Raw genomic sequence first — 72089 nt, 5'->3', positions numbered from 1 at the left:
GGTTGTAGCAAAATTACATCCAAGGTTAGGTTGGACAGGGCTCTGAGTAACCTGATATTGTTGAAAATGTCCCTGGTCATTGCAGGGGCGTTGGACTAGGTGACCTTTACAGGTCACCTCAAACCCAAACTGTTCTAGGAATAATAATAATAGTAATGAAAAAAAAAAATAAAACAAAAAACAAACCCAAAGCAAAATATCCCACACCCCCAAAAAACCCAAAAACTGAGGGGACAAAACCCCACAAGTGATGCACAATACAACTGCTCACCACCCATTGACCAATGCCCAGCTCATCCCCAGCAGCAATTTGACCCTGTCAGCCAACTCCTCCCGGATTATGGGAATGACGTTTAACAATATGGAATATCCCTTTGGCCAGTTTGGGTCAGATGTCCTGGCCATGCTAGCCCCCCCACTTCCTCATTAGCACAGCATGGGAAACTGAAAAGTCCTTGTCTTAGGATAAGCACTACTCAGCAACAACCAAAACATCAGCTTGTCATGAGCTTTATTCTCATACTGAATCCAAAATACAGCACCGCTTCAGCTACCAAGAAGAAATTAATTTTATCCCAGCCAAAACCAAGACATCAATATATTAGCTAATTAAAAAAAAAAAAAAAAAAAAAAGTTAAAAGGATTTGGTTTAAGGAATTTTTTAGAAACTACAAGGTATTATGCATGTGAACCAGTTTTTACAATCAAGTGATCCAGTCAGGAAATTATTTAATTAGGAAACAGAACCAACTAGTGTGAAAGTGCAAGTATAAGCAGAAGCATTCAACACCTAACAGGAGATATTTGGCATCACATAGTATTAAATCTAAAGTCAGTAAAGTTCTTTGAAGATCAAGTGCACTAGGATATAACTAAGACCTTTTGAAGTTTGAAACCACAAACAAAAACAAGCCAAGATGAAATGAGAAATACTAACCTACCTGATTAATATTCAATATCCCGATGAAGAAATAACTTAGGAGTGTGTTTGTGTATGACACCAAAAATGCTGGGTCCTCATCTAAGCTAGGCAGACCAAGGACTCTAAACACAGTCCTAATGACCATATTATCAGTTGTTTCAGAGTGAGTTTCCCAATTCCGTTCTAAAGCAAAGGTCCCTTTTCTTCATACAAATTTCATATCAAAGGTTGTAAGCTTAATTTTTGACAAAACCTGGAAAATTTACGACCAGTTTCTCTAGCTGTAAACATTGTGGATCACAACAGCACAAAAATAATTCACACAGGAATAAAACCTTGGTTATAAGCACTGTGTTGTCCTAAAAAGGCATACCATGACAGCAACAGAAAGTAGTCAGATCTGGGTTGCAGCAATGCAAAAGCATTGCAGGGTTGCCAGTTCTGGTACAAACTGGTCTTCTTCAAAATGGGTACAATACAAATGTGAAGGCGAAAGGCTAAGTTAAAAAGAAAGATTTGTGGAACACTGACAAATAGGCACTGCTACACTTAAAGGATGCTATTATGTATGATCACTGACATTTCAGGACAACAAAACTTATGCAGCCAAGTACAGGCAGCCATGGCCCATTTTCACTGAAAAAGATGGCATGAATATATGAAAAAAATCTCTACTTTGTCACAACTACTGCCTTTTGTTTGTTATTTTTTCACACTAGTAAAAGGTAAAAATATGCAATTAAAAAAAAAGTCAATCTTGTTTGTGCCATCAGGCATATTCACAGGTCCACTGAACTAGAGCAGTATTCAACTCAGAAGTTACAGAACAGGAAACAAAATAGAAAAACAGCAGAGAGGCTGTAAAAGCAGACAGGTGGGATTAAGATCTCAATAAATATTAAACCCCACATTTCTAATCCCAAAATATCATTATTTCTTGTAATAAAATGGCAAAGTTCTTCCCTTACACCATTAATTTCCTTTTCCATCTGAACCTGCTAACTTTATTTTGTACTGGCGCTATCATATAAAAGTGCTTTGAGTGCTTTTCTCTGATTGCACTTGCAGAGTTATATGAACCATTACCTATCATTACTTTTATTTCAAACCTGTCAGTTCTTCCTCTTTGTAGCCAACAAGCTGTATGAAGGGAAAAAAATGCAGTCTCTGTCAGGGAATAAAGCCACACATACAAAAATGAGCTGAAAGGAGCACCTGAACAAAGGAGAAGGGAGGATGAAGAAAGAAAGAGATAAGAGATTGATAAATCTGCTCACCCTCTCTGCAAAGGACATTCTAATCTCCTCCCATTTAAAATTAATAAATAAATAAACCCATAACACTAACACACAATGCATGCTAGACCTGGCTTTTGCCCATGACTCTTCTTTATTCTGCCACACCATGTACTTAAAATACCTCAAACATTCCATAAATGTTATACAAATAAAAATAACATCGATACCACCTCCTCAGGCATGGAAAAATGCACATAAATTGAACTTGAATACATGAGAGAAGGTGCGCTTCCCTCAAAGCCACATGTATCTTATGAGGTGCTTCTCATCAAATCCTTTATGAGCCACACAACAAGCAAAGAGCAATCAGTGTTAATTAAACAGCCCCCCTAACTATAGTGCTGCCAGGGACAAGTTAATGACCTCAAAATGCACTTGGATTTGAAACTCTTTTCCCTCCGGGTGCATGCCAGGCTGCCTTACCTCTGTAGAGCTGCGGCATGCTCCAGCTGCTACCACACACGTCTGGAATGTCATTCCCATTTGCAGTAACATGCACCCTTGGCCAGACACTGAAGTAGCCATTAGAGAAGGGCACTGCAGACACAGCTCCGAGACTAAAACATGCCAGTAAGTTTTGATTTGTCTGCTTGAAACACCCAGGGAAGCCACATGCAATGGCAAAGTGACAGCGTACTGACAGGCAGGCCACCACGAAGGCAGCTGACTTAATGCAGCAGAAACACATTCCAGAAGCTTATTTATCACACTCAATGCCCCAGGTTAATACCATGCCTGCCTCTTAACATCTCAAAAATAAATAAGGAAATTTAAAAAAAAAATTAAATCTTAAGTAAAAAGAGTCAAATCTACCACCACCACCCCTTCCCTCACGCAGCTCATGTTACTCTCTTCATGTACCACCATGGAACCAACACCAGAAACTGAGGTGTCCTACTGTCTCTCAGAAAGTAGGAGACAAAGGAATACACAAGATCAGTTATCCCAGTGAAAGTATAGAGGAAGTCATTGAAAATGACCAGAGGAAATAATTTAATGAAGTCAGAAACAGACCACTAAACTCATAGCTGTTCCTAATTTGGGTATTATCTACAGACTAGACTGCAAGCATTATAGGTACTCAATCAAACTGAATTAACTGTCAATAAAAGTTGAAGCTTAGTAGGGTGTTTGACAATTTTTATCTCCAAAGCAGAAGATGAAAACATGTGGAGTATGTGTTAAAGAATGAAGCCAGGAGCATCTGCCATGGCAAGCATGCTATTGGGCAGCTGCAAGAATCCAAAGGGCTGGCTCAAGGAATCTATCAAAGAAATGAACACGTGGAAAATTTATGGGACTTAACAAGAAAGGATGTGCAGTGGCAAAACACACAGGGACTGCTGAGCCCAGCTGGTACCCCAGAGGTCATACGATGGCACAGAAAGGGTTCACATTTCCTATCTCGTTCTGAAAAATATACCCATGCTCCATAGCCAGTATATATGCTCCTCCTGGGCTGTGATTTACTTCAAGAAAACAAAACCTAATCTGTTTGCAGACAGTAATATTTTTCCTCATGGTTGTTTTTTGCTTGCAGGATCTCTTCTTTCCCACCATGTGTCGCGAATGGCATAGTTCAGTTAAAACACAATACTTGAATTAGTTTAGTCTTAGTGATTTTGGTGGGGTTAGGGACAGTATAAGACATTTCCACCGCTTTTCCAAGATCTAGCTAATGGTAGAGTCAAGAATATTAAGATGTGGGGAGCTTTTTGACACTGTGATAGAGAGAAGGACAAAGAAAAGCTGTTCCAGAAGCACATATGGTGCAAGAAAAAATCTGAAGAATAAAGTAGTAGCTTAAAGCACAGAAAAGTTATGATAATGGCAGTATAAATTTCTTGCAGCTAATATGCAGCTTGTCACAGCTCCTAAAAATCACAAGTTCATAAGAATGAAAACTAGAATGTAATAATGACTGTGCATTCCAGCCAAAACAGAATTCTGTTTTGAATTCTATTTTCATTTCAATACACGAATAATGTCCACTGAAGGATACAGACGGCGTACAAAAGACCCAGGTAAGTTCAGGTACTTTCATTTAAAAAGGAAAAGAAAGAAAGTGTTTTCATGCTTGCATCCCAAAGTAATCAGTAAGAGAGAAAGGAAAGAACACCTTCATTCAGAGGCACAAAGGAAAAGACCATGTAGAAAAAAATAAAGAGAATTGCAAATTGCACTTCATTGAAAACACAGTAATTTGTTCACATTAGGCTTTGATACATGTGAAATTCCAAACACAGCTAAAGCAAAATGCAGCCCACTACAGAAAAAATGAAATCTTTAATTTGCACAAAGATCCAAATGTAACAAACATATCAAGCTATTGTCCGCTGCATTACATACAGTCAGAATACATCAAGTCTTCTTATTATTTCCATTATTTCATTTGAATTACAATTGCACCCATTGTCTAGGGGATAATTTCCAGAGATTCTATCAGTGCTTCAGAGGATTCAGAATCTAAAATAGCAAGCAGCATACACAAGAGGAATGGGAAAATATTAAAGCATATCAAGCAAGTGTCGGCTTCTTCCACCAGCAATCTATCCAGACAAAAAAATAACACCTATCTGGTACAAAACTCACATTATCGCAGGCTTGGTGAAAATCTATCATGTATTCACAAGTGCCCCCCTTTAAAGAACTGCGTATGGAGGAAATGAGATCTGCCTCAAATTTTCTATGCTTCCATTAAGGCTCTACTGAGTAGGTCTGAGCTCCCATCATGCATAGCCATGAAACCAAGGCATCTGACATATCTAACATTCTGAGCTTTCAGAAGAGCACGAGAAGACAACAACTGAGGAATATGCTTTCTGGAAGTGCCCATCTCGTAGCGTTTCACTGAGTGGCACACGTGCCACACTTGCACTTTCTCTTATGGACTGCAAAATGGGATAATGCTGACTGACACACAGCAATCAAATCATTAGCTGTTTCTCATTTGGGCTCATACAGAAACAGAGATGTTGACGTGCTGCCTTGCAAATAAAAGACAAAGCCCAAAATGCAATAGGTACAAGTGAATTGTATTCCTCTCAGTGAGAATCATTTGAAAAGCAATCTCTAAGTTTTTTCAGCAATCTGACCTGTTTGAAGACAGTGTTATAGCAAAGTTCCTAACGGGACCAGGGAGCCCCATTTGTACATAGGATGCTTCTCTGCTACAGCCATGCATTTACTGCTGGAATACTAAGAGAGAAAAAACAGTCAAGTGAACTTCTCTTCCATAGACTGTGTCCTCTAGGAGGTTTGCAAACACAGTATACAAAGTGGCAGTTTATGGATGGAAAAGAAAGCCATAGTCATAAATACTGTCCCTTATAGCTACAATTACCATGGTGTGTGTGCAACCAAGGCCATTCTCTTAAGCACTGTATGAACAAAGATGAAGAAAGAAATATAGGTCCATTACCACAACTTGAATAAGAGACAGCAGATGGAAAAAGGGTAAACCACAAGAAAACAGTGGTCTTGGCATAATCCAGCTGCTTATGTGGTAGGTAACTTTTGCAGGCACCACAAATAAAGAAACTTTTTAGAAAGGCTTTGGATGAGAGTTTGCAGGCAGTTTTGCATCTGTTTATGAAATCACAGAATGACAGCATTAAAAAAAAATGCTAAAAACTTAAATGGTTTATGGAGATTAGCAACTGAAGGCAGAAATAAATGTTTTAATTATGCAGGAGATGAGATATGTAGGAGAGAATAAAGAGCCCTGAAAACAAGAGACAAACATCCTACATTCAGTGTGACAGGTTAGGTGGAGCTAGATGATGAAGTCAAGGAAAGAAGTGACAGAGGTCAAACTGAGAGCTAAGGAAATTATCTTTAGAGCAGCAATTACCACTGACAGAAGTGGATCAAACCTGCATTGCCAAGGCTAGGAGAAGTGCTGTTGGCATAATCAAGGCATACAAAAGAAAGCTGTGAGGATGGCTGGAAAGGCTAAGGGCTCTGTTTCAGCTATATTGAGCTTCAAAGGTGCATGTACAGGCCCAAGCAAAGATCAGACAGAACAAGGTTTTAGTTTCATCATGGAAGGTGTAGAACTTGGATGCTGACAAGACACAGAAGTAAAGTGTGTCCATTTCTATTCTGAAAACAGAGCTTCAAAAGGTGAGATTCTAAAAGACAGAGGGCTAATAGGAGTGAAGCTTTTGGAGATTATGGATTTGAATTATGATAGTTTTGAGAGGAGGACAAAATGAAGATTCAGGAAGTACAAGAAAATAATTCAGTGCATTCTGCATAAGAGCCATGACAATACAGTTAAAGGAAATATCAGTTAAAAATTTAAAGGAAATATCAGTTGTTGATCCTTATTAATTCTCGGTCTCTGTGAGCCGCACTATTACTCTGCATGCTTGTGTGTACATGCATTAAAAACCAGACTGAAAGTAGAATCTCAGCTAACAGACTGCTAACTCGTGACTGACAAAAGGAACCTACTAAACAACATAGGGAAAGCAAAAGAACTTTAACAAACCAGACCACGGCTAATGTAACCTGCTTATCAATATTGAAAATGTCTTCTAAATAGAGTAGTAAAAAAAAATTTAAAAATTAAAAAAAAAAAAAGAAAAATTCTCAAGTGTCACTTGCCAGTTTCCTACATCCTGTATCCCTTACATGGGCTTTATAGAATCACAGTATGGCTTTGCATGAAAGGGCATGGGCCCTTTCATCACCTCTGGGCAACCTATTTCCATGTTTTACCGCCATTGTTGCAAAAAACTGCTTCATTGCATCTAATCTAAATTGACCATATTTTAGAATCACAGGCAATTTTTGGGGTTTTGCATGACAAATCCTTTAGAATGTAGCAATGGACAATGCAAGAGCTGCTGAAGACATAATATCTCCATAACAGACTGACTATTTAGAGAAGCAGGATTTTTTCAAGTCCATACAGTCAGACAGAACTTGGAGCCCTGAAGCACCTGAGCCAGCCAATCTGATCACAACACTGTTAATATAATTTGTGAAAATTGACTGTGATCAGGCCACTGATAAAACATTTTTTTTTTTAAAAGTGTGCTATGCTGATCCTTAAAAAAAGTAAAGAGTAGAATCCAAGGAACAATCTCACCTGAAGTCCTGGAAATCATGGAGCATCTCTTCGAGCACAATTCTAAACACACACTCCCCCAAGAAGGCAAACAGGAAAATCAGCAGTGAATTATTGAGCTTAAGCAACACTTAGCCAACCTACAGACTAACTACCAGGAGAGAGTAGTGAAAATAATCTCTCTAGAGTTTAGTAAAGTTTTTGGAAGCTGAACAAGTATGGGCTGGAAGAACAGATTCCTAGGTAGGCTGAAAACAGGCTGGACTGCTGGGCTCAAAGAATACTGCTGGGCACCAACTGCTCAATGGTTGGCAGTCAAAAGTGAGAAATGTTTGTCAGTGATTGATACTGAGGTCTGTATTGTTTAATAACATCTGAGCAGTAACAATGAGCATCCAGAATAGTGCAAAGTTTTGCACCTGGGGCAGAGTAAACCCATGCTGGGAAGCAGATGGATAAGTTTCAGCCCAGTAGAAAAGAATCTGTGAGATAAAGCAGACACCAACCTGAACCCGAGCTACAAATACTCACTCATAATGACCAAGGCAAACTGAATACTTCACTGTATCAGAAGCGTGGCCAGCAAAACAATGGGAGTTATTACCCTCCTCTACATGGTGTTGGCAAAGCATCAGGAATCTCTGCCGAATTCCAGGTAGATATGGAGAATGCAAGAACATTCAGAAGAGGATCACCAAGGTGGTCATGGCCTAGAGAACATGATTCATGAGAATCAGTTGAGAGAGCTTCTGTAGTTCAATGAAGAGGCTAAGAATTGCTAGAAGAAATACAGTGCCAGTGAAGTCAAATTCTCCTTGACCTTAGCTACAAAGTAACAAACTGTCTTGACCACAATTTGCAGCTTTGGAGACTCCAACTGGCCATGAGGAAAGGCACATTACAAATCTGTGTCCTAGAGCTGCTAAATTTATGCTAGAGGATCAACACATGTCCTGGTCAATCACCTTGTACCCAAAGTGCAGACAATAGTGCCACCAACCTTTTTGTCAACACTGAGCTTCTACCTGTTAGATTCAATAGGCCAAACATCTCCAACTGAAATACCTTTCTAAAAAAGGCATTATAGCAAAAGTTCATTCTGCATAAGGCCTTCAAAACCTGTACTGACTTACTCCGAAAATTTTTTGTGCAGGGGATGACAGGAAAAAGGAGTAGACATTGAAATAGGGAGCATGTCACCCTTTCTACATACATAATATCCTTGTGAAGTTACCACAAAAAGGGATTTGCAGGCTTGAGCTGTCACGGCATAATATTTCAAAGCCACAGTCTTCTTTCTGTGATTCCCTTCCAGCCCAGATCTGTAAGTTTCCCACTTAGAGAAGGAAAACCCAAGGCCCTCTATTTGTAGCTACACACTATGCCTGCAGTCAAACTGTCAACATCTAAACACTCGTGTAAACAGGCACATATTTTAATTCTTTCTCCCACAGGCATAATAAGTATTATTAAGACTAGAGCAGACAGCAGATTTTTAAAAGGCTTTAGTTATATCAATAGTACGTTTGAATGGTTTTTTAGTCTGCTGTAGTAAGGCAGTAAAATATAATAGCCACTTAACTGACACATTGTTATCAGTCTTATTATGGCTTTCTTCATGCCTGTCAGTGGATTATGGTAATTTTTTTAGTCACGGATCTAATCAAAGTAGAAGACTCTGAGCTACTGACAGTTCAGGAGAGAGATAACTGCTTACATAATACTGTCATGAAATTCTAACCCAGGCAGGAACTTCAGCATCTCTCCAGTCCAACTCTCCTCCTAGTTAAACAAAGCAACTTTTACAACAACAGGTTCCTTTTATGCCAAAGGAACAAAGAAAATTCAATGGGTTCCCTCAAATTACTACAGTATTCATAAAAAGAAACATTGCTTTTCTAGGCAGCTGGTGTGATGCAGTCTAGAGATGGCTTTGTGATCAGTATTGTAAACTCATCGTGATATCTACCTGTCCAAAACACCTCTTCTTCTTACTTCTGAAGAGCTGGTCAAGTTAAACCATAAACCCACGTGGGGAAAATTCCTTCATAAGACTGAAACACCACTTTCTCATTTGAGTAAGCAATGTAAAATTAATTTTTTCTTCAAAGAACCAAGGAAGAGCTTGGTGCAAGCATTACACAGCGGCTTAGAAGGGGAACAACCAGGACTGTAGCTACATGCAGGGTGTGCAGCATGTCTGAGCAGGCTCACACTGCATGCAATGGATATAATCACAGTGCAGGTGCTGGATTTATCTTGTGGGGATTTCTGTGTTCCTCAAGCTTTGTGGGTTTCTACTGAAACAGATACAAGTACACAGAAGATCCCAACATTTTTTATAAGGTTTTTTTTAAGGTTTTTACCTTATGGAGCATAACCTTTTGCATTCTAAAAACCAGTATTTCCAGTGTAATTTGTACTAAACTTGAGGGCCATAGATTGAAAGCTGAATTGGTGCATAGATTTAGAGTGTATACAAAACACTGCATGAAGGCAGGTCACATCAGCTCTCCAACAGAAGTAAGAAAGTAGAGGAGCTTTCACTTTCCATTCTGTTCAGGTGTACCTCACGTGCCAGCTGCAGTGATGGTCAGTGACCCACTGTATCCATCACTGCAATCATTAACGTATTTCAAATTGGCTCCTGAAGAACAAGATTATGCTAGTGCTTGAATCACAGCTGATAGGAGCTTGAAGCTTGAATATGTTGGATGTCAGAACACTCTCAGGCACAGGAGCCATGCACTGTGGAGGTGTCTATGAAAGAACCTATTCACAGGATACAGCCATTCCTGAACATGACAGAATCGATCTGAAAAGATGCCTCTTACATTTGAGTATTTCCAAGTCTTCCCTTTCTCCTTCAACCACTTTTTATTTCGCTTGACTTATGGACAGCTAAAAAAACCCAAAATCAAAAACAAGCATGGGCAAGTGAGCTAAGGATTTGATCTTCACATAAAATAATACAGGCAGCTACTGAAGTGCTGCCCAAGACCACATTTCTATTATCCACAATGGTACAAATCACGCCCAAAGAACATCTTTATAAAGAAATGCAAAACACTCAGAAAACAGTATAGATGTATTTTTATTGTGTGCAAGCTGAGAAGGGTTTTATTTTTTAAAATCTGTTTAAATTCCTGGCTACTTCAATGGTCACAATATTATCAGTCAAGTATAATAAGAACTCCACAGAGCTTCATGAGTCATAGTATCCGATACAAAGCCGACTGATGTCAAGGTGAAATATTATCTTCTCATTGACTTTAAAGGGTTTTGACTCATGCCTATAGCAAAAGACATGAAGTGAAGCAATGCAAAAACACTTGAAATAAGATACCAAGTCTTAAGATTAAAGACAAATTTTTATATGATAAAGAATCTCCAGCACTTACTGCTTATCCTTGTAGGATTTAATGCTATTTTCTCTAGTTTCTATTCTGCAGTGAACTAAAGTTATCAGCAATAAAGATTTCTGTAAGACATTTCACCCTGCTTTTGCAAATCCTTAACCTTTTCCATCAGATTTTGTTATAGACTTCAATCTCATCCATTCTTTTTAACAGCATACTAATTTCAGAAACTACTGAAACAAGCTTTAGCATAAACAAGTCAAAGTGTAACTTGAGGGCAGAAAGCAGTGAAATCTGAAATATTTTCAAAATAAAACTGATACAGGGTTAGCTTTTGTGGCTGAAGGAAAGGTGGTGCAAGTAGAACAATGCAGTTCAAATTATATAGGTGAACAAATACCTTCTACTAAAATACTTCTTTTTATAGGTCTCAGAATTTACTGTCAGAATTTACTGGGGGAAGGGGAGAGAGTCTAGTTCTTCAGTGACCAAGTTCTAACTGACCAGCACCACACAACATGGATTCTAACTAGGTTAATGAAGCATCTTGAAAGTAGTTTTCAAGTGGTGGGTGAATCACTGGACAAATACATGAGCTTTTTTGTTTTTTAAAAAAGCATTCCTTGTGAATAAAAAAACCTATCCAAACTGGAAGAAGCTTTTTCAAACCTCATATCAATACTCATCTTCTGTAAATTGCTATAAAATTCCACCTCATTACCATGTGACAGAAATACTGTTATAACTAATACTACAGAGTAGCTAGTGCCCAACAGTAATAAATGAGATACCAATAGAAGCAAGCATTGCTTTTCTAAGTGAAAGCCACAGAAAATGCCAAAACTGAAAAATACTGAGCTCTGGGATTATCAGGGATAATACAGTCATGTGCTGCACTGTAACACACACTAATTGCAAGTTCTGCTCTGACCACACTGTGCCCCCATCTTCTAATCACACTTTCCAGTCTGGAACTTCAGTGCATGTAAAATAATGCATTGAAGTACAACAGGATGCCAGCTTGACTGACATGTCCTGCCACCCCACAGCAATGCAGTAAAATTAACATTTTTGGTTTGCTTTCCCCATGGGGTAATCTCTGTCTTCCCAGTGACAGATTTCCTGTGGGGGCACGTGATAATTTAAGGTGCTGGAAGGTTTAGCTGATGGCAAAGCATACACTTCTCACTACCACAGCAAGGACAACTACTGACTGCAAAACTCATGCTAAACCATGCCCTTTAAAGATAACCAGCCAAATGCTAACAACTCTTCTGAATTCCCTGGAATAGAACTTATTTCCCCCTCTACTCTGCTACCACCCTATAAGGTTCTGTTTGTAAAAATGGCACAGAGTAGGCAACATAATTTATGCTGATTTGGGCCCAATAAAGGAGCAAAAGCTAGCAGAAGGAGCTGAGAGGAGAAAGCTATACAAATTACATATGGATTACCTGACATCAACTTTCACTAATGTATTCAGGGATTCAAGACTTACTCCTAAGGGGTTGAAGCTTCAAGGTTGTTTGTTTTGGGGGGTTTAGTGGAGAGGGGTGTTCTTTGTGTCTGATTATTCTGTTGTTGTTTTTTTTTGAGTTAAGATTCAGTAACACAGATCAGTCAGCTTTGAAGGTCACTAGACAAGGACATGACACTGGAGTGTTTTTCTTCCCGCTGTTTTCCCTGTACAGTGCACCTAAAATAACATCATCATATGCTACTTAGTGGAATTGAATCAATTATATCAGATGCTGTGTTGTGCTCAAATACATGAAGCCAAATAATGAGCATTTGGCTTATTGTTCGTCCTTTTCAGGAAACTTGGTCTTGTGGGAAATTGACAACCAAAACAAAACACCGACTTATAGCCTGTGGGGAGTGCTTCTGCTCCAAAAAATATTATAAATACCATTGTCTGTCATTGTGGAGGTATCCCCCACAAACACAGGCTACTGCTGATAGCAGGCAAGCACAGAATGAGCCACCTGTATGCCACACAACACATTTCTGAACAACACCACTTTTAGAGAGCCAGAAGTATCAGCCCACAGATGGTGCTTTAAAAATCATTACTAGGGCAATTTGTTGCATCTCACCTCAATCTTTATTGTTGCAATTATGCAATAATATATGCTAATCAGTCACGGAATGTTACAACAGCTATAGTTCTTTTTCACAAGATCCACAGGATCACAATCATAATAGTAAAAGATTAATAACCCACATCATTGTCTCTTGCTCCTGCATCACCTCCTCTGATCTGAGGATCAGCTGGACAGTGCAAGTCAAGATGTCAGACATCTTGGTCTCTACGGAGGACTCAAAATAACATCTTTTTAGTGATGAAGTATGCTGATGGAAACACTCAAGTTACTGAGAGAGGAGAAAGTGCTTTAAGTTTTTGACAGTTCCTAGACTCCTGTGACAACTGGGACCACTTCAGTCTTTTTTCATTAATTTTTCTGGTTTGTTTTAAAATTCCCTGCTTAGAGGACTTTAAAACTTGCTGCTGCTCTTTTTAAAATCAAGCCTCTGAACAAAATCTAAGTATGCTATAATCCGAGAGGAGGTCATATTCTTTCCATCAAATCAACCGAGGTTGCACTGTAATGGTTTCTCAAACACTTTGGACACAGGAGGCCTTAAAATCTATTTATCATATGGAGTTCAAGTGCCACAGCCAGGTGGGCTACAAAAACTTGGGTTCATTACAATCCTCTTTGCTAATCATTTTCATCCCTCTCTTGTTTTCCATAAAAGAATTTATTCTCTCTAAAACCAGCTCTTCAAATACATGCATTTTCTAACACTCAAATCTACACTTATATTTCAATCCTATAAGGGAACATTCTGAAAATGAAATGGCAGAAAAAATGAGTTGAAAAGGTCATCACATCCCTAAAATTCTATTTGCTTCTGAAATTCTAACAGAGAGTTTTAGACCTGACAGGACAAGCCATGTTGTGGTTGCTCCAGGAAATTTTGCAGTCACTACCACTGCCTACGAGTCCATTGTAAGCTTCCACAGATTTTCAGAACAAGTCTCCTCTCTCAACTATTTCAGAATATAGGGGGGAAAAAAAGAAAAAAAGCACCACTCAAAAAATAAATCCTAATGTCTTACTGAAAAGTCCATTTGACTTAAATACCAGGAAAATTCCTTAGAGACAGCTGACTCGCCATCTAATTTTTTTTTAATTGCCATCATTAAAATTATACCTGTGTTGCAAATATTGCTCTTACATGGAAATTAACAGAACTTGTCTTCTCTCAAGCAGAACAGTTAGTCCACTCAGAAAAGGTGCATAACTTCTAACAGCAGTTGGAAAGTGTTTATACCACAGGTTTATACACTTAGGCAGGAATGACTAATTGCTCAAAGCACACAGTGGAGGACATTTTGCTAGATGTCACTTCTGTTGGAAGAATCTGGTTGTTACATTGGATCGCAAATATTAATTTAATATTTTTTTGTTTTAGTACCATACAATAAAAAAAAAGTAGATGTGCCACTTATAGGAGTAAATTTAAGCTGAAAGATAAGTGAAGTATCTCTATTCAGCACCAGTTAAGCCAGAATTCCCATCAAGGTATATTTCAAGGAAAACCTAGGCCACATGTGTTGGGGAAGATGGAACAGGAAAACCTTGGAAATATGATTGCCTGACAAAAGATTTTGGGAATATGAAAACTACAGGCAACATCGAAATGAAAGCCACTTTTGAAATACCAGGTCTTAGTTACTGAACAACTAGAAAACAATGGTATGGCCACTGAAGTAATCCCCTCTTGATGAAACAATACCCTCTGCTTGCAAACAGGTCCAAGGGTCAGAGCAGACCCTACTAGCTCAGCAGAAGGGGTCCAAAGAGTAGTTTTTAGAAGTTAAGATGTAACACTCTATGGTAATATAAGGACTCTTATAGGCTGTATGTAAATGCTATAGGATTTGTATCTTGTATTAGATTGGTTAGTGACAATTAGAATATTCAGTACAGAAGATGATTTATTGTATTGTAACCAGGACTTCAGACATTCTCACTTCTGATTCTGATTCTCACTTCTCTATTCCTCTCTTCCACTTCTACTCTTACTTCCACTCTTGCTCTTACACCCTCTCTCTCTCTCTCACCTGCTTACTCTCTTGGGCCTGCTCAGAGCTGAGTCTAGCAGCTCTGAGCAGTGCCCCAATACCCACGCCCTTTACAATAAACCGACTGTGTCCCAAGACCTGCCTATAGAGATCTCCATCCGTCTCCGTCCCGACCGAACTCACCCGTTAACCTACACACATGGAAAGAATTCAGAGAAGAACAGAGATCAGGAACCTAAAAAATACCAGGTTTGAAGAAAGACAGACACAGGACTATTTAGCTTTAAGAGATCAATGGAAATGTACTAGTGAGGGTCTTACTGGATTAAAAAGGACTGCTGCAAAGAGAAAGAGATTCATTTGTTCTGCCTATCCACTATGGACAGGACAACAAGAAGTTGTCTTAATCACAGGGGGAAAAAAAAAAAACCAAAAAAGAGAGAGGCTTGTGGTAAACAAAATATTGCATTTAGTGAAGATAGTGAAGGACTAAAAAAGTAGGAAATACCTTTGCCCGTGGCCCTTGAGAACAGGTTAGACAAACACCTGTCAGGAACACCACTGGAGTACAGGCCCAGACACAGGTGACTTCACATGATTCAACAGTAACTCCCGATTTTCTGCATACTCTTTTTCCTATTCAAAGTGTTTTGCAGAATGTTAATATCTGTTACACATTTTAGCCCATCTCCACTTTTTGGCCTAGGGTAGTACAAGTGTTCATTCACTCACTGAAAGCTGTAGCAAGGTGAACCGCAAGGTTTGAGGACTAAAAAACAATGTCTAGTTTTAGCTGAAATAAAATCTATTGGATTAAGGAAAAAACTATAGAAAGTACCTGAATTTGTGAGGGGAAAAAATATAAATATAAAGAATGAAGTAATAACTTAGGAAGTACATTTCACTATGAGATTTCTTGAGGGCTAGTAAAGGCTGAGAATATTCTTGCTAAACCAAACCTATGCATTACTGTGGCTGAGAAGCAATACATCAGACTTGTCAACTTATGTAGTATACTTCGCTTTATTTCTCTTGCAAAAAATTGAAAAGCTATGTAAATTCTAGAAAGACATACACAGCATCTGGCACCTGACACTTACATGCACTTACTAATTGTACTTAGGGACTGAAATAAAGGAAGTTAAGAAAGAGAAATTTCAAAATGACAGAGCAAGAACACAGCAACATTTGTATGCCCTATCCTTCTCTGGGTTAATTTGTCAAATGAATCACTACGTCAAACAGATAATCTGACTCCCTTCTCAAAGCGTTTAAGAATTTGTTCATCCCTTACACATGATGTAGCAGCTCTAGCATTTATTTGTGGAAGAAGGAGGTGGCAGAGAAGCAGGAGTTAAGGAACAGGTTTATCAGTGGTAGCAAGGTAGCACTGATAAGTATGGGGGCAGATGGTGCAAATACTTTGGTAATAAATAATAATTATTTGGAGCGTTGCACACAGGCAAGAAGTCTCTGGGGGTCTCTATAAAAATAGCTGTTGCACCACTGCACTGATTAACCTCTTACTTCCAGTATGTTATCTGCTTTTCAGTAAGAACTAAAAAATAGGATTCCTACAGGCTCCAGGAGTATGAACACTGCAAAGTTTCAGGCAACTACACACAACAAACCTGGCAAGTGAATCAATGTTATAGCTGGACTGCTACTTACACTTATTTTACGATAAAATCCTGCTACATTTTAAGCATATTTTTGTTTAATGTTTCAAGATACATGTGTCCACTTGATTAAATAGTCTCTAGGTGTGTGAAATCTTATGGGCCTCTTTGTGCAGTCAAGAAATTATCCAGGGCAGAAAAGACTGAAGGTTTGATCCCAAAATATTTTTTCCTCCATTCTAGAGATAAATTGCAGAATGAGGTAACAATTCGAGTCCAATACTGTTATCGGCATATGAAACTTCATCTACTTTTGTGAAGGATACGGTCGAATAACATATTCAGAAAGAGTAGCAATTTACACCTCAGTCTCACCAATTTAAAGGATGAGTGTGAGGGACAGAATAAGTGAATAGCTTAATTCTACTGCTGGAGCAAGTGTAGAAGCAGCACAAGTGGAATCCTAGACAGGATGGCAAAACCACTACTGTATCTCAGCCAGCCCTCCAGCACAAACCTACCCACTGTCATGGCTTGTGCCAATACAGCAAAGCACAGACCCGTGCCTCGTTCCCTGCTGCAGGAAAGGTGGTGCTTACACCTGGCGCACAGGAGCTGGTAGCAGAGGTGACAATGTTTCTGTTGGCTAGCAGAGACTCATTTGGTGACTGTATTTAGAGTGGGTCTGATTATTTTTCTCTTGCACTCACTTCCCTTCTCATAAGGAATATCCCTAAAGGCCCATGTACATACATATATATATGGATACACATTTCAATAAACCACATTTCCTCTGCTGACTGTATTTTCTCTCTATTTCCATTCCAACCTAGTTGAATGGGTTGTCAGTCACTGTTTGGCTAACCCTGACTTGTCCCAATATGTAAATTAGACTTCCCCCCCTTACTTTAATTCCCTAGAGTGATGTTTTTCATGTGCTTAAATATTTTTTCTACTTATTACATGGACAATGAATCCAGACCTGGGCATTTGCCTATGCTAATAAATATATAACAATGAAATGAAAATAATTAAATACTAGTGCTAGTGCAGTGACATGAGATAGGAAGTACAGGGAGAGTTCTAAGGTTTATTAACAATATATGTAGGAAACATGTGGACAAACTGTGACACTGAAGGTTAAAACACCTTTGAATCTTGACCAAAATCTAAATACACAAAAATCAAATCAAAACCAAATATGCAAGATGTAGTACACAATTAGCGTACTACACCAGTAGTAATTGCTGAGGCAAGTCTGTAGTCCAAGCAGGATCAGCCCAAGCCATAGGACATCAGGCACTGCATTCAACAGTTTACTTCCAGGCAGCAGAGCAGATGCAGTCCATTCATAAAATCCTCTTCCCAATGAACAAACTTTCCGGTCTGAATTCCAACCTTGACTACATTCACCTGGCTTCAGCTGCACCACAGTCCTGTTTACTGCCACTGATTATGGGAAGAAAACATTTAGCCACTTCACTAGCACAAAGAACTGTTGAGAAGCAGCATCAGTTTCGTTTTAAATCACATCTTTACGTATTATTGCGTTACCAGTTTCTCTGAAGTCCAGGATTATCAACACTCAAATGAACAACAATAATGCTTTATTTCTTCAGTCAAAACCATACCACCTCTTCAGCTTTCTCACACTAACTTTGTGACAACTGCTTACAACTGCAATATCTGAACAGGCTTTCCTAACTGGAAAATCCTCACAGATTTAGTGTTTTTCTGAAGGCCCCTCTCTAGGCCCCCAATATATTCCTTTTGCATTGTTAAGGCTACTGCCTCTGAAATTAAGGCCACTGGAGTTTTGTTTGTTTGATGCTTTGCTCTCCTTGGAAAGGAGCTTAGGGAAGCTTTCTTGCCTCAGCTAAGAAAAATTACTCTAAAACTGGTACGTGTTTGCATTACTGGTCAGCAGTTATTTTATTACATTATCTGCACCAAAACAGAGGCCAAGAGTAAAGGCCAAGTACCCTACAACACTGTGCCTTTTGCAGTTATTTTTTCACATACAGGCAATGATGCAAGAGGAAACAATGTGAGCCTGAACCCGGACCTAGTGTAACTGTGCCGAAAATAAAAAAAAAAAGTAGAAACAATTCCATAACATCTGGGTGGAAGATTTACATTACTATTATCCTCTAGATAATTCCACTGTGGGAAACGAAAGTCAATATATAAAGAGATTTTCAGCTATCTCTTACAGAGTTAATCTCAGAGAAATAGCCCAATGGACAAATACTGAAGGTCAGTTTTTTTTGTTGTTAAATAAGCAGGTAGATAAATAGCATTAGACAATCCTTGTTTAGGAAACGTAGGCCAACAGTACTTAAGTAGAAGTGTGTTGAATAGATAGACTCAGAAGTCTTAGAGGAGACAGCATTTCTTGACATCCTGAACCACTTGGGAAGTTACAGTGGACGGTCTCCTCCAAAGTGCAGAGCTTCTGAAAAAGTGAAGCTACACAGATTTTGGGGAAAAAAATTGCTGCTGCTTGCAGACTGCATTGTTGGGTGGCAGTAATGAAGCTTGGTGATTGCAGTCTGCTGGGCTCACCCATCAATCCGAAAATTTCAAGTAATATTAAGAGCCTTCCATTATCTATCCCAGCATGTGCTTTTCTGGCCTAGCTTGGCCTGCCCTCCACCTCATGTTAGCGGCTTCCAGCCCTTGCAAGGGAAAGTTAGACCTTTTCATGTTCAAACAGGCATCAATGTGAGAGGTGTAGAATAGATACGTAATTAATCCAAATATGTGTGGGATGATACAGCCTGATATCAAGACCCCTGTGAGAAACCCACTGTCAAGATCCATTTACAGCTTAAGTGTCAAAACAGACAAAGGAATTGAAAGAACACAGAAGCACTACAGTATGGACTGGAAAGAGTCATGCAGGTACTCAGTGTCCATGAATTTAAGCCAAGGGAATTTGTGGGGATGTGTGTGCATGTATTGCTCGATCAATGCTCTCAACTTGGAGCAGTTGACTTGCAAGAATGGATGGAAGAGGCAGGAAGTCCAGTGCAATTATGCCAGGTTTTCATCATTACTACGATGATCATGCTTCTCCCTCTCACCCCTCAGATGGATTTAGAACAGCAACCTACAAACTTCTGTGTAGCAGCAAAGAACTATAAAGGTTCAGCTATGTTCTGACCTAATCCCATTACTACTAGAGACATACATTTCTGTGCAAGTGAAAAACAGGATGGCTGGCAGAGAAGAAACACTGTCTACCACCACTATCATACATCTTGTTGAATGTGCCTCACTAATACCAGGGCAGATTGTGTAAATTACCTGCCCAGGGCCTAGTAAATTTGATCCCTTGAGTTTACAGTTTGGTATAAACACTAGCTTGATTAATCATGTAGCAGTTTCCTAATCCTGCTCTGTTCACTCAGAGGATAAGCACTAGATACTAAATTTTTAAGGTTCTTTATTTAAAAGCTTCTAGAGGCCCAAGTCCATCTTTAATGCACTTCATTAGTTCATTCCTAAAATCCAAACACCTGACCCATTGAAGGAGGTTACAGATGCCCTTGAACCCTTTGAATAATCACATTATGTTCCTGACTTGGTTTATTTCCACTTCTATCAAGAGCAGTAAATCAACAGTTCCCATTATCAACTGAAAATACCTCCTGTCATCCTGGGATCTCAAAGATTCAATTCTCTATACTCTCATTATCCTTACTTTACAACATTCATAAGAGTTAGTTCAGTATCTTGTAATTCTCAGCTACCTTTTGATATTTGGTATTTCATTTTTAAGTCCAGGCTTTAGGAGTCTGGTAGCTTCATGAGAAATCACACCCCTAAATGTGACTTTATATTGTGAATTAAAGTGAGTTTAAAGAAACACTGAGAATATAAATCTTAACACTTTTGAAAAAATAGAAGCCAAGTAATAAACATTTGCTACTATTTAAAAAAGAAAAGAAAAAATACAGTCTCACATCCCTCTTGATTTAAAGTTAGTCTTGTGATGTGAATGGGGGGTGGTTCAAACTCTCAACGCTAAGAACTGCCCTTTCAATGAATCCACATCCCATGAATTTGGATCCATATTTAAATGTACAATAGAAATTCAAGCCTGAACAGCTAAGTGAATACAGCCACACTGTGAAGAGATAAGCTGTGAATGAATAGCTTAATTGGGCACTTGCAAAATTAACTTGTCAAAAGTAATTACTCTATACATGATCCAACTGGAAATGTTTTATATCAACCACAATTTGAAAGAGTATTTATGCTATTCCTTGGCCTTTAAAAGATACATTTACAATATGCTGATTATTTACTAAGCTACTATCATGCATTTGCAAACCTTTCAAGCATTCTGGTAAAAAGAGACAACAAATTCATTTTTGTCCCGTTCCAAATAGGTCAGCAGATACACAGACTATATTTTTTATGAAAACTCTAATTCTTTCTTCTCCTCGTTAGAGTAAAATCATCCTGGCTAAAGGTATATGTTTGTTTTCTGTGTGTAACAATAAAAATGGATTTTAAATTAAACAGCTGGATATTGGGAAAGACCAAGAAAATACAATGACAAGTTAAGACACACAAGCAAGTGTCCATATTTCAAAAGACTATAAGAGAAAAAAAACCCACAAAACCACACATGCTTCGAGGAAGAAGATTCCAAGAGGAAGTAAAAATCTCTCCCTCTCAGGACCTAAAAGAAACAGCAAGCTTTGCATAACCCATATAGAAGTAATAAAACGCTTCCTGAACTACACAGTTCCCATCTAGTACCATGAGATAGAAGATCATAATTGGAAAAATAGAATGTGTTGATACACAGATATATTTCTTCCAGCCATGCATAAGGCAGCTGCATACCTATTCAAAATAACCATTTTGCCATTGAATTTCCCTCTCAGTAACGCAGGAAGCAGTAATCCAAAGTGTGTCTTTGAGGCCAGGTACGTCACGTAACCTTCAGATACACAGTCGCCACTCCAGGCCTGGCCTAGCAGAAAGGTTCTTCTGTACATGCTGTAAAAACACAAGAATTGTCTAGTGACTTAGCAGAGTAGCCCTTCTCCTCGTACACATACTACCCTGATGAAAAAGGCTTCCTATGTCAGCACTCATGGATTCCCTTAATCTACGCAGTAGCAGAAAAAGAAGAGAGATCAAAAGCATTGTTGGAACAAAAGCCAACAATGTATTTTTATGCCATTACCCCTACTTTTGGCCACAACAATGAGCATCAGCAGAAAGAAAAAATTTCTAGAGAGAAAGCTGTGCTACCATACAATAAATGCTAACATCTAGAGAGGAAAGAGAAGGACATATGGCAAAGCTGGAAAGGTTGGTCTCCAAAGTCGCTTTGGCAAAGTTGTTATTGCAATTATCTAACACATGCTACCTCCTTTGGGTTTGCTTTAGCAATGGTTTGGGGAGCCAAACCCAAACCCTTACTCAAATCCCCCAGAGTTTTGTTTGAACAAGGCCTGTAGAAGCAGCCGACAACAGTCTAAGTATCGTGTGCTGCTGTGAATTCCCTGCACATGCTGCTATGCTGGACAAGGCAAGGAGGAAATATAAACTTCAAAGATTATCCAATGTATTAAAACTTAATGAGCCATTGCCCCAATATGTGCACAGCACACAACACCTCTTACATTCTGGCTTCAGACTGCAATTTACTAATCAGCTACTGAAGTTGAAGCACCTCGGTCCCAAAGCAGTTACTGACTGATTGGTTAATAAAAATTTCTACAGAGAGAATTTCACTTCCATAATGGAAGAATTTCATCTAATCTGAGACGATGAAATCACTTGCTGAAGCACTTCAGTCCTAAAGTGATTGACCAGTTAATAAAAGTTTCTATAGAGAAAATGTCACTTCTGCAATGGAAGAATCTAATCTCATCTAATCTGAGGTGATAGACAAAAAAAAAAAAAAACACACACACACAAAAAACGCCTCAACTTCCTCCCCATCCCCCAAACAAAAAACAATCCAACATACAGGACAAACTTCAGACAAAATCAAAAGACCCTAAGCCCCAACTTCTCCCTCCAAAAAATACCTCTTGACCAACTAAACCAAACCAAATATCAGCACTTAATTATTTTCCTTACCTTTAAAATATTGTTAAAATAGGTATTCTACTATCAATGTATTTTATATACTGGCATATGACTTTAAAATGTCTATTGTCCTCAAGACTGCATAATTATTCATACTTTTTTCAAAAAACAGGTTGGAAAACAAACTCTGTGATATAATATGTACGAAACACCACTCCAAGAGCCTTCAATGGGCCACATTATTCCATGAGCAAGGGGTAACTCAGGTCAAGTTCAACAGAAGGGATAACTCCCAGGTGAAGTTCATAACGGAATAAAAAGGCTGTAGCTAGTTATCAGCCTATTTCACATCAGCTGTGACTACTAGTGGGTAGCAGTTCACACCAGTCACCATGAACTGATGGCACCACAGAAAGCCCAAGGAGAGAATAAAGGACTCAAGAGGAAACCCTTGATTGAAATCTGTTGGCAGTACTTTCCATTAGGACACTAGATACACAAGTAACAAAACAGGAAATGTGTTTGTACTGCTTCTGTGTGTTCTGGCCTGTTTTGTACCCAAAGGCTCTCATTTCTCCAGGTTGTCACAATCTGTCTCCACTTACAAGCTCTCAGTTATGCCTGTGACTAACACATCATCTTTACCAGGTCCATGGAGAAATCATAATCTAGATGCAAAAGCAGTGAGTCTGCAGGAAAGGAAAAAAAAAAACCAAAACCCCAAAACTACATCACATCGTGAGATGGATGTTTGATTTCAAGGGCACTAGCATTCACTTTTCATTCTCAGGAGAAGCAATGTTTACATTTTTTATTTCACTATAAGAAAAGGTACCAAGCACATAGGTATGGCATAAATACAGTGCAGAGGGGAAAAAAAAGCCAAACACACATCATAAACATTCTTGTCACTCATTACTAAAAAGCAGAACATAAACCAGATTTTGCTTCGAATGCCACAGGCGCTGTGGGAAGATGAAGACAGCAGTACAGCTATGTAATTAAAAAAAGAAAAAAATTGTATTCCAGAGTAAAAACATCACATCCAGCAGGACAAAGGCTTCAATATGTGTTCTTCAAGCCCATCTGGGTCATACATAACACAATGTATAAATGTATACACTTGAAGGCAAGGAATACAAAAAGTTTTGAAAATAACTAGCTAACTACTGAATCAATCGTAAACTAGTAAAACAAAGGTCTGTGTTGCTGCATAGGGAAAAGATAGGGCTGTCTCACTTCAGGATCTGCAACTTTATTCAAAGCTTTTGAACATTTCTCTGCAGTATTTTCCTGCATTTATATTTCTGCTGTTCTTTTAGTGAAGTAATACATCACAAAGTTCCAGCTGGAAAACAGTTTTAGTTTACATCCTTATTACTTTAGACAATTAAAATCAATCCTTAGCATTAAGAACAATAAAGGCAGCCCTTAGAAGCACCGTGCTAAGTTGTGGAATACATTTTTTTTTAAATAATCACTTTTTGAAATTGGCTTCAACCTACTAGTAATCTCATGTCTTAAAGAAATCCTTCTCTTATAAGCAGCAGCTTGACAGGATTTAACATTTCAGACTATCTTTAGATTGGTTTTGATTAAAAAAATTAATTTTACACTAAACTAATGACATTATTATAACCAGCTTACTCCCAGCATTATGTTGCTTGACAACTCCTTCAAACTATTCTTTCGCTTTATTCATGACAGAGAAATCAATAATAATTGAAGGCTTTGTTGATTTTTAATACCATCTCTTAGGGGAAACACTTTGATGTGTATTCCCAATTTGACTGTTCAGCTAAAATTTTTCTTCTTTAACAAATTTAGCATAGATCTTTGTGTCTATTTTTTCCTAGGTTGGGCTGTCAGCTGGAATCTTACAATGGAGTATATGAAAGTTCCTGTTTGAGTATCAGTTATGTGAAGCTATATGCTGCTGAAATGTTAGACCCATGACGTTTATATATATAAAGTCATAGACTGCTTGCAACAAGAGTTACAGCTGTTAATTTGAGAAGTAACAGGTCTCAGATACAACACAGCTCTTTGAAAATTTCAGTTGAAAATTATAAGCAGAAGAACACTACACAAAAATGCAATGCAAATGAAACACAAGAATAAATTAGTCTCACTTCTACATGCTTTTTCCTCTATTCTCCCTTGTTCTGAATGGACCAAAGTAAAAAACCAAAATCGAGAAAGACATTTTAAAGGTTTTCTTGCAGATACCAATACAATTAGAGAGAACATACTAGTAAATTTTAGATCAGCTGAAATATTAGCCACCACTTCTGCATAATCATCACAGACAGCCCACACATAAGATTCATCCAATAAGTTTATTCGAGTTCAATATAGATGATTTAGCCTAGTCTCTGCTGTTTCCAAATGCAGTTTCCATTGCTTGAAAAATAAACTATGAAAGCAAACCACTATAACATATTCCTTGTAGACTGAACTATATCTAAGTATAAACCTGATAGGGTTCCTGAATTACAGCTCAAACATTTAGAAAACATTGTGCATTATAGCAGGTCCAAATCAAATGGAGCGATCACCCTGGAGGTAAATCATACCGATTTTCAACTAAAAGAGATGAATCTGTAGGAAACAAGGAATCATACCAAAGGTAGCATAGGCTCATAATGTGGATTTTTCAACAACTTAATCAAGATGCAATACCAAGACCACAGTGATATGCTAGGAAATCCTCTTATGCCTACAATAGTGGAATTTCACACAGGAAAAATAAGAGTTTAATTTATTAAACAAGAAGATTAGGATAGTACTCACCCTCAGACAAGGTTAGTGGCACTGGACTTCCTCAAACACTGCCTCTGCCAAATGGGTTTTTGTGGAACTCAGCTACCACAAGGTCAGTAACCACTTCAATTCCAGCTCAGGGTCCCGAGACAAAGAAGTGTACTGTGCACCTAAGTGAGAGTTTTCAGGATTGCCAGCAACATTCAAATCACAGGTGTAGCCAATACTCAGTGCAGTGCTCCCAGGCAAGACACAACCAGGTGAAAACCAGTACAGAAAGGTGGTGATACACAGGCTCCTCATGGCTGAGCCAAGGATACCAGTTCTCTTCAACAACACAGCCTCTGAGGAACAGTGAATTCACCTTCTACATCAACTCCTATATGTAACTTACATGTTTTCATTACTGTTTATAGAAATTGCTTGTGCATACATAATTTTTGTGGGTTTTTTTTTTTCCTAGCCAAGTCTGGTCCTTATTTTCACTCATGAGTTATAAAATTTTGTTAAATAAAATAAAATGGCACTATGTCCCAATTAGGAAATTGATGACACTTTGTACAATAATACACTTTGATACATGACCCCCTCAAATCACAAGGCTGTTCACGTTACCCAATCTATCACTGCATGCATGCATACACACATGGTCAGCAGATCATACAGGCAGCTCTATTAGCTCCCTATATACTCTTTCCTATGGTCAACAGAAATATCCTTTCCCAATCCTCAGGATCAAGTACACATTTTTGTATTTGCCATGTCCTATTACTGGTAGATAGACAAGTTGAATCCATATTCCAGACTGAAAATCATTGTCACTATTAGCTCAAAGTTGCAGGACAAAAAGAAAATTTCTTTCTTTATACCTGTAGAGGAAAAAAAAAAAAAAAAACTTTCAAGGTATAGGAGTGATCCTAGGGGCCTAAAAGTTTGAAAACATCCCTTAACATAGTTTGCTTCCAAATTTAGCAATCTGCTTCATTACTCTTCCCTGTTGGGCAATGTCTGATTTTTTGATAGACTGTGCATCTACTCTTCCAAAAGTCACAACCTCTGCTTCAAAATCTAACAGAGGTTCCTGTCTGTTCCTCATTTCACAGGCTGAAATAAGACACTGCAGGCAGCCTGTGAAGTATCTAACAAACACCCCAGTCTGAATATCCCATTCCCTGCTATACCAAAAGGAGAGCTCACAGTCCACAAAAGGAGTAACTATGCGTGCCAAGTATGACTTGCAAGAAAATAGATTTTAGAGCTCACACCCTAGAAACTAAAATTCAGTGGGATCTTCTTTCAAATAAATGGGAGAGACTGCTTGTTTATGGCTTAGATGATATGCTGTTGGGTTTTTGTTCTCTACAAAATTCCAATTTCCTCTCAAACATTGGTTAAATTCTTACAGTAACAAGAGACTCAGAGCAAACAGTACCCTGGGTCTACCCTCTCTAAGATATGAGTCTACATAGTACTGAACTATCATAGCACAAATCTTTATGCAGTGCTATTTTCCTATTCCAAGCCACAGCATGATCTACAAACACACTGCAATACGGAACAAATATGTAGCCTCTCCCACCTCAAAGTAAGCTGCTGGGAAAGGCAATTATTCCCTGTGATTGAGCAGCTTCCTGTATCTGGATGTGTGAGCTTTCATTTATTACCTACGTGGTTACCAGCAAAAGGCTGCAAAGGAAAAGGTTCTTCTAATGGGATTTTTTTCTGAGAAAGGAATTAAAATAACATCGACACAATTTAAATCACAAACAATGGCACTTCCCAGTCTCCCTCTCTAAGTAAGACAACACCTAATACAGCTAGAAGTTCCAGAGGAATTGTCTGGGATGGATTTCAACCCTTTTGTGTTGTCTACTCCCCTCTAAATAATATGACCAAAGGGCAGAAGTCTGTGCAATCAAGGCACAGTAAGGCTTTAAGTAACATGATTTTAATATTCATTAGGTTTTAACTTCTTGGTGACTATTTATGAAATCTTCTATTACATCAGGATAACAGGCTTAAAAGAAAGTCAAATAATCTCAAACTTACCACTTTTACATCAGCAGAAACACTTCAGAACTATATTTAGAATCTATCCTGATAGCTGGGTTGAAATGACCTGCCAATCCCTACCTCATAGCAAATAATAACTGAATCTAGAGTTCATGGAGGACAATTGTAAAGACAAGGAATTTGTCACAGAAATAAAAACCACATACTAAAGCTTCAGTCTGAAATGAATTTTTCATCACAATACATTGCAAAGGCCCCTGCTAAGTCCAAATGAAAATGGGGTTTTCCTCAAATCAGAATTATCAAAAGTTCTTAAATATTTCATTGGTTTAAAGACTGCTACACTGGCTTTATATTAGTTTACCTCATATGTGAAAAAGTTTCCAACAGAAGAGAAGGAAGAAGGCCACTCCAATGTTCTTTCCATCTCCACAACATGTAAAAGATGACCTGTGGTCAGTTCTTCTCTATTGGAAAGGAACTTTTACTTGGTCACTCTTTGTTGTACAAGGGAAGGCTATTTCCCAAGAAAAGGAACGTGACAGACTAATTAAAACAAGATATATTGCACAAGTACCTACAGATCAGTGTCTACGGAAGGGATCTCTCAACTGGTTCTTCTTATAAAGCACTTCCAGTTAATTTAACTTATTTAAAATATAAACACATCAGAAAATTAATGCTATGAAACATTGGTTATAAGACATTTTCTTACTTGGGTAAATTATTTTCTGCACGACTCAGAGCCAGTCAGCATCTCATATTAGAGCTTGGAAAGACAAGAGGTCATAAAGCTTCCAAGACGCTTTCAAGTGCTTGTGTGCACCACTGTCCCCTGCTGGAAGAAACCGATCTCACTGACGGGTTTGTGACTGATCAGCTTCTCTTGGCGGTCGCTGACATAGCGCAAAGATGACATAAGCAGCAGCTCATGTTCATTCCCATTTAAGCTCCACAGGCCTGGGGCTTGGGATAGAAGGTCGCCAATTCTATCATTTGTGCAATGTAGCTGCGTAAACATTAAAGATGTTTGCGTGTGCCCTGGACAAGACTCTTTATTACCACATACCATCCCCAGGCCTTGCTGAGACTTAACCTGGCTGCTCTACGTATGAGAAGTTAAGCTCCAATACCTCAGCCGCGTGGGACAGCATCATTTGATGCCCAAGGCTTGCAAAAGGCCGCCAATAAAACAGCAGCTGGTTTTACGTCAGCGTGAGCCCAGAAGAAAACCACATACAACCCATTTTGGGGGCCTGAACCACCTAAGGCGTTCTAAACAACAGCCAAAAGCAATCCTAGCTCCTCGCGCCCGCATTCCCGGGATAGTCAGGGGACCTGCGGACCCAGTTCCCGCCGGCGGGGCGGGGCGGGGGCGGTGCCACCGCGAGCGGCCTGACGGGAATTGTAGTCCGCCCGCAGAGCCCGCGCTCCGCGCAGCCATCCCGGACTGCGTTTCCCAGGGGGTGCTGCGGGCGCCTGGCAGCCGCCGGCAGGGCAATGGCGGCCGTGGCGGCGCGGGGGTGCGCAGGGGTCTGGCGCCGGGCGTGGCAGCGCGGCACGGGGAGGCCGGGGGCCGGGCATGGTCCTTCCCCCCGCGGGCAGAGGGCTGTCGCCTGTAACGCGAAAGGCGGGGAGGTGCCGGCGGGGAAGAGCGGGTACGGTGCCGGAACGGCGCGGGTAGAAGGGTCGGTGGAGCTGATTCTGTCGTGGGGCGTCCCGCCGTCGGGGCGGAGCCGCGGGGCCGGCTCTGGGGCCCCGGGCTTGGGCACGGGAGCGGCGGTGACGGCAGCGGGGTCCGGTGTAAATTCCGGGTTCTGAGCGGTGTAAGGCATGCACAGCTTACTGGCAGCTGGCAGCGCCTGCTCAGCACGCGTTTATCTCGCACCTTCCGCAAAGCGCACACGGTAATTGCTGCGGCAGTGGGGCCGTGACCCCCTGACACGCTTGGCTGCGATAAGAGCGTGCAGCTCACGAGGCCTGAGCGTTCACGTGTGCCGAAAATGGACAGCGAGGGCCGCACCAGCTTTCATGAGCGTGTTTTCAAGGGTTATTCTAGTCCAAAAGAGGCTTTTTCTTCCAGTGGAGTATTGTGAGATTTGGGCAGTGTGCCTGAAACAGCATTTTATTTCGGCTGCAACTGAAAATCAAGACCTGAACAAGTTCTCCTGTTCTCTGGTGTGCTGGGAGTTTCTCTCTACACAACTGATTACTTCAAGAAAGTTGCGCAGGGAAGTAGCTGCTGATTCTTTAGAGACACAGATAAACACAGTCCTTGAACAAACACAGCGAGAAGTTCCAGGTGCCTTATCAGTGTTGTTAGGAGGATTGAAGGACTGACTGGCGCATGTACCTTTTTCTCTGAGTGTAAGCCAAGGCACCGATTCAGCAAAGCACCTGGTGTAATTTTTAATACCATGTTATGACAGAAAGGCATTTCTGAAGAATGCAGGAAACAATAGAATAAATTTGCCTCTAAAATGTAAAAGAAAGCCCACATTATTTCTTAAAACTTGAGGCATCTGTATGATTAGTTGAAAATACCAAAGAATAATACTATTTCAGTAAAAGAAAAATTACTAGCTTCTTTAAACATCTGAACCTAAATCTTTTACGATAATATTCTTCTTCCTAAAGCATCAATATAAGTGGCATCCGCATCACTAGTTTGCTGTTAGTAGGGATGTCCTCCGCTGTTGGAGGGCCGATGGAGAACTAAAACCTTGGCAATGGAGAAAGTTCACCTTTGGAAGGAACACTGTACTTGATATATTTGTTTGATGTTTTTCCACAGCTTGCTATCTCCTATAGCTATCTGGGTACTCATACTGCTGAAGGATTCTGCCATAGAAATGTGATTCCATCAATGAAATATTATTTGTGCCACTTCATTTGTTCAAGGCCAGATAATTACTTACAGAAACTGTCAAGCAAGTCATACTTTAAAGATGACCTTTTTCTCTTGTCCATATAAAGGTTATGGATGTGAGAATTGCAATTACTTTTTAGATGATATGGAGAAGCTTTATTCTGCGGAATACATTCAGAGAACATTAGCTCTCTAGTTGAAATTATGATTTCTCTATTACCAGATTACTAATGTTTATGCTAATATTCTACTAATGCTGCTCTGGAGAGCCGCCTTTCCCAGCATGCAAGTGTCTATCTGACAAAGAATACATAATTTATTATGCCACCTGTCTGTTGGAGATTTTTCAAACTACCTGAGAAGTAATTCATATTTATGATGATTTGGGGATTTTCACGAGGCAGCAAATTAGGGTTCATCCAGCATGCAAGTGTGCCTCATTAATTTCTCAGAGATTTCTCGTGTAAGGAAAAGTTAAAAGTTTCAAATCATTAAATTTTTTTATGACATTCTTTTTTGCGTACAACACTGCCATATAGTCCCTGTAGCCTCTGTTCTCCAGTATCGCAGCACAACCTTTTCCATTACAGTGTAGGTGCATTTGCAACATTGTTTACAATGTCTTTACAATCACAATTTAATTTTTGTTAATAAACTAAGCATTCTTAATTCTGTTTCTGGCAGTTCATGGTTTTTAATGTCATCTATATTTAAATTGTTTCCCCCTTCTCTTTCCTTTTCAGCCTTGCTCCGTGGATACCAGTTGTGGGTCTGGAAATTCATGCACAGATCAGTTCCAAATCAAAACTCTTCTCTGGTTCCCAAGTCCAGTTTGCAGCACCTCCCAACTCTTTGGTATCTTTCTTTGATGCCTCTTTACCAGGAACTTTACCAGTAAGTTAAGCTACAATTTCATTTATATCAGGATTAATGTCAGACGACTTTTGTGTATGTTTCTAATATTTTATTCTTCTTAGGATTTGACAATAGTCATATATATGACTACTTTTCCTTACCGTTCTGATTTCTGTTTGTTTCATAACATGAGATGCCTAGTACTGTTTCTTTTCAATTTCCTCACTCCCTAGTTATTGCCTCAGATACTTTATATCCCCTGCAAAGGAAAAAAATCAGGAGTGTCTCTTCAACATAGTAAATGGATTGTGGTATTTCTTTGAGGCCAGAGTGGGTGTGTTTGGTTAGTATGCCACACAGGAAATTCCTTAAATATGAGAGATGCTTAAAGCCCAGTGAGAGAAGAACATCTTTGATTTCTGAGTGGCCATTTGATGTTATTTTGCCATATGTTTGTTTATGTAGCTGTCATTTGCCATTTGGAATGTCTCACTGTGGAGTTACTTTGCTTCCTGAGTAGAAAGTCTCCAATTTAGGAAAGTGTCAACCATTCCTATTTCCAGAGCAAAGCAATTATTAAAAAAAAAGTAATCTGTGTGAAACACTGTGGATTAATAGGTCAGAATAGCTAGCTAGCACTTAGCAATAAGGTTTATTAGTGAAAACATAATAAGTGTTTGAATTCACAGCTTAATTATAACTGTGATGGCTATGACAGTACTGCTGTAAAATTCTCTGAGAATCTAACAAGTTTAACATAAAAATAAAAATTAAAAAAAATTATAACATAAGCTCTTACAATACAGTGAAAATAAATATTGAATAGGCTTAGCATTGCCACATGCAACAAGTGTGCAGAGACTGTAATGGGGTCCAATTATTTAATGCAGAAGTGTTTCACTGACTGTATTCATTAAAGTGCAGGTTTGAATTCCAGTTACAGAAATGTATTTTTAAATCTAGTTGAAACTTTTCATCACCATAAAACAGCCTCAGATAATCTTCTAAAATTGAGAACTAACTTGTGGCTGGATTTCTAGGGTCTCGATGTATGTCATTATCATTAAAAAGAGAAATTTTTTAATTACTATTTTATTTTTATTTCTGTGTTTGCAAAGGTACTGAAAACTAAGGAAGTGAAGTTTAGATGCTAATAAAATTGGGATTTCACTCTGGTTGCAGCGGCAATTCAGAGCTGAGTTTCAGATCTGACTATATGGAAATTCTGAAAACTTCATGGAGATAATGGGAATCTTATGCAATCACTTGGTTTTAGACGAGTCTAGCTAGACTTAAAGACAGAATATTAGTTCCTTTCATTTGGGAGCAGGGCTAGGTTAGGTAGTCACAAAATCCAAACAGTTGAAGATTCTGGTTTTAGACCTTCTACTTAATCTTCTGTTAATGCACAGAAATTCTCTTGAATTGTCTACTGCTTATATTCAGTCAAGTAGAAAAGCTGTTCTTGAGTGAACAAAAATGAATATTTATGAGGAATTTAATTTTTCTGTATGTTACTATTTATCAAGGGTGCAGTGTGTGTGTGTGTGTGTGTGTCTTTTCTCTTTATTAATGAGGTTTTAAAACAAGGCTTGGTATGACCTTTGTGAGAAGACCTCAGTACATGTGGGCTTTGATGAAGACTATAACTGCACCTGAGAAGAAAAAATCCAGAATCGTTAGGTTAATTTTAAAGTAGCAATGCTATGTTAGGTTCTACCAGCTGCTTTTATCTATACAAAGAGAAGAAAGATTTTTCTTACTGTAGTAGTGGTGAAAATAGAGTTGAAAGTGGATGTTACAAAATACATGTTTGTGCATGTTAGAATGTGATGCAAAATCCAGTCAGTAGTCATAGCTTTACTTTCCCATTGTACTTGCTGCACAGGAATTAATGTGAGAGACCAGCATTTGTTCTGGAATCAGTTGGGCTTGTTTTCTGTATGTAAGTTTGTACATGGCAATAGTATCTGAAGCAGAATTGGATTTTGGTAAATTTTGAAAGATGGAAGGTCATTTTTGAAAATTGGAAATATTTGTAGAATAAACCCAAACAAAAAAAAAAGCCATTTTAACAAATATTTGGTTATTGCCTGATAAGACTACTTAGAAGGTAAATATTCGGCCTTTCCTTTGGATGCTGTTTTGTTGAGAAATGAAAAAAATAGCAAAGTTTTTATACAATAGTTGTGCTGTCTCTAGAAGAGAAAGACTGCTGTTTTAAACTGAGAACTATAGGGACAGTTTTCAGTGTCACAGGGATTTAAATTTACTGTGTGACTACGAGGTGGTGGTGATAGAGAGCCATGCTAGTATTTGTTCCTTCACAATGGGACCAGAAATGATGGTGCTAAAGGGAGCTTTTCAGGTTGCTGTGCATTTCTAGGTCACCAGTAAGTGTTGGTGTGAGCCTTTGCTGTGCTCTGCACAGGAGAGGTGAAGCTAGAAGAATGTGTTTAAGCCCTCCATCTTTCCTCTTTATATTTGCTTCTTGTAAGGTTAATACAGCTTATTTTATGCTTCTGCTGCAAGTAGGCCTTGGGAGGGTCATCACAGTGGAAGTGGCATAGCCATTTCACTGTGTTGTTCTCATAAAGTGCCTCTGAGAGACAGCTACAGGTGAGAAGAGCTATGCAGGTGCCCTTCTATTTGGCATGAGATGGAAAAAAATTATTATAGAGTAATAGAATTATGAGATGGTTTGAGTGCATGGGACCTTAAAGAGCATCTGGTTCCAGCCCCGCTACCATGGGCACACCTTCCACTAGACCAGGTTGCTTACAGCTCCATCCAGCCTGGCCTTGAACACTTCCAGGAATGGGGTACACATAGCTTCTCTGGGCAGCCTGTGCCAGTGCCTCACCACCCTCACAGTCAAGAATTTCTTTGTAACATCTAATCTAAACCTGACATGTGTCAATTTAAAACCATGTCCTATCATTCCAGGTCCTTGTAAAATGTCCCTGTGGCTCTCTTGTAGGCCCTGTTTAGGTACTGGAAAATGCTGTAAGGTCTCTCCAGAGCTTTCTCAATGCTGAACAACCCCAACTCTCTCAGCCTGTCTTCATAGAAGAGGTGTTCCAGCCTTCTGGTCATCTTCATGGCCCTCCTTGGACCCTCTCCAATAGGTGTCCCTCTTATGTTGGGCGTCCCAGAGCTGGATGCAGCACACGAGGTGGGAACTCACAAGAGTGGAGTAGAGGGGCAGAATCACCTCCCTTGACCTGCTGCCCATGGGGCTTTGGATGTAGCCCAGAACACAATTGGCTTTCTGGATTACAAGTGTGCTTTCCTGGCTCATGCTGAGCATCTTCTCAACCAACACCCCCAAGTCCTTCTCCTTGGGGCTGTTCTCAATCCATTCTCTGCCCAGCCTATATTGGTGCATGGGATTGCCCTGATTCAGGTGCAGGACTTCACGCTTGACCTTGTTGAACTTCATGAGGTTTGCACATGCCCACCTCTCAGGCCTGTCCAGATCGCTCTGGATGGCATTCCTGCCCTCCAGCATGTTGACCACACCACACAGCTTGTTGTCATCAGTGGACTTGCTGAGAATGCACCTGATCCCACTGTCCCTGTCACTGACAAAGATATCAAACAGATCCAGTCCCAATAGCAACCCCTGAACACCACTCGTCACTGGTCTCCACCTGGACATTGAACTGTTAACCACAGCTCTTTTAGTGCCACCATCCAGCCAATTCCTTGTCCACTGAGTTGTCCATCTGCCAAATCCATGTCTCTCCAGTTTAGAGACAGTGATGTCTTGTGGGACAGTGTCAAATGCTTTGCACAAGTCTGAGTAGACAATGTCAGTTGCTCTTATTATCCACCAACTCTATCACCCTTTTGTAGGAGGCCACCAAATTCATCAGGTGTGATTTGCCTTTGTGAAGTTTTTTGGCTGTCAGTAACCACCTAATTATTTTACATGTGTCTTGGCATAGTTTTCTTCTGCTCCATAATCTTGCCAGGCACTAAAATAAGATGGGCCAGCTGAGACTGACTGATGTGTCAAACCTTTGATTAATAAAGGGGGTTTGGAAATAGCAGGACTGCATGGCACATCCCATGCTAATCGGCACACTTTTTGTGCACTGTGGTGATGAAGCCCCTCACCACCAGATGTGATAGCATCTTACTCAAATTACTACAGCGCTCTCCTTTCTTTGGGACTGCATCTGACTAGATACATTTCATTTTATGTAATGCAATTTGCAAAAGCCTGGGGCTTTTACCTTCTGAATGGACTTGGCAATGATCTTGGCTTGGTATCTTCAGAAGACCTATTATAAAGGAAATATTACTCTATACATGGTAGCAAATAGTGCATTATACCTGCAGACTGGACTAAAATTCTTCTGAGGATCCATAAAGGTGGTTGCCCTCCCAATCCAATTTAGCCTCTGAAAATTCTGAGAGGCTTTATAAAGGTTTTTAAAGCTAAAACTATGCTCACAGAAAAAGAATCCATGATTATCTATTTTCATGATGGAGGTGGCTGACTAAAAGTTAATTATAGCTCAGCCACAGAAATAAGATAGTAGATCTAGCAGCTAAAGGCTGAAACCTTTTTGTCGGTGCTTAGTCTTTGTCGCACATTTTACGTTTGTCTCCTGCATTAGTGAAGTGAAACCGTGATCCTCTTGTAGGCAGTCGTTTGTAGGCAAGTATATAAAGAAATAATCTAGGATTTACATAACCAAGGTTTAAATTAATAAGATTTGAATGAATATTAGCCCTACAGTCTTAAATATTTTGAACTTTTTGATATCTTCTCATGCATTTGAATTTCATTCTCCTTGTAGTGTGAACAGCATCTGTTTTATCTTTTTTTTACAACAGACTTTTCAGAAACACTTGGTAATGATCAAGCTCTTTTTCCAATGAAGAAAAGTTGAATACCTTCTGACCTCAGAAGAAACAGAGTAAGAGCTGTAGAATGTCATGTGAGATGCATGGTTTTATCTGAACAAATAATTTTCTCCTTTTCCATCTGTAAACAGTATAGAGGGGCATGTTTTAGTTCTGCTTTATCTTCTCTCACTTGTATAGTGACAGTTGGGCAACCAGATCACTCCTTTTCATGGGAGAGTGCAATGCTAGAGCAGCTTTAGCCCTTGTCTCTTCTGGCAGTGCAGCTCTGGCACCTTCAGCTCCAAGCTCGGGCTTGTCCGGAGCTAGCAGATGCTGGCGCAGCACTGCGCAGTCGCTGACAGCGTGTCTGTCAGGCTGTTGCCTTGCAGTGCTGGGCTGCCCAGGCATGTGACAGGGCTAGTACCAGTTTGGGATTAGAGAGGGTGTTTCCATCTGTTCTTGGCAGTGGCAGGTACCCAGTGTTCTTCTAGATGTTTTGGGTGATGGATTATCAGACTTAAATAACATCTACAGTTCATCAGAATATACAGGATTTATCTGATACGTTTTCTTTCAAAGGCTCTGAGAGGTTTGTGTGAGATTTTGGTGGATCTGTCTGTCAGCTATTCGTACTGGAACAGAGACAGCATTTGAGACCAGAATTTATACTTTATACTATACAAAAAACTAGATTTTTTTGATATCCTGTGCCTGTTAAATCTGGAGATTGCAACAGCTGCTTTACCAACTTGTGATTTCAGTTTTGTTTTGACATTCCTGCCGGCATGCATGTGAATTTACTCCCTTCTTGTACTACTTTGTTTTGAAAAAAAGCCTGCTTCTCAGCTTGACTTTTGATAACTACAGTTTTAATTGCATGCACATTTCATGGGGAACTGAACAATCTTCTGATCATTGTATGGATGTTTTTTTAGCTTCCATTACATAATTTTTCTTCTTTTCTTTGAAACCATATGATGGCTAGGTTTTGTATCCATGAGCTCTCCTAAAATCAGTGGCAATGCCTGATGAAAGAATTGAGTTCATGCTTGTTTTAAACCATTTGCCTATGTCTAGGTTCACTTAAACTCCTCATTACTTATTCCACTAAAACTGTAGTAATTGTACTTAGGAGAAAAAAGACTTTTTTTTTTTTTTTTTAGAATTTGATGGTACCTTTCTGTTGCAGTCCTTTCTTTCCTGATAATATTTGGGTTTGTGACATGCATTGTATGGTCAGTGCTTAAGAGTCTTTTCTTGCTCACATAGTCCCAGCTTGCTGGGCTTGCAGTCCAGAGAGCTTCTATAAAGAAAATCTCACATAATTTAGAAAAAGAGTAGAGGAGTGAATTAGGCTTTTAAACCATTGCTCCCTGAGGATGCCATTGTGGTTCATAGACCCTTAAATGTCCAAGTTCATGGTGAATTAAAGCCTGCCTACAGAATTTCAAACTATTAATCAGTTCAAAGCTGTTGTACTGGTCAGAAGAGGCCTTTGAAAGATGAGTGATGCTGGCTTTGGGTGACTTTCAGGACTGGGTTATGGTACAGGTTGTTTCTCATTCTATTTCTTTGCATTCCATAGGATCATTCGCAGCCCCGGGGTTACCTGAGGAACCAAACTCCTTCATTGGGGTCTGAGAAATGTAATAGTTCCTCCATTACTGCAGTTGCTTAGGTTGACTTTATATCATACTTAGGCCATTTCTTCTGGAGAAGTCTCTGCTCTTGTGTATTGAAGTATTTGGTGACATTTGTTGCTCCTCTCTCAAGCTTTGAAGGAGTCCCTCGTAACATTTTCTCTCAGTTTTTGTTATGTCTCATATATGTGTAGGTATTTCTGACACTCATTCTGGGTGTTTTAATCTTTTTGTCAATGTTAACAATTCAGGTAGGGCTGTCTCCTTAGCACCTCAGTAACTGTTGAGCTCTCTTTTCTTGTTGGCTTTATTGTTCATCCTTAACAAGTCCCTCTGGCTGATGCAAACTTGCCAGTTAGAATGACATTGAGTTGATTAAACATCTTGTTATCACCTATTTCAGTAGATCCTTCAATGTATCAATGATGTTGTCTATGTGTTTTCTCTTTCCTCATTTTGTGTTGTTTCTTTTTAATCACTTCACCTTTTGCTTCGCACAGGTATTTTTCCACTTCTTAGTGGGGGAGCAGGAATTGATAGTATCTTGTTTCCTTTCTTTCACACAGTCCTGTTACTGCAGTTATTGTGCCATCTTTGACTCTTTTGGACAGCACAACCACTACATGACATGTTGGTGTCCCCCCTTTCTGAATTCAGGTGGAAATTGCTGCTGAAATGCACATTAGCTTTTTGCAGTAGCTTTTCTGAGTGGGCTGGGAATTTCTTTAAGTTGGACCTGAGAGGAGATTTATTGTTGCAAATTTCTATTACCTCTGTTATCAGTCACTATACGTGCTCTGCTATCCTTAAGTGTTTGATTTGATTTAGTTTTCTCACAGTATGTAGACAGTCTGGTTCCAGGTGCCTCCATTTGAGGAAATCCAAGGTGGTGTGTTGTATATATGTGTATGTAAGCAGTGCTCTCTAAAGCAAAAGTTTCATGGTTCTACCAATTTCTTAGCATTTTAACTTTGCAAATGGAGATCTTGCTACCATTCTTCTTCTTAACAATTGTTTCTTTGAAGAGTTTTTCTTTAAAAGGTGTTTAGGGAAGCATTGTCCAACAGTAATGACCAATAATTTTCGACTGGATCTTTGTTCTCTTCATGGTTAGCTGTCTGGTGTGTAATGTTGCATAACTGTCAGGTTTATGTATTTTGTTTGAAACTTATCTTGGTGCAGTTAGGCTGTAATTGGTTACTGGGGTAAAATTAATTTCTTTGTGGTCTCTCTGATTATCAGTCACCTTGTCACCTTAAATATGACTGATTCTGAGAGGATTATGTAAACTTCTGCAAGTGATGTTTATTAGTTACATAAGCAGATTTTGCCACAAGGACCATTGTTTTCTATACAGAAATGCTGGTTTTGCCACTTGCTGCCAAGTTCAGCTAAATTTCCCTCAAAAAAGTTTTAGGCTTGTAGAGGGTTTTTATGAATGTATTAGCAAGCATATGAAGAGGAAATTATCAATTTAGTCTCCCCGCTGATCTCAGCTTTATTTGGGCTTCTGCTCTTCAGATACTTGTGACACTTTATACTCATTTTGGGATGTTTGGTGAAATGAGAAGATGGGGGAGTCACAGGGGAGAGAGTTTTGGGGGTCAATGCTTAGGTAAAACAAACTAGGGATATTATTTAAAGGAAATTAGTCTCTGTTGGTTCTGCTGTTCCAGAACAACTTTGTTAAAAGCGAATAATTTCAGTTTGCTCTCTTATAATTTCTCTCTAATTTCCTAATAGCTCTTTGCAAGACTTGTTGCATTATGTCACCTAATGTTTTCCTGATTTAGTATCATCTTTTATCTATGTGTAAAAGACCACTTCTGGTTTACTCCCAATTTGTGTATTTTGCTCTCTTAAGAGATCTGAGTCAGGATCTCTTTCTGCAGGGAAAAGATGGCTGAGGAACAAATAACCATGTTTTGGGAGACAGCAGCTGGAGAAAAAAGGAATGAGGGAGTTGGAGCAAATGGCTGAGTGTTTTGTGTGTGTTTAGTGGGGGCTCTCATATACACAAAGATTGCAAGAAGGAGTAGATGGCAGATAGCCAAGACTTAGAAATAATAGAAAATGACAGTAAATGGGTATCAAAGGTCAGAATTTGTTACAACTCAGAAAACCACAGAGCTGGCTTTCACCAAGGCTACAAGCAAAGGACCATCTGCAAGGAGAAACAGGGCGGGGGTTGGTTTACAAACTATTTTGTCCTAAATGCTCTGAAGTGTCTCCATTTAAGAAATCAAACAATCTATGTTATGTTGAAGAGGGCAGATGATACTCATGTTGAAAAGCCTTTTTTTTCTGGAACTCAGTGTAAGAAGAAAGGTCTGAGACAATTCTCCTCAAACCTCTTGTGCCTTTGGATTTGATCATAGTCTGTAACTTAAGTTTTAGCCGTTGCTCAGTCTCCTGCCTCCAGCAGCAATCAAATGTTATCACTGGATCTTCCTGTACTAAACATGCCCTGGATCAGAGAGTATTAGCAGTGATTTAAATTTCAGCTGGCATAAGAGAGGGAGCATCCTTATGACAGGTCAAAAAACACCATGTGGCAGATGCAGAAGACTGATGTCAACGAGGAGAGCATGGATGTTAGAGGGGTACTGGACTTCTTTATGGGAACACCACACAAGCACAGCCTTTGCTTATGGATATCATGAACCACTGTATCACCGTTGTATTGTCCTGTCTTCCCTGTGGGCTCTCCTGTTTGGAACTGGTTCTGCAGGGTGGAACTTCATTTGGTTTTAGATACTGCTGATGGGATCAGAGATATGATCTGGATTGGCTGCTTCCCAGAAAACAGATTTATTCTGTGGTTTGCCCACACAGCAGTCTGAATGCATTTTTCCTTCTGCGTTTCTTTTAGCAACTCCTGTTGGGCTGAGAAACCTTAAAGTCTGTCATTATTGAAATATCTTTGCATCTGGTATTACCTTCTGTTTTTCTTGCTCCTAGGGGTCAGCATTTCTCCCTACTGCTGCTGCATTTTTCTCATAATCACTGACACTGGAAGATGCTTCCTCCATCCTAAGCCTTGTGATACAAGCTTTCAGGCTAGCTCTTCAGCTTTGAGAAAGTGTGCCCTCTTACTGTTTTGAGTACACCTCAAGTAGTGTGCTTGGGAGCTGGGTACTTCTTGATGTCACAACTGCCTGGTTTTAAGATATGACTGGAATCAATGCGTGCTGCATCACCGTAAGCCAGCTTTGCCATTAGACAAGGTTAGCAGTAATATGTTTTGTATAGTAATGTATAGCTTTGGTCCCAGGCTGTGGAAAGGTAAAGTTACAAAGTGCATTAGGTATGTTTAATGGCCCTCATCGCCTTTGCTGTTTCAGCTTCTGAGTTGCCATTTTGTTCTCTTAAGCTGGAATCTCTTTTGATAAAGCTAAGATCTCAATTTAAAGTGTCTGGTGCTTCTTCCCCTTCTGTCTTGTCCCTTTCCTTAGGGATAAGAACATAATGCTCATACTGGGGCAGCAAACATGCCGTGAAGTAGATGCTGGACTAAGTGCACAGGACACTAAACTGAGGCTTTTAAAATTTTCCCTGAAATTTGAGACCTAAGTTTTGGAACAGAGGTTCTTTGAATACCCAAGAAATGACAGGACTTAGGTTGTCTTGTTTTTTAAATTTTTACTGTATTCTTCGGGGGATGGAGTCTGATTGTAACCTATTGAAATAAATGGCTCATTTGGGAATGGTCAGCTCTTGATGTATTGTGTGTACATTGTGTACATGCATAGCTACAGTTGGTCCCTTCTCTGTGTGTGGGAGGATGCCAAGGCAGAATGCTGCAGAGCAGTAAGTACTCATCTACAGTGTCAGACTGAACAGCCACAATTACACTGGGACTAAATACGTATAAGGGTATTTTATTTTGAAGTTTAACTTATGATTGCACTTCAAAGAACCATATATTGCAGCAATTTGGTACTTTTAACACAGCTAGAATAGTAAGACTGAGTATATATCCATTAGTAGAAGCAAATAAAAATCAGAGTGAGATGAAATAGGAGTACTTGAAAATGTGATTAGATATATCTGTTGAGGTTTCTGAAGATTAGTGTCTGGTCTACAGAGAGCTGGCTGAGTACCTTGTACTACTTCCTTCTTTCAGATATTATTTTGAATGAAAAGGAGCTAAAATTAAATGTTTCTTAGATAAACAGTCCTGCAGTTAATCTGATTAATGCTGATTTTTTCATGATTGTAAGTAGGACTGAAAGTCTTAAGATAGCCAATGAATATTAAATCTACTTTGAAATGTGTGACCTAGAATCAAAAACGTTAAAAATTTCTGGGGAATTATTTTGATTTTACTGGTTTTAGTACAAGGAATATTTTCTTCTGTAAGATAGGCTTCCTGGGTACAAGTGTTATTGCAGAGATTACTGTTTTTTTGTAAAAGGTAGAAAAAATAAACTTTTTCCAGGAGAGTTATCTAGATGTTTCTTCTTTTTTTTCTCCCCAATTATCCTATATAATACTCATTAGCAAAACATACCTACCCTCTTTAAAATATAAACATGGTAATTTACTAAATATAGAAGCCTATACCTTTACTTAAAAGGGTGCCAAATTTCTTTAATATATTAATATAAGGAGTAAACCTGTTGTTAAAGAAAAAGCTGTTAGAAAATTGCTTTTGGTGGGAATTTGTGCCATTAAAGGTACTGTATATAGTTTTGTATAGCTATTGAATATTGTATTTGAAACTAAGGTCTTGACTAAACTGAACTTGCAAATAAAGATAAATTTTTTAAAGGAGTCTTTCCACTTGTGGACTAGATGTGAAGAATAGACAAGTAGCAGAAAAAGAGAGATCTTGGCTGGACTGTTATTTCATTCCTTTAGTGCTCAGTTACCATGGTGCTGTAGCAGGAGACCGTAGCTACAAGGGAAATGGTGCTGGTGTTGTGATGCCATTGTTAAGGTTTTTCATGAGTTTCCAATACAAACAACTTATATTTCCTTTTGTAACAGCTCTCTAGGATTTTCTTTAAATACTAGGAGGGATGCTTCCAATTTAGAAGACCAGAAATATTGAAGAAGTCTTTATAGACTACTGTATTTTGTCCATAGCTGCTGCAGGAACTACACAGCTTGCTTTCAAGGCCAGCACTTTGCTAACACACCAGACAGGCAGCTTGTCAGTTCAAGCCAGTAATTTAAATCTTTGGTGCTAGTCAAAGCTGTCAACTTAATAATAGCTTCCTGCATAAACAAGCTGGAGGACTTACTCTAGGTCATTAGTATGGGAAGTTTCACATACTGAATTGATGTTTATCACTGCAGATTATTTGAAAAGCAAGGCTTGTTTGAAGGAAAGGTAGTAGTTTGCTTAAACAATTCTGCTTTGTGTTTACAACCTTGGTCATGGGAATGGGTAGTAAAAGTCACTTCAGAAATGAAGCAGTATTAGATAAGTTTTGATTTTTGAAGAAGAAGAGGGTCATCTGGTTGGTTTTGGGTTGTTTTTTTTTAAAGGCACACAGGGCAGAGAAAGCAGATTGGCATGGTAGCCATCTGAGTATGCCATAGCAGGAAAGATCTGCTTTGCAAGGCCTTCTCTCCCCACTGAGATCGGTGAAGGAATAGCACGGGAAGTTGAATGAGTAATGGTGCATATACAACAATTTGGCTACTATGATCCAGTACGCTGGGGATACATACACATTAGAGTCATCTAAATGCTTAGTAATACTACATAAAAAATAATCAATACTTCATGTTTTTATGCCAGTTTTTCCCCAGAGCCACCAAAATGTTTCATCAGCAGTCGAGCAAAAGGTTCTCTCTGGTATAAGTAGTATATACATGGGGATTATTTTTTTCACCTCAAAACAGTGTTATCCCTTAGGATAATGAGTAAGATACACACTACCCTGTTTGAAGTAAAAATTGAAGGGCAATGAAGTGCTATGGAGCTTTCACTGGTTGTGACCCAGGAGCTGGGTTTTGTCTTGTTCACTGGTTGCTGTCAGTCACAGCCCCTGCACCATCAGGAATTGTAGCAGGATACTGGTTCACTGCTTTGAAGCAGTGGTGTTTTGAGTCCACCAGTCCTTATGGAGGCTTAATGGGTTTCTGGTGGCCAGTTTGTAAAGGACTGACTGGCATGGTCCTCACTAATTTGTAAAGCTGAACAGGATTATGCCATAAGGCTTTAGTAGGAGGAAATTTGCCTGCATATTTAGAAATAGGATGATATTTTAAACATTGAACAGTTTGACTAGCACTGTTACAGAATTCCTTAAACAGTAAAAAAAAAAGTGTCTGTACTGTCTGGAGGCATTTAATTATTGAAAACAGAAGCATCTACTATATAATGAATTGCAGTTATGCTACTAAAATAAATTAATATTTTGTAGTTACCAATTTTCTTTAGATTAGAGTCAGGACTAATTGTATTAGTTTTTCTGTGAATCAGTATTTCAAAGGGAGATTGTTCTTCCTTTTTTTTTGTCTAGAATTTGCTTTATGTATCTCTTAAATTTTTTAATAAGTAAAATATGCCTGAACAGATGATGTGTTCTAGTTAGCCATATATAGCTACACTAAAGATCTGAAAGTTCCCTTGTTAAATGTCTTAAATATTTAATTTCTTTTCTGTATAAGCAATTTTTAAGTTTTGGTTACATGAAGAGTTGCCCATATCCTCTCTTACTATTTTGATTTTTAAAAACTAAATGAGTAAAATATTCGTTTTCTGGCTGAAGATGTGGGATGATGGGAAATGTACAGCTGCTTAATATGTTTTCAGAAATCAGGCTGGAGAATATAAAAAGTAAATAGTGTCAGAAACATGGAAGAAAACATTATTTAAGCCTTTTATGTTCTGGTCAATGCAGATGAAGTCATGTACATTCTTTTACATAATGTGCTCCTTTAATGGTCCTTCTGGAAATAGACTTCTTGGCAGCTGTACAGTGCAGAACAAGATGGATAAAGTTCTGTTCCTGTTTCAAAATGCTGTAAGTGTGAGCATGTCAGAATTGTACTAAGACAAATTCAGTCTTTTTTCCTTTTCAGTTTCATCCATTTGATGTTAGTTAAACGAACTGTTAAATTAATGAGAGCACATCTGAAAAAAACCATCATTTGTCAGGACTTTTTGGAGTGAAATTTTCTTTCTCCTCTGGATCCTGACCCTTCTGGGGAGATGGAAGGGTGTAGTGTGGAGAGTGATGGGTCCATGGTGAAGAATTGCATTTAACTCCTTTATTTCTTTGTGAAGGCCTTTCTGGGTCTTCAGACCACATGGCATTCTGCAAAAACCTTAATCACATGGGTTTCTTGGGTACTGGAAACGTGTATACTTGTAGCCATGGGATCAGTTGCTGTCTTTTGGGTTCTGTTTTAGCAAAGATGTAAGTGTGCATCATTTCATCCTGGTTAAGCAAAGTATTAAAATCTGTGGTATGTGTAGACACTCCTAAATTCACTGTGGCTCTGTGGTTACAGGTGTTCTGAAGTGTTCTACTGTAACAGCACTGCAGTCCCTAATGCAAATCCCCTGTGCTTCAAATTCCCAGTATGAGCTGACAGCTGGTTACAAGTCAGTTATCATGTGCTGTGATTTGTCTCTTGTACCCTCAAAGATTCAAAAGCACTGAATTTTTGCAAAAGTAGCAAGCCAGAACAGTGCACACCTCCATATGTGGTATGACAAAATGACTGAATAGCTTGTTTTTTCATCTTAAAGCTTTGCAGATTTATAGCTACCACAACTTTAATGATGAATAAGAGCTACCCACGCAAAGAAAGAGATCTAATGGTGACTGAAGACAAGAGAAATTGAATATATGCTCCTTATAAGGCAGTGTGTGGGAGACACATTTGTAACATACTGAGTATCTGAGCAAAACCATGTGTCATGTTTCCTTAGGTTCTCAACAGGAGATGTGTAGAAGCAGCAGTGATGACAGGCCTGGCACTCAACTGCAGCATAAACAAGAAGTCCTTGTTTGACAGAAAACACTACTTCTATGCAGATCTGCCTGTAAGTATGCAGTATGGCTGGTCCCTCCTGGGCTGTAGGAAGGACAAGTCTGGAGTACGGATGGCAGCAGGGGAGGAGTGAAGAGATGCTTTTTCTGTTTTCAGTCAGTGCTCTGCTCACCCCAACAGGATGCTGCACTGTGCCCTGATGGAATAGGCAGCTGTACCCTGGTGCTTGCTGATTGAATATGATTGCTCTGATTGCTGACTCCTTGCTTAGCTGCACAGTTCCAGTAGCCTAATGTAATTGAATTGGGAGCTGGAGCTGCTTTGTCCCTTAAGTTGTCCGTGCCTGGTGTTTTGTACCAATCGTCTGTTAGGGTAAAAGCAGTCTGGTAATAGTCCTTCATTTAAAGTGAATGTATAACAAACACAGGTTCCAGTGGAATAAACACAGTAGTGGCTTCTTTGTGCTTAGGGACCTAAAAATATTTAATTTCCCTTCAAAACTTTCTCAGTCATAGTTCTAATAAATGAAAAAACCAAAACAACTGAGAAATCGAGTCTTTGCAGTATGGTTTGTCGGTGGATTTCATATTGGGTAGAAGGTGCCACTGGAAGTCAAATGCATTTTGCTGCACTTGATATGGATGTTGAAATACTGAAATAATTTAAGAACATGACTTCTGTCCTTGCAACAGGATGCAGCAGTGTTTGAGCCTCTTTTTCTTTCCAATGACATTAAATGCTTCTAATTTTTAACTTATTTTTGCATCAGCTTATTTGTACTGAATGTTTCACTTTAACACTAATCTGTCAAAGGGAGGAAGCTATTTTTGGTTTCTGTGGTTTTGGGGGTGAAGATCTGATGACATTACAATAAAAGTATGTGGGTTTATTTTATCTGGGAAAGATCAGGCATGTTAGCTTATCCTCTCTGTGGGTGAGGAGTCTCAGACATCCAGAGAAGCAGAGTGGGAGACCTCTCAGATCCCAGATGAATCTGTAGAGGTGCTGTATTATTAACCAAATCACTTTCTTTCCCACTCTTGTTCAGACATTGAAAGTATTTTGAAGTTACACAAAACATTTTCAAATACAATTGCTCCCACCTTAGAATTATATTATAGTTGTCCAATGGAGACCTGGATCTCAGAAGAGATTTCTGGTTTATTTTCTTCTAGGTTGGGAACTTGTGGCTCTTCTGTGAAGTTGCTATAATTTTGATTTGGTTTCTGGGGATAACTTTGCAAATATTTGTAAGCCATTAAGAGGCCCTTTTATTGGGAGCTCTGTAGTGACCTGCTGGGAATGTGAAAAACAAACTTAGGAGTTTGAATTGTCAGTACTTTTTCTTAAACTTGTAGAACTATCTTAAAGCCCATTTCAAGACCTGAAGGGAAAAAGGTGAAATAGCAGGAAATAAACATGATTTTCGAAATTCCTTTTCTTGAAGAAACATCAAAAACATCACAGACTTGTTTGCAAATTACCTTTAGTGCTTACTTAACTAAATTGAAATCACTCTCATATTCTTGTGATGTCTGCTGCTATCAGTCTGCTGCATAGCAGCTATATGGATGAATGTTGTCATGGGAAAGAATCCACATCTGTGTGTCTGAGAGAACAGTTGAGGTGGAAGAAACTGTGGGACTCTGCAGACATGAGTTACAGGATCCTCTGGTCACATGAGCATGGAAATTTGGTCAGGGAAATGCTGACACGTTTTATTAGCTTGAAACATGTAATTCTGGCTTTTTACTGACTTCTGCAGTTTAAACACTGACAATAAACTGCCTGACCTGCGTTTCATAGTGAACAGTCTAGTGAGGAACCCTGTAATAAGATGCAGAGTTTAGGCTAATGAGCTGAATAGAACAGATAAATCCAGCTCTTAGGGTCATTTGACAATGGGATTATTGTTACTCTTGAAAATGGGGCCTTGGATGGGAAATGGGATTCATATTATTTATTGTCACTCAATATTTCAGGCTTTAAAAAAATCATTTTAATGCTAAGTTTTAGGAGATGAGAAGAGCTGTGTTATTAGCATAGGCTGCAGAGAGTCAGTTATTTTATTTTTCTTACAGTGATTATGTCTAGAAGGTCATGCACTTCACTGCATCTATAAATTGGGGTGTTGACAGGGCCAGACTGTTGTTCTCCACTCCAGTGCCCTGGGATTCACCATCTCTGCATTTCAGAGTAAGCTCGTCATCCCTGCAAAATATGCAGATACTCCTCCCAAATCATTTGCATCTGGCAGATTTTTTTTTAATTTTCACCACTAGTGCCATAGGCAGGTGAAGAAGGGGGAAACAAAGGGGACCCCACCTCAGCTGTCATTGATTTGCTTCTGTATTTTTACATCATTGCAATTATTCCAATACCTTGTTACTGGCAGCCACTTTTTTGGCCAGCAGTTTCCCTTTGAGTGGAGTCCCAGGCATGAGGTGGCATTTATCAGCTGTGTGCCTTACGTGGGGTTGCAGTGTCTTGTCTTTTAAATTGCTACATTAATGAAATGGAGTTTTCTCATTTTTTTGATTTCCACACCTGCACCCCTTCCCTCTCCTCCCCTCTAATGAGTATAGTTTGGAACAGACAGAGAGGGATATTCAGCCTGTTGGGAGGATGAGGGATATCCCCAGCTTGGGAATGGAAGTACAGTAACTGGCTTCAAACAAGATCTAACATCATCGTGGAACCACAGGCATGGAAGAACCTCCTCCAGTCCATATCCTGCACCAGGGCAGTATCAGAGAAGTTTGTCATCCTTGGCAAGAGATTGTGCAGTTGATTATTGATAACTTCAGCATTAGTAGGGTATCATATATTTGTCTGTATTGAGGAGTCCTTGTATTTTTTCCAGACTTCCAGCTTCTTACTGTTATCTTGAATTCTAGGCTCATCTTCTAGCTTGCCTCCTCTTCATCTGACCAAAATAACTTTTGAATTTACATGTCCTTGTATTCTCTCCTCTTATATAGGTCACTATAAAAGATGTTGCATTTTCAGTTTTGTTCTTAGTCAATAATACTTGCACTTGGTCTGCTGTCTGAAAAGTGAATGTTTCATTTGAGTATAAAGCTAATTTTGTTGACAGGCTGGCTATCAAATCACTCAGCAAAGAGTTCCTATTGCAGTGAATGGAAGTCTGTCATACAGTCTCTGCATAGACAACAAGATGAGCCAGATGGTCACCAAAACTGTGAGGATCAAACAAATTCAGTTGGAGCAAGACAGTGGAAAAAGTCTCCATGATGACACAAGGAGCCAGACTCTTGTGGACTTGAATAGGGCTGGTAGGCTTGGATTATTTTCCTATTTTTCTCCTCCTTTTGGGGTAAGATGAGTCTTTAAAGGTAAATGGGTGACAGGAGACAGACAAAAAATAAGAACAGCTTTATGTCTCTCTCCTTGAAAAAATAATTCGTAAAAATGACTGCTACGCTTGAGACAGATGAATACTTGATTTTTTCAATGGCCAGTAAACTTTCCCATTTGCTGTTGGTTGATGGCAATTGGCAGTAGCAAGTTAGAAATCTCTTGGCTCAAGTTTGCTCAAAACTGTGTCAGTCACATAGAGCCACTCAGCTATTTAAGCTCTGCACTGTATGTGTTGTTAAAAAAAGTAAAATATAACAGACCTAGTGAATCAACTTTGTGTATAGAAAGAGCAGCTGTTGGAATTTGTTGGTGCGTGAGTCAGACATTTCTTTTAATTATTAGCTTTGAAGAAATGTAGATTTTCTCTTTTAACTTGGAAATTGTAAGTGGAGTGGTCCAAAGGAGCACACAACATGGGCAGCAACCTAACTGGCCTAGCCTAACTGGGGCAAAGCACTCTGGTGTCTATTGAAGCTGAGGGCTGTGGCTGCTCTGCTTCCTTGAAAGTTAGGTCCTGAAGCTAAAAACTAGACTACATCTGTTTACAGTTCTGCCTGCTCCAAAATTAGTTTAAAATAAATAAATTTATGTGGAACCCGATTGGCTTTAAATTAGAGTTCTCAGAGGAATGGGTCCTTATGATCTGCATGTCATCAAAGGGTGGAGGGCTGTCTGCAGTTTGTCTGTTTCTTTAAAAAAATAGAAGGAAAAGTTTTTTAGCAGTCCGCAGCTAGGCCCATTGTGACAGTTACTAAATAATACATGGGGGTTTATGTATTTTTAGTATTTTCTTTAAAAAAGCCCAGGTTCTTTCATGTGTTTAGCCAGTTGCACTCTCATATGCCAAGATCAAAAGCTGTTGTTGAAATTTCCTGTCTCTTCCCCTGATAGGAGTCGGTCTCATGGAGGTTGTCATGGAGCCTGATATGTGCTGTGGGGAGGAAGCAGCTGCAGCAGTCAGAGAGCTTCAGCTCATTCTGCAAACACTTGGGAGCAGCCAGGCAGTCATGGCAGGTACTGAGGGGAGAAAGGCATGTTCCCTTGTCACCAGTAATTCTCTACATTTGCAGGGGTTTTGCAGCTTCTGGTTATTTTGCTCAGCAGTTGCTTATAATGTATAGCTTTTTCTAGCTGTTGTTTTTACAATCCTCAGAGTCTGTCCTAGTGTCTGCCATGCCTATAGGCCTGCCTTTGTCTGCAGAGCTTTGCCATGCTAGATGTTCTGTTTCCTCACAGAGTAATTTTACGGGGTAAAGCTAGGCAGGAAGAAATGTTCCCAGGGCTCTTGTGGTGCTTCTCCCAGTCTCTCTCCATCTTGCTTGCCACAGCACTGCAGCACAGAAGATCTGTAGTAAGGTTTAATTGTAGAGTATGGGAAGGACAAAGGGACAAAGTAGTGTGAGCAAGGATCATCTTCTAAGTGTCAGGTCTCAGCTAGTCATAAAATTGATGTAGGCAGTAAACTTGTGCCAGTGTCATGGATGAGACGGAGTAAACAACAGCATGTACAGAAATGGGTGGTGGGGTTAACTTTAGCCAAGATTGCCTATCTGTCTGAGACCACTTCCTTTTGTAGGAAACGTTGCTTCTGGCACCAGCTCTTCTTTCTGTAATTTTAAGGCCCCAATTTTCATAATAGGTGATGTGCAGAAGCATAGCCTGCATTCAGGCAGGTGATTCTGTCTCATTAATTGGAAGATTCAGGTCATGCCATTTTCCTCAGTCTTAATGTTACCAAAATTTACAACCAGCCCACGGTTACAGGTAGCACGTAGCAGACATCTGCCTAAGAATTTAAAAGTGATTTCAGGCATTCATCCTCTCCACACATACCCACAATTAGCAGCTGCTTATTAGTGTTCATAGTGTAAGCTATATTTTTGCCTGTGACAGTTGGCCTCACTGTCTGGCAACAAATTCAGTCCATTATACAAGTGGATGTCTCCTGAAAAACTGAGTCAGAGTGGTCCATGCATTGCACAATAAATGGGATCCAATAAATGTTGGCTACTGATGCAATATAATTTAATGTAGTGGGAAATAATAATAGCTAGACATTATCTATTTCTCTGAATCTTTTCTCACACAAATGTCCCACATATCAAATAAGGCACAGTTGTCAGTATTAAGCAGCCAGTTTGGATGCTTCTTCAAGGGCCTTTGTGGGCATACATATGTACAATATATACAGTATTTAACTACTGAATTTGGTCCTGAGATTGCCATTGGAATTGCTTTATGATACCTTTTATCGCAGGGAGATTTCTGACTTTATAGGAGAATCCCAGTATTGGAAATATGTTTCTTCCAGGATAGTTAGCTATAACAGTATTTAGATTTTTTTTTTCTTTCTATGTGAAGGTTTTAGGGGCTTTTGCATGTACTGTGAAGACAAGTGCCCAATTTTATCAGGTGTTATTTCATTACCAACAAACAAATGAAAAGATGATTTCATTGTAAAGTGAAAGAAAAATAATCTGGTCTTAAAGAAAAAAAGTGTTTTGTTTTGTTTTTTTAAGAACATTTTCAGCCTGCGTCTCCTTTTGCTTATGCCTGATTAAGTTCATTGTCTGGTCACACTGACACCTACATCCAAGTAGAAACAGGTCACATCTCAAATGAAGCAAGAGCAGGACAAGACTATTCCTCCTTTGGAACAAGTACAAGTTTCACCCCAAAGAGGGAGCACATGCAAAACACTTCCCTTGAAAGAGATGTTGGGTCATTCCAGCATCTTTGTCTCATTTGCATGTCTGGCAGGGCTCTGTGAAGGCAGAGGAAATTAGTGTGCTGTCATCCAGCCTGCTTTTACAAATTGTACCAAGGCCTTGCCGGTCAATTTAAATCTATTGACCGGAATGGCTTCTGAAGCTGTAGCATCTTCACAGTGTTAACTGTGAGCCATTTTGCACTCTCATTTATAATGCTGTTGTATCCAATCAGTAGGCATTTGTTTCTTTTTATCTGTATTTGAAATTTAAAAATGAATTTAAAAAAAAAACCCACAGGGAAAGGCTACAGATGTTCACTGTGTAATATGGGGACAATAATGTTTCTTAACATTCCAGGATGTAATACAGCCTCTCCTGTTTGTGTATTCCCAGCAGTTGATAACTGTGGCAAGCCTTTTCTTCTCAGAAGAGATGTCTTTAGAGGGACAATACTTAGAAAGATACAATTATGATTTCCTTGTGGTTGAGTCATTAAAAATGTTTAAGGACATTGGTCCATTTTGGGCTGAGGGTGCATGATGCTTTTATATAAAACTTTGTACTGTTTTTGGCAGCCAGGGACATTTCGGGGGGTAAGATTGCAATTTCCTGAAGGAGAAGAAGAAAATTACAAAAAAATCCACTGCTTCTCACATTTGTCCTTGAGCTGTAAATTTCCAAGAACACCTTAGTAAATCTGTTCAACATAACCTTAAGTTCTTGTGTTCCATGCTAGGGTAGTATATATCCATCAAATTGTAATTCCAAAAGGTATTTTTGTGCTGCTTTGAGAGGAATGGAGGCTCACAATCCACCACTTTGCTTGTCTAATTCTGCCCTTTATTTAAGAGCTGTGAATCAGAAGCTCTTTTTACTGTATGGCTTAGAGGATCTGTGCTGCACTGCATCATGCAGTTTTCTGAGAGGAATTACGAGCAATGATTTAAAACTATTTTGAATGATACAAGGCAGTGGCTTGAGATGGAATGACAAACAGAAAGCTATGATGAAGTGGTCATTACTCCTTTCTGAACATAGAGAAATCTGCTACTAATGCTCTGCACATAACATGCAGTTTATTAATGCATGCCACGGTTTTTAACTCTACTGTTCAGGGCAGACTGTTCTGTTAATAAAATTTCCTTTTCCAGAGGGTCAGCTGAGAGTGGATGCCAATGTTTCTGTACATCACCCTGGAGAACCCTATGGAGTGAGGACTGAAGTGAAGAATATCAATAGCATACGATTTCTGGCAAAAGCAGTAGGTAAATGGCGGTTGTTTCATTACAATATTGTAGATATTTTATGTGGTCTGAGATAAAATATGTCAGGCTTCTGAGTGCAGTAATTGGCCTTAAATGCCCTGACTAGCTTTGCCTGGGTGTCTCTTTCATGTGCCTTGCCTATGGATACAGGAGTTCCATTTAGGCTCAGGCTGGGGCCTTCAGACCTTGCCTGAGTGGCTGTGTCACAGGTGTGCCAGTTTTCAGTCCTCTCTCCTGAAGGACCTTGGACCTGTTCTGTAGTCTTGTTCCCAGTCCTGTCTCAGGACCTAGCTCCTGCTGCTTCTCCCTGGGCTCCCTGAATGGACTCTCTTAGTAGCACTTGCCCCTGCTCACGCTGTCCAGACTGGTGGGACTGCATCAGACCATGAGGGCATGGCCTGGGCTCTGGTCACCCTTCACTCCTGGCTTATCCCTCTTTATGGAGCAGCTCTTGCTGCTCCCTGACAGAATAAATCTTAGTATGGGATACTCTGGGAAGAGCAGGCATGTTAGTCTGCAGGTTTTTTGCAGGAAAATCTCTGCCTACAAGAAGAATGAAGCAGGTGATTTGGTCCCTAGCATGTACTGAAATATGGTAGCGATGGCTTTGTGTCCTCCAGTGGAGATGATTGCTTTCCACTGAGTATGGTACATGATGTGTGTGAAGTTCAGATGCAGCTTGGGTATGAGCAAAAAAAGCTGATTGCTACATCTCCAAAAGAAAACTGAACTGGGTGACTGCAAGGTCACCAGGAACGTATGACTTGACTGCAGTCCCTGGGAGAAAATGGTTTCCATTTAAAGGAAATGAAAGAAGATGAGGAAAACACACAAAGAAAGAAACAGTGCTGGAGAGAGAGACAGTGACTGATAATTCTGCCCATAACTACTGCTGGTGATTTCATTAAGGTTAAAACAACAAAGTATTGCATTATTGCATAGCAGTGAAAAATGAAATAGTGGAGTGCACTAAAGCTAATAGTGTAGTCTAACAAGCTTACTCTTTTTTCTTTTATTACTGTCAGACTATGAAATACAGAGGCAAATTGAAGAACTTGAAAATGGAGGGACAATTTTGAATGAAACAAGAGCCTTTGATTCCAAGCTTGGGTGAGTTTTTATTTTGGAGAAACACAGAATAGCCACTTTAGAGTGCCCACATATACCTAGTGACATGATCAGGAGATGTAATACAGTACTGCTCAACTTGTGTCTTCTAGAGCTAATGTTCACAAGTATAGTCTCCTCATAGGGAGTAATTTAAGGCTGAGGCTTTTTCACAGCAGATTGTGTGCTGCATCAAGCAGTGTCTGTGTGAAAATGACTGCCCTCTTACATGCCCTTATTCTTTGAAGTGGTTTTAAGAGGCTCTCCTAATCTTCATGAGGCAGAGGTTTTGGTTTGTGTTTTTGCCATAAAACTAATTCTGTGGTGTACCTCTTTTCACATCTTGTTTTGTTTTTATTTTAGGTGCACAGTACCAATGAGAGACAAAGAAGGAAAACAGGATTATCGGTATTTTTTTTAATAGACTTAACATTTCACGAACTGAGGATTTATTCAATTTCTGAAGTGTAGCCAGTGTAATAAGGATGTAAAGTTAGTCAGTGCAGTGAGTATGTGTTGGAAGTTTACCTTCCACTGGAAGGCGCAGAGACCTACAAAATCAGTGCTAGTCTGAGCAGTTCAGATCTGGATTTGTGTCTCATTTCTGGTAAAACCCCTGGAGCTTTCCCAGAGACTAGGCTGGGAATACTTCAGCTCAAAGTGGGAAAGTTGAAGGTTTACTCTATGGCCAGTATAAGTGCATTCTTAAGAATGCCTGACATAAAACATCAGAATATTCTGAGTTCAACATTGCTCCTGCTTTAAGTAAATACAAAGGGAAATGGTTTTCAGCTAGCAGGCCCTGCTCCTCCATGCTTGGATTCTCTGATCACAGGTCACAAACACTGTTTGAAAATCCTAACTGCTGTTGAAAGGTGTCAGCATTCATGGGCTGGTTTCTACTTTGAAGTTCTTTGTAGACCTAATGAAGGTGTTACCTTGCTAAGTACTTTGCCTTCCCTAAGAGTGAGATGACAGCCACTGAACCATAAAGTCACCCAGGAAGGATTTAGCTGTGGGGCTGAGGGGACAAGGCATGAGTCCTGTTGGAAAGCAATGCTGCTGGGAACAAGTTCTGAGGCAACACTGCAAGGCAGCAGCACAGCTGCTCAGAGCCATCTTCGAGCTGATCCTCCTAGTAGTTCCCTAGCTTTGCATCCCAGAGAGAGCTTCCTGTTACTCCCAGAGTTCACTTTCCAGTGGGAGAACTGTAATTCTGCAGGAGAACTTTCAGAGCCTCTTAGTTTTGTCAGCTCTGTGTTCCTGTTAGATTTTATATTCTAGCACTGATCTTGCTACAGCAAAGCAACAATTTTGAAAGCATCCCACAAACTTTTAATTTAAATCTGCTTTTTAGATTATGTTTTTGTAGAAATGCAGCACTGATCATTTTGTGAATTCCTTGTTATGGTAGGGGCAAGCATGAGGCTTATTTAAAAAGACTAATTTGAAAAAATGCAAACGAAAATTCATGAAAACTAGACAGAACTGATGAGTCTAAGATATTTCAAATAAAGACCATAAAGATTATTACTAGTACTAAGATTATGAACAGTATTGAACTGTAAACTATGTTTTTTAGGGTTTTGTGTAACTTAATGCTGCACATTATACATTAAACTTAAAATCTATGTTTAGGCAGATTTTAAATAGAAATCATTATAGCCCCAAGCCCTTTTTTCTGGTGGTTTTGAACCCCTCATTTGATCATGTAAGAGTGAAGTTTCTGCTTCAATCGCAGTTATTTGAGTAGTTTGAATTGGCCTTCTCTTTAAGGGAGCCTTTTGTTCTGTGATGGCACCCTGCTGAGCACAGTAACTTTGCTTTTAGCACAGCATGAGATTTCATCAAGATTTTTGAAGTTTGTCTGGAAAAGGTTACAACCTGCCCAGATCACTCCTGGCAGCTGGCTGTCAATCCGAGTTCTTCCCTGCCAGCGCAGGCCCATTTTTGTCCAGGTCTGTAATTCATGCTTGATGCCAAAAAGAGTGGGCTGTTTCCATGTCTTTTATTACTGGTGCTATTGGGACTTTTTATTATTCTTTTTGGTGCAGAAGTGTTTGAATTGTCCCTTTTGTATTATGAACTCTTTGACAATTCGTGGAAAATACCTGAAGAAAAAAAATGGAGACTTTGCAACAGTTTGGGGCCTGGTCTCTTTCCACTTACCAGTGATACACCAAGTCATTAATTTTTAATATTTTGTTTAGTTGAAAGGGTGATAAAACTTTCAGGAAGTATAAAATTGTGGTATCAATTTTATTCCTTGTTGTTTAGTTTCTGAGGGAAAATAATTATAAAGGAATTTTTCTTTGTTTTTGCTAGGTTCATGCCAGAGCCAAACCTTCCCCCATTGATTCTGTACGATGCAAAATCTTTGCCAGCTAATATGAACCATCAGCAAGTGATAAATATTGATTGGATTCATGAGAGACTTCCTGACCTCCCCAGTGTGAAGAGAGAAAAGCTTGTTGAACAGTATGGGATTCTTCCTGAACACAGCTTCACCTTATTGGTAGGTCTATTGATCAAGTGCTAGAATAAGCCTAGAAGCTTCAAAGTTGCATGGTTCTTGAAAAGATTTACAACTGTCGTATTAACCAGCTGTCAGTCCTTATGAATATTCTTATTTGGAAGTGTGTCCAATGCATACTTCATGCCATGGAGCCATACACACAGAATGGTGGGGAAAAACGACCTCAGTGCGCCAGGAAGCGTTTCTCATGCAAAGTGCAGTCAAATGACTGCTATTTAATATCGATCTTGTCTGTCTACACATTGATGCACGTGACTGACTGCAACAGATGTACAGCTTCTGGATACAGACCCTTGGCTGCAAGTGCCTGCTCTTCAGCTTTGGGCCTGCTGCAAGGCTGGGCACATTGACCATATTTAATGAACACGAATCAAAATCCAAAGTCTAAATATTTCAGCTTCGTGTGCTCCCTGACCTACCTTCCACATTATTGGAAGCAACCCCCCCTCCCCTCCTTTACTCTTAGGGAATTATACCACATGGTTGCATAGTATCAACTTTGACCTCACAGTGCAGTTTACCAGGGGTGGGTTCAGAAGAGGAGATGAGAAGGGAAAAGATGTGGCAAATACAGTTATAAATAAGGAAGTGAGAGCAAAATCTTGTAACTCCCAAAATTATTCTAGAGGACTTTGAGCTTCTTAAGTGCAAACTCTCATCTCTCTTTGCCAGTGGTGACTCTGGGGAGGGAGTCAGTGTACTCACCCTAGATTAGACATTTCACATACCCAGCAAATCTAGGAGAATGTCCTGCTTTGGTTACCACTGTCATTAGTGGAGACAGAAGGCAAAGGATTTTTTCAGAGTGAGATTCAGAGCAGAACTGTAAGTACTTTAAATTGTCCTCTGGAGGAGATCCTGTCCCTTGACTATAAATGAAGGGAAAGTAGTGCACATAACTACCTCATATCCCTTCTTTGTATCTCTGTAATTTAATACACTTGTACAGAGGCTGATTCTACAGGAAGAAGGCGATTCTGTGTTCTGAGGAAAGCTATTAGGAAAACTGCTTTTGTGCTGCTGTGCCTTTTTAGTGAGTTGCAGATTGTTTGGTGGGTAGGTGAGTCATAAGTCTCATCAAAGTCATAAGACTGCAGTCATAGTATTGAGAGGTGTTAGCAGTTCTTACCTTTCTATTTCATTGCATAAGCTGCAAAATCATGTTTTGCAGCCAGTATTCCTGTTCATGCATGCATTTTTTCACATTAACATATTTCTCACATATTAAAATAAACATAGGAGTAGAAAGGGTAGATAGGTCCTGCATAATTTTTCTCTGAATTTTTCTACTTCTCCCTCTCTGTGGTGGGTTGGCCCTGCCAGCTGCTGAGTATCACAACTGCTTGCTCATTTTCCATGTCAGCAGTACAGGGAAGAGATTAGGAAAAGCAAGTAAGACTCGCAGTTTGAGAGAAACACTTCAGTGAAGGAATGGAGTAGGGGAAAACCTAAAAATGATGCAAATACAGTCACTCACCACTCCCACAAGTAGACTGATGTGCTGGCAGTCTGCAGCCAATGACACTGACTACATCCCCCAAAATCCCCTTCCCTCAGTTTTCCTTGTTGAGCAGGGTGTGGAATATAACCAGTTTGGGTTTTCTGTTGGACTGTGTCCCCACCAAGCTTTGTGCCCATCCTTGGCCTATTTGCTATGGGGAACAGAGCAGAGAAAGAAAGTGCTGCTCAGCAGTAGCCAAAACACCTGTGTGTTGTCAGTGTTGCTGTGGTCACAAATCCAAAACACAGCACCCTCTTTAGAACATGAACTCCATGGCAGCCACACCCAGGGCACCCACTCCTTTCACTTGGCATCAGCCCACCTTTTGTGCATATCAAGTTGCTGGTATGGGTGGCTTCTGTCATCTCTGCCAACTAGCCCTATATATTTGCCTCATCAACTGCCCTTTCTTTCAGCTGTTCTCTGAAATCCTTTATTGCCTTTGCTTTTCCCCTTTCTGCTTTTAGTCGTTTTTGCAATGTGTAAGACAATTAATGAGCTCCAACCAGAAGTTTGGGATTTGGCTTGTAATAAGCTAATGCATCCATTTGAATGCATGAAGTGAGCACGTTCTTCGTTGCAGGTGTCCCTTTACTGTGCATTAGAATGTCAGCCTGTGCACTCCCCACCAGAGCTGCCTGCCTGGGCACGGGGAGACCCGTTCACCTTAGTTCATCGGGAAGCGCTGCGTCTGTCGCTGCGTCCCGCTTGCATCAGAAGCTGCACGGCATTGCTGATAGGGCCACACGCACACATCTAATGAGCATTCTCTCAGGTTACAGCGCCCAGGAGTGCTCATTAAATAAATGGCAGTTGTAGAGGCATGGCTCTAAAATGCCAAGTCTGTTCTGCACCAACATGTTAGAGAAAGCATTTTGTGCCCAAGTTACAATAAAACATACATACTCCAGCACGCAGGCTAGCTTCTGAGCTTGCTTCCAGAGCTTTGTCCTCGTACACAGGAGCCGCCTGTACATACTGTGGTGCTGAGAAACTGAGATTCCTGCTAATGACACATGTACTGAAAGGGAAGGAGTACCCTATTAGTATCTTCATAACTGAAATTCCTTTAAGTGTAAACAGCTACATTTTTGGCAGTTTTATATAAATTGCAGAAATAAATGATGTTTCTGATTTTTCTTCACGCAGAACTATTCTTACTCATAAAGATATAATTCTTTGAGCCATGTAGACTCCATGGTATTTGGGTACTCAACTTCTGCATGCAATTTCTGCTTTGCTCTGCAAACTGATAATCTGGTAAATACATCAGTGAGAAGGATCTCTGACAACTTTGCCAGTTACGGTACTATAGTATTTTCATCTTGCTATCTATTGAGTAAAAAAATAAGATATACTGGCATAGATATTAATGTATTAATGTGTTAATGTGACGTTTTGTTTTCAAAATGTGTGCTGAGGTCCAGGGAGGTCCAACCAGAAAATACATCAATTGTCACAGTACAGCACGAGAAAAAAAACAGTCTGATCGGTTCCTTTGTCATGTGAATTCCAAGTCTTCCTGTGCATCTACTGTTCGTCTGCTTACTCTGATAAAAGTGGCTGTTCCACTTGGGCTGATTGCCCTGGTGGAACAATCACATTGGTGACTCCTTCAAACAGTCAGAAGTGGGTCTCTGGAGAAATTGGTTTTGACCATTTTGTTTTATGCCGTGCCATTCTCATACATGTTAGTGTGCAGGTAAACTTGTGCTTATTTTTAGAATTCAGATCATTTTATAAGAAGCTTTAGGAAAAAGTTTGAACTTTCTTTGACTGGTCTGCTTGTCTCCTGGATGCTTTGGGGTTTTTTCCCCTGACAGTCTTGTACATTTTTGCAGCAGTTGTTACCTCACAGTTGGTTATTGTTGGAACTGTGATAGCGAAAATGGGAATAACAAAGCCGCAAATGACATTTTATTTGTGAACATTGAAGTAGTTTTCTTCTTTAGTTCTTTGGGAAACATTACTGGTTTTAAAAAGAATAAGTTTGCATTACAGTCCCAGTGTCTCTAAAGATTGTACCCATGGTGTTCTGTAAAGTATTATTTTAAACTTGTTTAAAAGGTACCTGAAATCACTACACCACTAGGAGTTTTTACATCTCAGTGTTATGAAATGATCATTTTAAACCATGTTTAAGAAAGAAATTTGCATTTGATTGAAATGTTGGTATGTCAGGTTTCATGCCAGTGAAACTCACATGAATAAATCACAGCATATTTGGTCTCTGATGGGAGCACTGAGTGGCCTGGATCACAAACATGGTGCTGCTATTCCAGATTTCTGGTTTTCTGTTAATGACGTTTAGAATAGAGTATTCAGAATGAAGAGAGAACAGGCAGTCAGCATTCCTGTAAATCCAGCATGTTGGAGCATGCAGTGGTTTTCAGCTCAGATTTGCCGCAAGGGACAGGTCTGTGTGTTGGTAGTTGGAGGGAATTTGGCAGGAAGAAAGTTTACCAAAATGTAAACCAAATTAAAGTCAAGTACTGCAGTATGTAGAAATTGAAGCTAATCAAGTTATGCCTACATTTTTTTTAATATGACAAGAAAATAAGGAAAATGTTTCATTTCTGTCAGTCATTCTGATGTTTTGACATTCTGCCTTACTCATTTCAGTCTAGCATTACTGGGTTTTTTCTTCTCTTTGGCTACAAAAAATGACAGTCACTTTAAAAAACTCAAAACGAAATGCAAGTGAATTTTGGGGTATGTGTCTGGTTATGTGTGCGCAAGTAGTGAGTATGGGGTTCAGAGACTTGCATATATAAGTCTGTCTCCCTGAGTTTTCCTGGGCTTTTCTGCACTTGTTGCCTGGAAATCATCTGATTAAAATGCGAAGGCTGCATACGTTTGTCCTTGATTTTTCAAAGGTCTGGCAGCAGGATCAGAACTGTAACTCCAGCCAGGCTGTAAGTATCCAGAAATCTGGATGTGCCCACTGCGAGGGATACACTCTGTAGCCTGTACATGATGGAAGCACTGGACGTGCTGCGTCTGAGCTCTGTAGCTGCATTCAGACATGTGGCATCTGCAGATATTATTTGCCTGTGCATAATGTTGTAGCTAGACCTACTCTGCCTGGAATGTTCATAAACCTTCTGCAGCATGTGTAAAGAAACCAGCACTCAGGCACGCTCACTTTTCCCTACCTAGAATGGGCAATTGTTTCTGTGTAAAGGAACCCACTGTTTAAATAATGAGTGTTTGTTTGTGCTATTGAATCCTGAGGTGAATTAGAAAGAGTACAGTACTTGGCAGTGCATCATTGTAGGAATTCTGCTTAACACATACAGTTTTTAATCAAGTTTACTGTGCTTTGGTAATCATGTAATTCCTTTACTGTTTTTTTTAAGTTAAATGTGTTCCTCCAGTCTATTTAGCCTTAGTTTTGCATAGTTTGATTAGAGAGTAACTGTTAGTTAAATCAGAACACTGGAGAAGAAGAGAAATATGTCTGTGTATTCAGTAGATAACTAGTGGGAGTTAGAAGGTTTATCTTGGTTCACAAAAGACCTCAGTGGTTTCCAGAACTTGGTTTCTTTGGTCATGGTCTCAAGGTGAAGGGGATGGGTCTGATTTTTGTCACACCAGTTTTACAGCACATCAGACATTAATCTAGATAAATTTTGTTCTGTTTCACAGAACAGAGGTCAGTAGTTTGCAGTCTTCTCAAAAGCCATACATAATTACCAACAAAAATGTGGTATCCAGAACTTTTGGAAGTTTGTCTTGTGGAAGTTTGGAGAAAGAAAGTCTAAAATTCTGTATTGCTATGGCAGTAAATGGCCTTTAGAAACAAGGGCAAATGAGATTGTTTTGATGGAATGTGAGTGGAGAACGCAGGCTTTGTTTTTTGGTTACCCTGCAGTCTTTTTGCTCATAACTGTTCAGAGATCTGGCTGCAGTCAGTATGTTTTCGAGAAATGTTTTTTGCTGTGATGACTGTATTCTTAGAATAGCTCCTTGGCTATCTCTAAGCCGTTATCTCCTGACTTCTGAGAGCTGGCTTGTCCTCCTGTGTGTTTATGCTACATACTGCAGAAGTCCAGTGGCATGCTGGATTTGAATTCCTCCTTGAAAAGGTGGAGCTGCCACTTCAGACCTCTTCAGCCTTCAGTAAACCCAGTGAGTTGTGCTGCATTTAAAGGTCCATCAATGCCTTGATGACAAACACCACAGCATTCAACAGACTGTGCAGTATCTGTTTTTCTAAAAACAATCTCAGATTTCACTTAGGCTATAAATTGAATCCCCCACTGTGATATCTTCTGAGCATTTAGTGTGCTGTGTAAAAGCTTACCATAGCTTCTCTGAAAAAAAATGGAAAAATAAAACCCTGCTTCTTACATATGACCTTTCCATATCACTGAAGGGTAAATGCAAGCTAAACTTGCTCACTCAATCCAAAATAAATAGAAGTGATTGCAAGATCAAGTGAATTATCTGTAGACAGTTTCAGAAAAAGGCTCTTCTTGGTAAAAGGTAGCATGACAGCCTGTGAGATGGCAGCATTGTATTTTCTAGCATTATACATAAAACACTTGCAAAGATGAGAAAGCTTCTCCCCAAATGCTAATTTTAGGGAGGCATTAAGAGAAAAATGATCGCTCATTTGTTGGAAGTTCCACTGAAACAGACAGGCTGACAGATAAACTGCACGTTCCTGTTCTAGGCATAAGATTGTTTGCTGTTAATAAAATTACTCCAAAGTTTTGTGACTTTGCAGTGAATTCACAACCGAAGTTTACTTTAGGACTGAGCATTTATATGCTGAGTGTAATTGTATAATTAATTGCAACCTGTAACCTTTGTCACCTGCTCCAGGTGACCGTGCCTTGGCAGAGGGGTTGGACCAGATGATCTCCACAGGTCCCTTCCAACCGTGGCGATTCTGTGATTCTGTAGTCATGTTTGCACTCCAGTATCCCTTTGACACATTTAATTTTTCTTAAACAGAATGAAGATGGACTGGCAGAATTCTTTGAAAGTGTGGTAAAACAGACCCAAATGAAGCCAAAGAAAGTGATTGGCTGGATTCTAAATGACCTGCTCAGTTACTTGAAACAACATTCCCTTACAGTAAAGGAAAGGTCAGTCTTCTTAGAGACAAAGTGATCCTTTTCTCATGAATGGTACCGTGTCACTCCATTGCTCGTGCCTGCTTTAGTTGCTACCTGTGAAGTTTGTTACTCCAGGCAGTCCTGCACAGGCCTTGCCTCTGTCCTGCTAAATGGAATTAGACAAAAAAGTGCCAGAGACGAGGATCATGTAGTTAAGAGTAGCAACCAGTCTTCAGTCTTTAGAGTGTGATGATGGTAAGGCATAGTCAGGCCATTAGTACCAAACATGAGGGAAAACAGCTTGTCATCCTGAATGCTGTGATCTTTAGGCAAGCAGCAGTAGCATAGATACATTACAACACCTTATTCTCTGAGGTAACTTCTGCCCACTTTTTCCGTAGCCCAGTCAGTTCTTTTGTCCTGGCTGACCTCTTGAACCTTCTAGAAAAAAAAGAAATTTCTTCTACAGCAGCAAAGCAGGTAAGTACCTTTTTGATTTTGCTTTACTCTGAATCTGTGGCTGCTTACTTTGGTTGTGTAGCAATTTTGTAATCATTGTGTACCAGTACAATGGTTGCTTTAAAGGGAAATTACTTAGAGTGTTGATAAAGGATAGCTTCTGTATCTATATTATATACATATAATACATACAAATGCCTTATGTGTGTATATAATCTTAGAGATATATCTGCATATTCACTGTTAGAAGGGGGCAGAAGCCAAATAGTAGACTTAAACGATGTGAACTGAACTCAAATAAATCCTGCTTCTGAACAGAGCAGACAGTAGATCTCAATTTCACTATTCCAGTCAGGCCTGTGTGAAAGGTCAGTGGGAGCTAATCCATGGCTTGCAGTTAAGATGAGAGTATCAGTTACTAGATTCTTAGGGACAGTAAGGTCTACGTTCCCAAGCATTAGCACATGGGAAAGGATAGAATTCATCCAAGTGTAGTCACAAAAAGAGTTCTGCTTTGGTGTACCTGAGTCAAAAGTGGGAGAGGTTTGGCCTTTCTTTTATCCTTGCTTCTTTGAGCAAGTGCTGTCATGAAGCTCTCAAGCAAGTAAAGCTGGGGTTTTTTTAAATATCATCTTCCTTAGGACAGTCTGAAAAATCAGCTCTTGATGATTTATATCTAAAATTGTGAACTGGTTATGATGGGTATGGTACTGCTGTGTCTGTAGACAAAATTTAGAGGCTTTTTTGTGATGGGCCATAATCAGTCATTCACCTTAAATTGCTGCAAGCTCATTTATATGGAATGATTTGTCTTTTCAGATTAATTATTGTACTCTAGATAAGTGCATTAGGTGACTGTTTCAGTGTTTATCAGTGAAACCGTTCATGAACTGTGAATGAACTTTCTGGTTTGTTTTCTCTTTTTGGAGATGCTTGTGTTTCTTAATTAAGTTGGTCTGTGTCTGTGGATAGCCAGCTGCATAAGACGGGCGTCATAAATAGGGATTTAAGTGCCTGGCTTCAGGCATGTGTGTTTGGAAATTTTGTATTGGAAAAGTAAAAGCTTCAAAAAGGAGGTAAGTATTAATAGGAAAAGCACTGGAATGCAGAGCAGTTCTGTGCCTGCGGGGTTGTGGCACACCCATCAGTTTGGTGTCTGCATTTGAAAGGGAAGCTTCAGAACTCCAGTCTTAAGTCTCTTCCTTGTGGAGGTATGGACAGGGTACTAACGCTCATCTAAGGGATTTTCTGCTTTGTGATATATTTGTGTGACAGGCACTTCTGACAGGTTGTGAAATGTCAAGAATTACAGAAATGCATTTGTTGTTTAATTACCAGCTCCTTGTAATGTGCATGTTGTCCTCAGTGTTCTGAAACTGGACCCAGAAATCGCAGTACTGTTTGCCCTCACCGAGTGATGATGCTATCAAACTGCAGAAACCTTGCCACATTTAGAAAAGTATTTTGGTTGCCTGGATGTCAGAAGAGTAACAAATGTTTATAACAATCCTCAGCAGTAGGCAGAGACGCTGGATGGCCTGAGGGCAGAAAGGGCTATATATACACACCAGCAGATGAATTGCAGCTCTTGGGGAGGGGAGCATGATCTGCACTGGCAGACACTGATCCAATGGGAAGGGATGGAAGAAGTTCGATGGGGTGAGCACGCAGACATGTGTACACATATGTGCTCGCTGCAGGAAGCTGTTAACCACTTCAATTATTGAAAAGGTTCTGTGTTTGGGCTCTGCTGTCTAAGGCAGTAAAACAGGCAGATAAAAGCCGTGAGCACTGGCTGTACACACAGAGCATTGTGTGGTGGGATGCAGTGCCAAGCTAAGGGCACTGTGTGCTCATGTAATTACCATGTAGGTAATTACAGAGCTCATGCCCAACGTGCCATCAAACACAGCGTCCCACTCTAGAGGTCTCTGAAGCAGTTCTGGGCTGGTGTGCCTGTGCAAAGGGGGGGAGCAGCTTCCAGCTGCGCTGGCGTGTGGGGCTGTGGGGTGAGCGTGTCCTGGATCAGATGGATGCACGCTGCTTGTGGCCCAGCCCGGAGGCACCATTTTGAAGCCCACAGTGGGACGTGTCACTGCTGCTCACGCAGGGCTGAAACCAGTCCGATGGGGAGTGTGCCTGTGATGGGGCCTTGCTCCTCAAGTTGCCAGACAGGCAGCAGATCCATGTCTGGCATAACAGACCTGCCTGTGAGTTATGGCATTGTGGGAGGAGGCTGGTTCCTGGGCCAGGGAAGTGGAAACTTGTCCCTACTGCCAAGAGCCATGCTGGAGCAACTCCGTGTGGACACCCTTGTCACTAGTTCATGGGGGATCCATGCCCAGCAGGCCATGGAGCAGAGCAGACCTTGGGTTTTGCTGGGTTCTGCAGTTGCATAGGTACTCAAATAGGAGTAACTTCAACAGACCTCCTTTGCACCCCTACTTTAAAGTAGATAGCAGGGAAATGAGTACAGTACACATATCTAAACAGAACCATCTGCTTTGACAATTATGACTACACCATCTGGAGGACTGGACCCAGCCTGCCCCCTGCTTCTCTTGAGAGGCTGAGGGACACCTGCCAGACATGAAGGCTTCCGTCACTGGAAAGGAGAGGTGCCCACAGGACTTGCTGGAATGGTGCTGCCTGCTGCTTTCCTCCCGCCCTTGGCAGCAAATCACTGCAGATAGAGTTTCCAGTTGGAGCATTCTTAGGCACAACAGTCAGCTGGCACGGTCACCAGTTGCAAAATGTTTGATATGATGCCCATGGCAGCCAGACATGTAAGTCCTAATTAATTCATCTTGACCAATGCTGCTATGCCTGCATAGGTGGAGACCACAGAACATCATTAAAATCTAATCACGCTCAGGCAAGAATCAATAGAAGAAGCCACTGAGATTTCAGTGATGGAAATGAGGCCTGAGATTCACGTTTTGGCTCTGGAGACTTCATAATTTGATCCTCCTGTGCTGGTGCAGGCAGTTTGTGTAAATGAGTTGAAATCATTTTTTAAACTGCTTTCTTTAGATTTGTACTCCTTGCCAAGTGGAGAAACACATTTTTAAAAAGTGCATCTTTTGACAGGCCTTGGCCACAACTCTTTCTGCTTTCCTACATACCTGTAAACAAGCAAGGGCCTTGATAACATTGTTGCTCTACTAACTAAGTGGAGGTGCTTGTTACCAAATGGGAAGGGACACATGATGCAGCTGTCACAGGGAAAATCTGGTGCCTTCAAGGTTTCTAATGGGCAAGCTTTCCTCGGTGCCAGGAAATATTTGGCACAGGCATAACAGGGAATCAGAGCTGGATCTCTGACTGTCAAGCTGTCCTGCCCCTGATCTAAGTCAGCCTGATGTACGAGTTGCTCCTGCATGACTCTGCCATGATTGGCGCCGTAGATTTTGTTCTTTGCAGATTTCCCCTTCCTGCAGCCCATGGCATCCTGTTTTAATACATACCAGTCCTAAAAATCCCATCTGCCTTTTTCCAGGAGAGTGAAAGGGCTTATTCATTGTCCACCCTGATTTGTGCAGCACTTTAGACTCTCCAGGGTGTTTTGCTAGAGGCCAGGTGTTGTGCGGCGAGGACAGGGCTCATTCTAAGAGGTGACATGCAGTATGGGTGCCTTGGGAGGCCTCCAGGAGAGAAACCTTCCTGCTTCATCCCTCAGGGAAGAAGCAAAAGGGCTTCCTGGAGTAGCAATGGAGTGCAACAACAACAAATCCCCAAAACACGAAAAAACACCACCACAAAAAAGGCAAGCAGCTGCATACAGGCTGAATCTCTGTTGGATATTATGTATTTATTTCTAGGGGTATTCCAGGTAGCACTGGCATGATGATTTTTAAATTTCACACTAGAAGGAAGATCTTGTAGAAGACATCATATAGAGCACTGATTTATTCAGTATAAAGATTCAGTATAAAGATCTTTACCTATAGCTGTTGTAATGCTGGCTGCTTATCAGTAACTTCAGTATTGTGATCTGCCTTTGGCCCTCTCACAAGGAAAAATTAAGATGTAGCTGCCACAATACAGCTGTGTGTCATTACCCTCTCACAAGGTCTTGAGAAGAGTGATAAGATGCCATAAAAAGCTTCAGAGTGCCACTGGCAAACAAATATCCTCTTGCAGCAATTCTATGAATGCATGGTTCTTAAAATACTTGCTGTGGATATAGAACTCTTTAACCAAAGGTCTTTTGTACCTGAAAATTTGTCATGCTGAAAAAAATTGCTGGGGTAGTTAAGATAGCATCCCATGTGCTTCACTTTACCAGAGTTCTCTTGCTGCCCTGCGAATTACTCAAGATGCAGTTTGAATGCCCCTCCTTGTCTCCCCATCTTGGCCTCTTCTTCATCCTACAGGGAATATTTAATTCTGAAATTTTGACAGGACATTCATTTCCATATTGGGGCACAGCAATGGCCCAAACCTACAATTATATCTTCAGCTCAGGATGGAGCACAATGAGCTGTTTTAATAAGGGTTTTCTTACTCTCCTCCCACAGCCCTGAAATAAAAGCAAAGGGAATACAGAAAATGACTGCCCAAGGAAATTGGTTTTTTATAAATGTTCTCTCCTCTCAAGTGTATTCCAGGGCAATAGCCCTGCTGCAGTGTAGGAAAACACTAGCATTAACAAGTGATTATTCCACAAGCCTGGGTTTGCCCAGCAGTCCAGTACTTGGAGATGATGCATAGGTGGGCTGGAGCTGCTGCATTCATTCTACTTGGCAGCATTTTTCTTCTGCTTTGTCATACATATCCTCATTACAGCCTGCTGGCGAGGACTGGTAATGGGATGAGTTACCTGGGATTGGACTTAGTACAATAGTCAACTAATCATCAGTTCCCGGGCAGAGCCATTGCTCATGGAGATGCATTTCCCTGCTGCTCCCAGGCAATTCTGTGAATGATGTGAGAAGAGCAGGAATACTGGCAAAGAGCAGCCTTGCAGCCCTGCCATCCCTGCTGTGGTGGCTCCTCTCCGTGCATGAGGAGCAGGGGGCTGTGCTCAGCAAACCCCTCTGGAGAGAGCCTGGCCCTGGGGGAGCAGGCAGGGCCCGGGCTTCAGAGGCTGCACAGCCCCAGCTGTGAACCATTACCCTGGACTCTGCAGGAGGTGGCAATGCTTTGTCTCAGTCCAGGGGGCAGAAAAGGAGGGGGGTACAAGGGCTCTTTCAGAGAGGCACAGGATTAAATCTTGGGCTTGTTCACATTTAGACAATCTACTCCTAGCAAAAACAGGGCTTCTTGGATCCATAACTGAAATACTGCATGTAAACAATGTTGGTAAGTCAAACCACTGACCTTTGCTGCTTTTATTGTGATTTTCAGGTGCTTGCAGAATTGTGGAAGGGAGAAGGGAAGACTCCTCTTGAAATTGTTAAAGTACAGAAACTTGAACTGTTACAGGATCAAAAAGAGCTTGAACAGATCTGCCAGGCAGTGATTGATGGACAAGAAAATGAGGTGATTATGATGGTGCCAGGAACCTTCTGCACGGTGGCAGTGTGTGGCACTGAAAGGGGGTTAAAATAGCCTCTCTTTTTTTCTCTTTTGATGGCATTTGAGCTCTAGAGCCAGAGCAGTAAAGCTGCTGCCAAGATATTATCTTGGGCTTTTCTTCTCCTTTCTTATTTTACTAAGTGGGTTTTTTTGAAACTGAAGCTTACACAAAATGATCAGCAAAAGAAATTACCAGTCTGGCTAATGTGCTAAGTCATTCTGAGAGCCCATAAAACTTTAATGCAGGAAACAAAACTGCAGGGCCCTGTCCCTCTCCAGCTGTACTGCCATTAACCTGACCCTGCTACCCAGCCACATAACTCTGATTTTTATGACATCTGTTGTGATATTGGGTCAACACTGTTAAACTGTTCTGAAGCTGGAGATGGAAGTTAGCTGCCAGCAAGACATATATTAGTTATGGAATTAGAGACTGTATCAGTGCTGGCAAGGCAAAAATTTTACTTGAATCTGACTTTCTGCCATGTCCATGTCTCTGTCCACTGCCAAAGAGAGGAGCCTAGCTGGCTCTCCTGCCTGACAGTGGCTCTGGGGTGGGGAGGAGCCAGAGCTCTGTGGCAGCAGCAGCAGTGGCTCTAGAGCTGCTGCCCACTCTGCTGTTCTGCCCACTCTGCAGTGGCAGCCACACAAATGCTCCCCTGTGGGGATGATGGGCTCTTCCCCATCTCCTTGGAAAGACACACAGCAGCCACTGTGGCTCAGTCTAACAAGGTCTGAGCTGGAAAAAAAGGGAAAAAACCCTTGTTGATCATGAAGGGGAGGAGTGGGAAGGGATCTTGACAGAGTCTATATAATCTGTTTTATAAAAAGCAAAAAGAAAACAAGTGCTTGTATGTTCTCTGGAGCAAAAATGTAAAAGCAGAAGTGAATAGCTTACTTCTAATACGAACAATGTCTAGCTACATTTGCCATTTGGAAAAAAACATTAATATCTTTTGAGAACAATACCACCCCTTCCAGATCTCACTGGGGGATGCTAACAGCTCTGCAAGAGCTTTAGATAAAATGAGCTTGCAGTAGATCAGCATGACCTCCATCCAACTTGACTCATTTGCAGAGCCTGATAAAAGTGCTGCTGTATTTCTAGGCTGGTATGAAAGCACAGGATGGGAGGGAGAGGAGAGAACATTAGAACTGACTGGGAAGTGCAGGAGCTGAAGGTCCATAACCACACTCCCATTTCAATGTGTTTTGAGAGTTAACTTTTTTCAGAACGAAATAGCTTCTAAACAGCTGCTCAAACCAATACTGAGCACTTTATGACAGTGAAGGATCAGGACTGTACTGCACTCTGCCCTGCATAGTAATTTCTAGCAGATCCAGAGTAATGAGTCCTTTCCACAGTGCAACTTAACAGAGAAGACTTTTGACTGACAGTAATTCAGACACTGTAATGAAAAGCATTATTTGTATCTGAATTTGGTATTGGCACAGTGCATGGTTCCTGTGTTTACAACTCATCCCTGCACATATATCATCCTGTTTCTTCGCAGCAATTGTGTTATGCCCAGGAACTCCGACAATGTCGAGAATGGCTTCCCTGCCACACAAACAGTAGGAAGGCCAGATGCTTGTCTTTCAGCAGTAGCATCTCCTTTAGGAAGGCCCAAAGGTGAAATTTCAGATCCTTTCAGCTTTTAGATATGGCCCTTGCAGTGCAGCAGGTGATTGTGCATCAAAGGCTGTCTGATAGGAGGTCATATTTGACCAGTTTAATTAATCGTCATGTTGCAAATTAGATTACGTGCTTGAAGGAAATAAAAAACACCTATGTCTGTGCTTGAAGGACCTCACCAATATTATCAAATAGATTTTGATTTGATGCAAATTACTTGTTATAACAGGACATTATATTCAGTAAAATGGTAGATCCTATTAGCAAGGAAAGTCCATCTCTGGCTCTTTCCAGGAAGTTGCCATTCAAGTTGCAAACGCTGTTAAAATCCAAAAGCGTTTTGTGACTCTTCAAATAAGAGGAGCTCTTTCTATTAGTTGTAAGGCCCTGCTGCTGTACAGACTTGCTGTTCTCTCATGGGAGCAGAGGAGGAGCTTATTGCAAGGCTGAAGGCAGTTTTGATAAATAACACCTTAGCCCCAAATGCAGTCTTCCTATCACAATAGTCTAACGGACAAAGATATTCCTACCTTGGTGTTGGGAATGAGTGAAGACGTTCACTTTTCTTGTAACAATGCTATCTGTTGGATTTTTTTTCTTTAAAGGTTATGGCGATAAAGGCAGGAAATCAAAAAGTTCTAAATAAGTTAATTGGTCTGGTACAAAGGAAGACACAAGGACGGTCCAATCCTGTTCTAGTGAAGCAGTTATTAGAGAAGAAGCTATCAGAGTAGTCACAAGAAAAAAAACACACAAGCAACTACAGAAATACGTGCTTCGTTCTGTCTGCAAATGGTGTCTCCTCGTGCAGCATCGGGCTTGTTGGTTGTACTTCAAGCAGCCTGACGTCCCAGCCTTCCCTAGATGCGTCAGCCAAAGGCAGATGGGCCACAGAAAAGCAGGATACAGCCATTTGCATCGCCCTCGCTTTGATGTGGCACTTGGAAATGTGATTTCCACACAGCCCTGGGAAACAAGCTCCCAGAGGTGTCTGAGAGTATGCAGAGAGCTGAAACTACTTGCGTTAGTTTTCTAATAAAGCAGGTACAAACTTAGCTTTTCTTGGCTGTGTGTTTGTGAGAAGGGAGATTCACAATCTCAAATACTCTGTCTGGGGATGCACACCATAGCTCACTGTCAGTTTGAGCACAGCAGTAACAATGACTAAAACACCCAGCAATAATTGAGGAGACCACCTGTGCCTCAATGCCTAACACAAGATAAAAAAAGTTCACTGCTATCATTCTTCCTGGTTTCTGAGGAAAGGATGAAGTAATGAGCTGCTTAAGTGTGTTCCTGAGGGTAGTGCCATAGACAGAAGTGCCAGCATCTTGCCATGTCAGATTTTTTGCTCCTTCTCCCAGTTATGCATCCACATACCTGCTTTGCCTGCTTTCAGTTCTGAGGAGTGCCTGAGGGATGTGTGCCTGAGCCCTTCTGAGGGCCACATCCCACTTTGGCCTCAGAGGTTCAGAACAGCAGATGTGCTTCTGCCAGCCCTGCACAATCTACAGCAGAAC

At 40.2% G+C, this 72089-nt stretch overlaps 1 protein-coding gene across 3 annotated transcripts; it reads left to right on the top strand.

Moving 5' to 3' along the window:
* Positions 1-28671: 28671 nt before the first annotated feature.
* On the top strand, positions 28672-71624 carry GATB (glutamyl-tRNA amidotransferase subunit B). 3 transcript variants are annotated; one of them, XM_042050030.1, is made up of 13 exons: positions 28672-28862; positions 30817-30967; positions 45326-45439; positions 48485-48683; positions 49660-49782; positions 52631-52744; positions 53770-53854; positions 54215-54259; positions 56177-56366; positions 62851-62984; positions 63356-63434; positions 68763-68897; positions 71175-71624. In XM_042050030.1, the coding sequence occupies exons 1-13, from the start codon at positions 28705-28707 to the stop codon at positions 71301-71303; spliced, it is 1656 nt and encodes a 551-aa protein (XP_041905964.1). In that variant the 5' UTR covers positions 28672-28704; the 3' UTR covers positions 71304-71624. The 3 variants fall into 3 exon arrangements, with proteins under 3 accessions (XP_041905964.1, XP_041905963.1, XP_041905965.1); XM_042050029.1 differs by having other exon boundaries at positions 28672-28892; XM_042050031.1 differs by lacking the exons at positions 62851-62984; positions 63356-63434 and having other exon boundaries at positions 28672-28892.
* The last annotated feature ends 465 nt before the right edge of the window (positions 71625-72089 follow it).

The sequence above is a fragment of the Corvus kubaryi genome, unplaced genomic scaffold (assembly GCF_017639235.1).
Source record: "Corvus kubaryi isolate FWS band 111438036 unplaced genomic scaffold, C.kubaryi_AGA036_p1.0 71, whole genome shotgun sequence".
NCBI classification, from domain to species: Eukaryota; Metazoa; Chordata; class Aves; order Passeriformes; family Corvidae; genus Corvus; species Corvus kubaryi.
This window is presented reverse-complemented; position numbering and strand designations above follow the sequence as displayed.

Bases quoted from the DNA above. Each gene is read 5' to 3' on its own strand.
- GATB (XM_042050029.1), top strand. From the start codon at position 28,705: ATGGCGGCCGTGGCGGCGCGGGGGTGCGCAGGGGTCTGGCGCCGGGCG. The intron at 28,893-30,816 runs GTCGGTGGAGCT...TTTCCTTTTCAG, and splicing joins GGAACGGCGCGGGTAGAAGG to CCTTGCTCCGTGGATACCAG. The intron at 68,898-71,174 runs GTGATTATGATG...TTTTCTTTAAAG, and splicing joins TTGATGGACAAGAAAATGAG to GTTATGGCGATAAAGGCAGG.